This window comes from Canis lupus, chromosome 29 (assembly GCF_011100685.1).
Source record: "Canis lupus familiaris isolate Mischka breed German Shepherd chromosome 29, alternate assembly UU_Cfam_GSD_1.0, whole genome shotgun sequence".
In the NCBI taxonomy this organism is placed as follows: Eukaryota; Metazoa; Chordata; class Mammalia; order Carnivora; family Canidae; genus Canis; species Canis lupus.
Genome location: NC_049250.1, coordinates 24,543,207 through 24,615,295, shown reverse-complemented (window position 1 = coordinate 24,615,295; position 72,089 = coordinate 24,543,207). Strand labels below are relative to the sequence as shown.

The following is a 72,089-nucleotide window of genomic DNA, read 5'->3' as shown; positions in this document are numbered from 1 at the left end:
ACTTATGGATAAAATTATAGGTATCAGAAGTTTGCTTCACTATTTCACTGTTGCAGTTGTGAAGTAGGTTGAAATAATACTGACCATGAGTGGATTATTGTTGAAGTTTGGCACACAGACAGAGAGGGCTCTGAAGAATGCAGCCTTGCTTCTCTGGAACTTCAAAGGCTCCTGTCAACCCTTAAGCCTTGGCAGAGTCCAGAGTGGTCTCTGGTAGAGGTAGTGGTGGTTAGGACAGTTGTGGCACCATGAAGAGCAACATTGGATTAAAGCTAAACTTAATAGTTTTTCATGAAATGATACTCTGGTAAGGGCTTCCCCGATGAAGTTACCTCAAAAGATTTCATAGGCAACATTGACATTGGTAGAAGATCTCACCAAATGTGGCCAGAAAAGACCAGGATCAGAAAAATGATAAGACTGGGCAGACTAATGCACAAACACTTGTCACATCCCCTTAGGTAATCCTAGAGATACTGCTGAAAGTTTGAATGAGCCTAGAGGTCCCAAATATATTAGTCATTGCATTCTTTTGAATGATAGCCCCCCCCCCCCAATGTTATGTTTGTGTCCTGATGTCTAGAACTGATGCACAGTGCCTTATTTGGAGAAAAATGTCTTCATAAATGTGGTTAAGGTCTTGAGATGTGGAGATCTGGTTAACTGGGTAGGACCTAAATCCAATGGTAAGAGCCCTTATAATAAGATACAGAAGAGGAGAACACACTCAGGAGAAGAGATGACAATGTGATCACAGAGGCAGATAATGGTGATGCGGATGGACAAGGAATGCCAACAGCCACCAGAAGCTGGAAGAGACAAAGAACGGATTCTTGCCTATAGTCACCGGATGGAGTAGAGCCCTGCCAGCACCTTGATTTTTGAACCGTAAAAGAAAACATTTCTGTTGTGTTAAGCCATCAACTTTAGGCAGCCTCTAGAAACTAATACAAGCATAGAGAAAGCCAGAGAAATATGGTTTACTTATGACAAAGTTACATCTTAGGTTAGGGTTGACGCGGGGAAACACATGTTACATAATAATAGGATCAAAATTGAGCTCCCATGTTATCCTTTATTTCCCACTTCATAATCCCCCAAAGGCTCTGGACATCCTCTGCTTTTTCGCATCTCCAACCTCTTCAACTTCCTTAATCAGCCCACTGTGCCCTTGGGGATATATTGTCCATCATTAGTAAATTCACCAATAATATCCAGCTCTTTTCTGAATGCCTTGTTTCTTGCTTCCTCTGCATAAGCTCTAGATCTGATCTGAGGGTGTGGCTTCTTTGTAGCCCTCCTCTATGCTGGCATTTGTTTGTTTGTTTGTTTGTTTGTTTGTTTGTTTTTATAGCATGCAAAGCACTGGACCAGGACAGAAAATGGATATGGTCTTTGTTCCTTTCACTCTTCCTCATCTCCCAAAAGTCCCAGCTTTGAATCTCTTGAAATTGGACTAGACAGCTACAGTCTCTCCATGACCCATTTTTCTAAGAATCCCTGTTTATCTCTTTCCCATTCCTTAGGGATTTTAGCTCCCAACTCATTGTTACTTCCTTTAATGTAATTTTTTCTTTATATTTGATGTTTTTAACAGCAATGTAGATAATCCTTTTTGGATCATGTGGGATGGCGTTCCTTGAGCTTGTGGCTGCTGGAAGCAGCAGAGGATGCTCAGCTACATATTGTCTTTCCTCAAAATGTTGCAGATGAATGATATGCACTTACAACCAAGACCAGCCTCTCCAATTGTTCACTGGAATCCAGTCCCTCTCTTAGACTCAAGGACATTGCTCTGATAATTCTCTGCTCTCACTTGCATCATAAAACTTCACCTCTCTACTGAATCCCGAATCATTCCTTTCAGCATACAATTGTCCCGTTAGTTCTAATATTTGGGGGGAAAAAAACAAAAAACAAAACCTCATTTAATTCCAATTGTTCCTCCAGATCCTTTTGATTTTTTTTGTGTGTTCTTTTACAACAAAACTAAAAGAAAGTGTTTCCTATACTTGTGTCCTCAATTTCTCTCCTCTCAGTCTTCCTTCACTCCAGCCCAATCAGACTTTGCTTTCAACATGCCATTAATTTGTCAAGTATGTTAGTAACGTCCATGATGCTAAATCCAATGTCAACTCTCTGTTCTCATTTTACTTACCTACACTTTTTTCCCCACACTTTTTCTCTACTTGGCTCTCAGAAATCCGCTGCCTCCTGGTTTTCCTTCTATTCCAATGGCCCCTCTTCCTGAGTCTTTTTTTACTAGTCCTTCCTCATGTCCCAAACTTCTTAACATCAGAATACCCTAGAGGTTAGCCATTGGACTCTTTTCCTTTCTATCATACTCACCCCCTTGGTGACTTCTCTAGTTTTATGACCTTAAAGGCCAAACAAAAATGAATGACTCCCAACTGTACTTCCATCCCAATCTCTTATCATCTTCTCCAATTTTTTTTTAAAGATTTTATTTATTTATTCATAGAGACACAGCTAGAGAGAGAGAGGCAGAGACATAGGCAGAGGGAGAAGCAGGCTCCATGCAGGGAGCCCGACGTGGGACTCGATCCTGGGTCTCCAGGATCACGCCCTAGGCTGCAGGTGGCCCTAAACCACTGCGCCACCGGGGCTGCCCCATCTTCTCCAATTTTGTATATAACTTCTTACTATTCATCTGCACATGGATATTGAATAATTACTGTAACTTAACATGTCTGAAACTGAACTCCTAATTCTCAATATTGTTCCTCTTACATGTCCCCCCATCTCAGTTAATGACATCCATTCATTTTTTTCTTTAGTATTCATTATTTATTTATTCATAAGAGATGCAGAGAGAGAGGCAGAGACATAGACAAAAGGAGAAGTAGGCCCCTTGTGGGGAGACCAATGTGGGAATCCATCCCCAGACCTGGGATCACATTCTGAGCTGAAGGCAGATGCTCAACCACTGAGCCACCCAGGCATCCCAATAATATCAATTCTTAAGGTAGCTCAAGCCAAAAATATGGAATAATTCCATCAACATCTAATCCATTATGTTATTTTCTTGATATTATTGGCTCTATTTTCAAAATGTATCTAGAATCACACCACTTCTCATTTCCCCCCACCACTACCACACTCATTAAAACCAGTAACTCTCATATACATTATTGCTTCCTAACTTTCCTTTTTTGCTTCTTTCCTAGGTTTTCACTTCTCATTCTTATCTGGAATCCTGAGAGACATGAATTCTTATTTCCTACAAGTTCTCCATTTCCTTTGCACAAGATTTACAAGACATTGCAACTATTTTGATCTGTACTCTCTCTCTAGTAGAAAATTCTGACCCTGCAAGTATACTATACTATAGTATAGCCCATATTGCTATGCTATAATCCCTTCACCAATCATGTTCCTTAATTTTTGTGTGTTTTCTTATACTTTCCAATTGCTCATGTCTGTTGGTGCCAGATTGTGAAGTTATTTTCTTTTTTTTTTTTTAAGGTCTTATTTTATTTATTCATGAGAGACACAGAAAGAGAGAGACAGAGAGAGAGAGAGAGATGCAGAGACACAGGCAGAGGGAGAAACAGGCTCCATCCAGGGAACCCGATGTGGGACTTGATTCTGGGACTCCAGGATCATGCCCTGGGCCTAAGGCAGGCACCAAACCGCTGAGCCACCCAGGGATCCCCTGAAGTTATTTTCCATAGTCTTTCCCTAACTCATGTCTGTGCTTTTAAATTCTCATAGACATACAGATTATTCCCCAGATTTGCATGTATTCTTGTATCTTAGCTTCTTTTTCTAAGATTTTATTATTTATTCATGAGAAAGAGAGAGAGAGGGAGAGACATAGGCAGAAGGAGAAGCAGGCTCCTTACAGGGAGTCTGATGTGGAACTTGATCCCAGGACCCCGGGATCATACCCTGAGCCAAAGGCAGATGCCCAACCACTGAGCCACCTAGGTATCCCATATCTTATCTTCTGAGCAGAACTTAGAACCATGTTTCTCAACCTGGGGAAATGGAAAGATAGCAGAGTCATCTTATGAGCTCCTTCCAAATTTATACCTACTGATCCACCATATCATTTCTAAATTATTTTTATTATTGGTTGTGGTCTGAATAACAAATTTGCATGAATATAAATCTAGCCATTAATATTTATTCCTTTCTATCAAGCTCTGTATGTGAAGTATGCTACTTTTAAAACCCTAAACAGCAATAGAAAATGCTTTGTGTGTACTTCAGTATTATGCACATATAACCCAATGACTTCACATGAGCAGTGGCAGTAAATCTCTATCTCCTTTCTTCCAAAATTATGTGTAAAAAATGGTCCCCCAAAATGGAAACTTAATTTTGGTAAATGTGGATTTCACTGTAAGTTTTGAACATAAAGCTCTAGGTAAGAAACCTGATGTGAAGTCAGATGATCTAGAAGTGTTCTCTGCCACTAACTTAATCTGCAATCTTAACTGTGTCTTTTTTTTTAATTTATTTTTTATTGGTGTTGAATTTACCAACATACAGAATAACCCCCAGTGCCCGTCACCCATTCACTCCCACCCCCCGCCCTCCTCCCCTTCCACCACCCCTAGTTCGTTTCCCAGAGTTAGCAGTCTTTACGTTCTGTCTCCCTTTCTGATATTTCCCACACATTTCTTCTCCCTTCCCTTATATTCCCTTTCACTATTATTTATATTCCCCAAATGAATGAGAGCGTATAATGTTTGTCCTTCTCCGACTGACTTACTTCACTCAGCTTGTGTCTTAAGTCTCTTCTGTGTCTTGTTTTTTTCAAATAAAAATTAGCACATTGATTTAGCTGACTACTATTTGCCCCTTCAACTATGAAATACCAACTTTGATCTTTAAATGCTACAGGAAATATTAGTAGTTACAGAAATCATTTTTAAAAGGAAATCAATTTTTTAAAGCAAGTGATTCTACTATAATTTTACTATTTCACTTTCATACCTTATGTTCACTATAGCTAAATACATCTACCCTGTTTGAACCTTTGATTGTTAAATTGGAATTCACCTGCCAAGAGTTTCTTGGTTCTTTTGATGGAAGCAGAAGTACATCCAAATCCTCCTGATGACACTACATAAAATTTTAATATATTTCTGGAGATTTTTCTGATTTCTTATATTTGAGTTTAGAAAACACAGACCTGTATTAAAAGCAATGTTTACACATTGTTTTCTTAATATATTTTTAAATGCATACATGATCTAAGGTCCCCAAGACTACCCTCAGATTCAATAATTCACTAGGACTCACAGAACTCAGCAGAGCAACTATAATCATGGGACTGTTTATTACAGCAAACAAATACATATTAAAATTAGTAACAGGAAAAAAGGCATGTAGGACAGGAAGCAAGATAGGGCTTCCAGTTGTCCTCTAAGTTGGGAGTGATGGGAAAAGCATCACTATCAGGAATTCCACTGAGCTGGAAGAGAGAGAAAGCTGAGTTGCCAGGTATCCTAGTAGCCACTTACAGCAACAAGTCAAAAATGAAAGAGTTAAGATATAACTACAGCTGCAATGCAATCAGCAGTCTGAAACTTGAGAAAGCATTGACTCATCACGTTCTATTTTCCCCCATGGAATGGCTACTGGTTTATGGTCAGGTAGATTAGCCAGACAGGGAGCTCATCTCACTTTTGAGGGAGCTCTGCACAAAATGCTCCAGCAGTTCTGTGGATCCTGATTTTGGAGGGAGGGGAAGAGAAGGGATGGAAGTGGAAAGATACTAGGTAGTGAGTGAAGGGGTGCAGGAGTGTCTTCAAGTTGCCCTCTCCTCCCCCAGTAAGCAGTCCTCAGCAGGGGCACCTGAAAGGGACCTTGTGGGAAGGCCTCAGATGGAGACCTAGGAATGAAGGTGCCAGGGCTAAGAATGTACATATGTGAAAGAGCCTAACAGGCCAGAGAGTCCTGAATCCTTGATTGCAAATCCCTTCAGAGACTGGCATGCATTGGCTGTGCACTAAGTTTGGTGTGGGGAAGACAAGTTTGCTCCATAAAGCCTGCCAAGTAAAGCCTTTGCAATTGCCTATGGTCAGACCTGAAAAATCATACATAGGTTTTTTAATCAGGAGCCAGATTCCTCACTTACTTTTCACAGTAACAGAGGAAGTATTGCCAACCGGGGATGTTCACTGGAGCCTAAATATGTAAGCGTTTTATTGGCAATTGGTCATGTTGGCATGGCTGATCACTCACATGGATGAAGCTGCTACTGCATGATCCAAGGCCCCCAGCATAAATCACAGTATTAGCATAGACTATCAGACATGACCCAAGGTCCCCAGGTAAATAGATGCCCTTACCTAAGACATCCCAAGGGCTTTGAGTCACCTCCCAGGAGGTACAAGCAAAGACCAGAACTTTCTATTGCACAAAGTGTCCTATGAAAACTTGAGGTAAAGATACCTTTTGTAGTGAGCAAGACTCAAAAAGTATATGATTAGGGATAAAAAAATAGGAAAAAAATGAGAATGTTTAGGTATAGCCTCCTTTCTTGATTCCATCTTTTGTTAGGCTATCATATTGCTGTGTTTGTTCCTTTGAAGCTTTTCAAGTATTTCTGCTTCGTCTGGAATGTATTCATTTTTTCTATTTGTAGTGTTTTATAGTTCCATTTTAGGTAATATTTGACTTACAAAAAAAAATCTAAGAAGTCTAAAATGGTTGTAGGCCATGATTTTTAAGAAGCTGTGTTTCATAAATGATTATGAGATATCAAAGGTATTCATAAGGGAGATCTCATTTGTCCTTTGGGTTTTGAGAAAATATTGTCATATTGATATTACAAATCATTGTGATAATTTGTTTCTTTGAATGGAATGTAACCCAAAATATACTCTCCTACCATAAATTCTTAGCAGGTCTTCATAAGGACATTTATGTGTCCTAAAGTTAAAATAGTTCCTGTATTCTCTGCAACTCTAAAAGCACAACTTCAGGAAGACAGGTAGTATTCTTGTCCACCCCACCTTACAGAAAGATAGTTTCCTATTTGTCTTCAGCTCCTTGAAAAACAAAAACAAAAACAAAAACAAAAACAAAAACAGATTTAGGGAAAGAAATGTACTTCACCCAGTGGCAGATCTGGTATCCCAGTGAAGTTCTATAGCCTCTGCATTAGGAGATCTATTGGCTTATTATCATTATTATTACTATTTTTTGTTTTACTATTACTGTTCTTCTTATTATTACTTTTCCTTTTCACATATTTAATTTGAACTGGTTTCAGGTGGAAAAATATGCTGGTCTGGGCAGGTTTTGTCCTTGGATCCGCATCCCCTCAAAAATGGCTGAAACTAGGTGCTATTTCTCAAAGAGAGACCTGTGTTGTCCACCACATTAACTAATTTGAACAGGGGGTCTTAAGGAACTTCTTCTTTATATTTTATCTACCTTGCCCTCAAAAAGGAAGAGAAAGCAAAATAAAAGAAAAAGAGGCTAAAGCCTAAGGAACAGAGATTCCTGTGCAGCAGATGAGTCAATTCAATTTAAATGATGAGCATTTGAAAACAATTGGCAGATCTTGTAAAACAAATCTCTAGAACCATTTGATTTAATTGACCTTGCATACTATCTGGCACATAGTAGTCAACTAAAATATGTTTGTTGAATGTAAGTGAATCATCCAGTTAATTTAGTCAACAGGGTTAAATGAGTTTGCGTACTGAGGCGTGGGCTTAATCACTACATAAAATGGTAAATCCACAAACCTGGAAAGGCTTACTCTTGGGAAAATAACACAAACTTAAGCAGTATAGCAAAGTATCATAATCTTTTCCTAATTGGGCAAAAGTTTATTTTGAAATAATCAGAATGTTTTTACGACCCCATAACAGATCATCTCTTTTGTTTCTATGAGAAGTCAGGTTTACCATTGGAGGGAAGAAAAAACTATTTGAGTTGAGAAACCATGATAAATGTATTCTCTTCCATTTGCATTTAACATCCAACTGATTGGCATTAGCATTAGGCTAAAATATTTATTGCACTTATTCAAGATAAATTGCATCAACATAATTTATTATTTAAGAACAAATGGAAATAATCTGCACCAGTGAAGATAGCATGGTGCTTCATACTATTTTTGACAAGAGCAGATTTAAGGAAGTGTTAAACTACTTGGTTTATAATTTATAAAATACAAAAATATAACTGTAAATATTTTAACATCTTTAAGAAAGAAGAATTAAAAGGTATGACAACCACCCCAAGGGGAGGGGTGTGCATGCCCCAAAGACATTTCCACAGAAAAGTCTGCCAGTGAAGCCTTCCAGAGAGGACTGAATTAATCAGACTGTCTCCCTGTGGGTCCCTTCACAGTCGTATTGTAAATGAAGAAAGTAATTTACATCTAAACAGATTCTTCAATAAATAACTTCCACTACTGAGTAACATAGCTTAGGTTTTCCACCCTGACTTCCATGACTAAGCACGTAGTTTCTAAGAACATGAAATGAAATAATATTTAGAATCAGAATACTGAAATAGATAAGCGTCTCATTTTCCCAGTTTCACTAAATTTATTTTACCACTGGTGAAATCTGCATTAATAATAGCGCTCTATTGTACTGTCACCATGAAGGATGCTGTGGAGATTTCCACTGACATTTTTTCTGTTTCTGTGTTGACATCATCCTAGATACTGCTTTCCCATCATCTTGACATCATAGCATAGCCTCCCCAGACCTGTGGTGATATTGCTTGGCATTGTTTTAACATCACAATCTGGTCTGTGTAGATTTGTATTGACCTCATTTTGCCATCAATTTGACATTGTAATTTGGTCTCCATGGAAACATTGAAACCGTTTTGTCATTATAATTTGTCATTATAATGTGGTGTCCATGAGCTTATCAAAATTGTTTTCATATAGCAATTTGACATCACAACACAATCTCTATAGGCTCTCCCTTGGAACGTTATGACGATGGTAAATTGCATTCAAATGATTGGGAATAGAATTGTGATAAGCATGAGAAAAAATATCCTTTGTGTGTACTCAGAAGATATTTTTCAATCTTAAGTATGTGCATAATTTGTTTTTTTTCCTTTTAAAATCATGAAATACCATGAGGGTAGTAGGTGGCTTTTGTGATAAGTATCACATTTTACGCATTTAAATCTCTAAACTTTTGAAAAAAAATTCCTTCATATCCTCAGAGTAAATTTTCTTCTGGTGGCAACAATAAAAATGTGCAGCTATCTTTGTTAATTAAAATCTTTGTTCTGACATAGTAATAAATAGAACCCTGTTTAAACTAATCCCCCAATTCTCCCTTTCTTTCTTTCTACTTTTGAGATTTTTTTAAGGTTTTATTTATTTGTTCATGAGAGACTGAGAGAGAGAGAGACAGAGACATACAGGGAAAAGCAGGCTCCTCTCATGGAGCCTGATGCAGGACTCAGTCCCAGGACCCCAGGATCATGCCCTGAGCAGAAGGCAGATGCTCAACCACTGAGACACCCAGGCATCCCACTATTTTTGAGATTTTAAGCTAAATGTAGAGGCACCTGGGTGTCTCCATCAGTTAAGTGGTTGACTCTTGATTTTGGCTCTCATCATGATCTCAGGTTGTGAGATGTAGCCTCCCTTCAGGATCCTCCACGAATCTGCTTCAGATTTTCTTTCCTTCCTCCTCTGCCACTCTCCCCTCTCGAATAAATAAACTACAATTTAAGTATTCCCTAAAAATAGATTTGAGCATTACCTTTTTTTTAAGAGATTTATTTGAGAAAGTACAAGCAGAAGGGACAGAGAGAGAAGGAGAGAAAATCCCAAGCAGACTCTGCACTGAGCACAGAGCTTGATCTGGGGCTCAATCTCACAACCTGAGATCATGACCTGAACCAAAACGAGAATCAGACGCTTAACAGACTGTACTACCCAGGAGCCTCTCGGCATTAGCTTCTATGACAACTTTCTGTATCTTTTGGTAACCACTATGTATGTAAACTACTCATATTATCTTTGAAATGGGGTGTTTATTGGCACAGAGATCCAAAACACAGGAAGAAAGTGGAAATGGCTAGTACAACCAAGGAATTGAATTCTTTCTGAGGCTTTCTCTAATTCTCAGTTCATATTCTCTTTTTTCAGTCTGAGGAGATGTGCAAGGAGACAATGGAATGGCTGCTAGTGGTTTTGGACTTGAATCAAAAAAGTCCTATGAACAGAAACGAAGAAAATTTATTTTCTTCAACAATCCCCATTCAAAAAACCTTGGAGAAGGAACCTCTCATCCAGTCTTTGTTACTTGCCAGTTTCTAGAAGAATCACCGTGGTCTGGGAAACAAGATCAGACTAGCCTAATTTGGAAGACTTATCACTCTCATCCATAAGATTACAGAAGCATTCTGCAAAACATATGTATGGACTCAACAACATGAAAAAGTATATTTCAGAATAAGAAAATTGGTAGAAATAAGGACAAATGTTCATGACAGCATTATCTTCTCCTGCTTCATGTGCTGTGCTGTAATTTTTCCTAGTGTTTTCTACTCCCACCTCTAAGGCAGTCAGTTGGTTATGTTCTATGATACCATTGGTAATATACTTTAATGCATCTCATTATGATGTCATTCTATGATCCAATCTGTCGTTGACAACTTGGATCTTGTCAGATGCATTCTGAGCAACTCTTATGTCTCACATCCCAGACATATCTTCGGCTAAGATAAAAATTATATGGGGAAGAATCTGGTACTCTCTAGACCTGAAATTCTGGGGGCTGTTTTATTTTTCATTTCTCTGTGATTTATAAATTTAAAACCTATACATTATTTTTTCTGTGGAACAGTATATTGAGCCTTAAAGCTAATATTAAACTGTCTTAAAATAATTTAAAATAGTATCTTATTTAATCCCATCACATTCTTGTTGAGAACATCTTACAATATCCATTTTGTATATGAGTAAGCTAATGTCCTTAGAGATCAAGTAGTCTGTTTAAAGGCTCATGAATTTGTTAGTGTCTAAGTCTCCTGACTCTTTGTACAACATTCTTTGCATTTTGTGGCACTGCTATTATTGTTGTTATTAAAACCCATCTTTAGGCTTGCATTCATCTGCATTTCTGCACATCTTCTGAGATGCTCCATTTCAAGCCAATATTCTGTTTTTAAAAAATGATCTTAAGTACAGATTTAATCAAACATTACGTTGTTAATACACTTCAAAGTCCATTTTCTTTCCCTAACTAAAACATACCCTGAATGAGTAGATATTGGCTATGCTTCGACTTAGTCAAGGATACCAAGTGTAAAAGAGCAATAGAATTTCATGTAGCTGGCAGAGGCAATAGATTCACGACATCCTGACAGTCAAATCTAAGCTCCTAGGTCAACTCTTACAGCTTAAATGACTTCAGGGGTCAGACAAAAATATCAACAAGTGAAGTATACAAGGGTTGCTGCAAAATAGGATCTTAATAGTATTCTTTGGACAGAGACACACCTTGAATATTAGACACATAGGAATAGATGTCACGAGATGTGCTGTCACTTTATTTTCCCTTTTAGGAGGAAGAGAATAACAATCAAGCATGGTAATGGATGGTAAGTAAAACTTGGCCTTGGTGTTAGGGAGACATGAGACAATAAGAGGGACGAAGGGGAATGGATAAAATATATCTTCTCAAAAGGGCTAGAAGCTACCCAGTTCCAACTGATTTTTTCCATGTTAGAATGCCCAACCACCGTGGCTGGGTAGTCAGCTTTTTCAAGGGATACAATAAAGTCATAGATTCATACAACATCTTTACATGTTTAAATTTTGGCAGCCAATTTAAAATTATCAAAAAGTTATTGTTTGGGCCACTATGAAATCCACATGCTCTAGACTGAATTAGAAACACACAGGGGGCATTTGGGTGGCTCAGTGGTTAAGCATCTGCCTTTGGCTCAGGTCTTGCTGGGGTCCTGGGATCGAGTCCCACATAGGGCTCCCTGCAGGGAGTCTGCTTCTCCCTCTGCCTATGTCTCTGCCTCTCTCTGTGTGTCTCTCATGCATAAATAAATAAAATCTTTAAGAAAAAAAGAAACACACATAGATGAATCTGAAACCATGAAGCAACATGAAAATTCAGGAAAGCGGTATATTTTAAAGACTTCTGTGAGAACTCCTGTCATAATCAGAAGGTTCATGAGTTACAATTCAGAGTAATACTTGAACTAACCTTTTATCAATTAAGTGAAAGTGTACTTTTCCTTGTGTAGTCTGACAATTCTCTAATCTAAAAACAATAGCCAGGGAACTAATTGAAATACCCACAATCCAATTGCTAAGTAAACAGGTAGATTGTTTGCTAGGAGACTTTAGCTTTCCAAGTGAGAGATCCTGAGCAGAAAGTTAGAATCTGGGCTCAAAGAAGGAGAGACTCTGGAATCCTCCCCCCAATGGCAGCCCTTTGCCAGGTGCCCTCTGATGACTGAGATCACTGTGCCATTCAATCAGAGAAAAAGTCTACCTCAATGGTATTCTAGAAATCCAGAGTACCTCCTCTACCTTTTCTTTATCTCTTCTATCTTCTAGTACAGGAAGTTTTTAACAACATAGAAAAGAACTATTGTAAGCACTTGTAACCTAAAATAATTAAAGCTTTTTCATTGAAATGATACTCTTAGAAGTGATTGAGATTTTGAAATTCAATACTGGTTTTTGTAAGAAATATTGTTCACACACCCTGAAATGAAATCTATAGGTAATGTAATATAGCTTCAAAATAATATTTAACAATAAGCAATGTAGGGATGCCTGGGTGGCTCAGTGGTTGAGTGACTGCCTTTGACTCAGGTCATGATCCCTGGGTCCTGGGATCAACTTCTCCATCAGGCTCTCCGCAGGGAGCCTGCTTCTCCCTCTGCGTGTGTCTCTGTGTCTCTCATGAATAAATACAATCATAAATAAATAAATAAATAATAAAAATAAGCCATGTAATGCCCTAATTCAAACATAAAGAAAAAAAATAAAGGAAATAATTTATAATATAGAATAAAGTAATGTATGTTTAGATTTGTGAAACACTAATCTAAAAAGCTAAAGCAGCCTCAAATTTTTCCCAAATGCCCCATAGGTAGTCCTACATGTGATAAGAACAGCTTTCATCTATTTAAATGTCTGGTATACATGTAATTTGCCTAGATAAGTGTTTTCCACAGAATACTGGGAGTTCCTTAGGACAACTACCTAGTGAGATGCTTAGAGTAAAAGAAGGATGACATATTCTAGTCTGTTTTTGGAAATACTACCAATTCATGTGCCCATATTTGACAGTTTGTGAAGTCCTGCAGAAATGAAACTCACTTAATTCAGTTTATCCTAGCAGTCTTCAAATTTGTTTGATTATAGAAAATCTTTTTCCAAATAAACTTAATTATATTTCTCTCCTGGTTTGTTTCATAATGGGGAATATTCAGGATAACAGCTTTCCTAGGGGAAGGGACCAAGGTCTGTGTAGAATGAAAGTGGATTAGAAATAGATGCCTATTTTAGGCAGTTCCAAGGATATGGATCACCTAAAAGACTATGCTTTAAATATCTGGGTAATTTTTTTAATCCTCAAATTTTCTAGATGGCTTATATTAATCTAATTAGCAATTCATGGTATATCTAATTCCACAAGTATTATTCTGGTTATCAATTATTGTTTTTTATATACTATTTAAACACATTTAAGTAGTTCTTTACTAAGCACAGGCTTTGTTTCCAGTAGTAGTAAATAGACATGTGAGTTTGTTAAATTACTTGCCCTCAGAGAATTTATTTCTTTCAAAATATTGCAAGACCATCTTGGGTCTTCTGTAGTATTTAGCAAATGCTAGACACTTGGTAATTAGTAACCTGATTCACTGATTTTTATATTTGAAAGACTTATTTAGGAATATATAACCTAAAAAAGCATAACTGGATTTTAAACATATATGGTGCACTTGAGGAAAGGAAAATAGTCATTTTAATATCATCACATCATCATTATCTTCATCATCATCATCATCATTACCACCATCTGTTTCTCTGTAAGTGACACCATACAAAGCTTCATATAAAGATTTTAATAAACAGTCATTTCCTTAAAGAAAAACCACTGGTGAGAAATTGCTTCTCTTCACTTCTGTCTGTAGCATCATCTTCTTCATTATGAAGCAGAGAAAGGAGTCGGTACTCTGTCAGCCTGGTAGTTCTAATTTTTTATAAACATGTCTAGACAGAGAGGTATAATTATCAACATTATCTATATCATCAGTGCCTAACATTTAATGAGTATCTATTATGTTCCAAACATTCTGCTAACTTCCCTACATGAATTATGTCAAGCAACCATCAAACCATCACAGCTCTGTGCACTAGTGGTAAAGATAGAGAAACCAGGGCAGAATGATGTTAAATAATTTCATCAAGGTCATGTGTTAGGGCCAGAATTTGATCTCAGGGCTTTTGACTCCAGAGCCAAAGCTCTTAAGTTGAGAAAGAGTCAAGAAAAGAACTTGGAAAAAAAAAAAAAAAGAAAAGAAAAGAACTTGGGTTGCTCTACCTGCTTAACTTTCACACATGTACTTGTGAAGCTGTGTGAATTGTTGCTCAAGCCCTTAATTGATTGGTACAAGAAGCAATTCTCAAAGCTCAGTGACTTGACTTTGTTCTGTAGTTCGAAGACTTAGTTTTTTCGAAGATGTGCCCATATTTGCTTTTTAAAGAGAAATATTTAATTTTTTATTTATTTATGATAGTCACACAGAGAGAGAGTGAGAGAGAGAGAGAGGCAGAGACACAGGCAGACGGAGAAGCAGGCTCCATGCACCGGGAGCCCAACGTGGGATTCGATCCCGGGTCTCCAGGATCGCGCCCTGGGCCAAAGGCAGGTGCCAAACCGCTGTGCCACCCAGAGATCCCCTAAAGGAGAAATATTTAAATCAAGAGTTTTCCAGTATCTCTAGGATGGTATCTATATTTCAGCCAACTTAATTTCTTAGCTTGATTTGGAAGCAGAGTTGAAGAAAATAAACCTAAATAATCTGATCTTTTCTCATCCCATTTCCCTGTCTTCTCTGATCTTACAGTCAAATAGGCAAAGATTAATTTGAAGTATGGTTACTTTCAAACATCAAAATTATGCATTTACAAAAAATATTTAGATATACATGAAGAAAGATGGTATTTAATTGATTAATGAATTCAACATTGGAGGGGGAAATGAACAGGAGCTGTTCTTCTATGAATTTCCTTGTGAAAATTACAAGAGCATCAAAAATGTGAGACTAAGAACTTTAAGATCACACACCGCTGAATAGTTTCCTACCAAGGGATCCTTCCTACCCAGCTGTCATTGCTGTCAAAAGAGGCACCAATACTGCTAAAAGAACAAAGGCAAAGGCAATACAATTTTAAAAGATACTGGTTTTAAGTAGAAAAACAATTGGTCAGTAACTGATCTTTGGATTACTCTATTCATCACCTAATTTTGCTTATTAGTAAAATATTTTCCACATATACTCTCATTTTTCGTTTTCACTTTCTTCCCTTCTTTTACTTTCTTCACTTTTCATCTTCACTTTCTTATATGAGTCTTTACTGTCTTATAGACAAAAGCAAGGAAAACAGAAACAAATGCCCATTGTATTCATGTGTAAGTATCATGACTCTAAGTTTTTAATTCATGTTCAGGATATCTGCGCTAATAGTGGTCAGCTATACACTTACTTCTGCTTCTTAGACTCTGTATGCAAATTGCCAAAGTGTACACAATTGTACAGCATATAGCATTTTAGGAAATTACTTGGACTAAAGAAAACACCTGTATTTCTGGCTTTAAATTATATACGCAATTTCTCCCTCCACCACCACCACATGCTTGCATTTTCCCATGTGATGCTAAAATGAGACTGTACCACATTAAATTTCATCTGTAACATTCCCAGTCACGGCTATATTCTATTAAGATTTCCCTGTAGCTTTATCCCGACTCTCCTCTGTCTACTGTTTTTAAAGCAAGGTATGGTCAAGTTTACTCCAATTTCAAGGGCATTTATACAGAAGCTAAATAAGATTGGCCCTAGTATAGAACTCAGGGGAACTATACATGTTACTTTTCTTTTCTTTTTTTTTGTTACCTCTCTCTTTTTTTTTTTTTTACAGTCTTCCATTCACAATCATGGGGGGAAGTGTGTGTATGTGTGTGAGAGTGTGTTTTACTGTCCCTTTTGAACTGTATTCTCAAATACAATTTGCTCAATCTATTGATACAACACTTTCTGGACATGAGGAAAGAGCTACTGTTAAAAAAATAGCATTCTTATATTCATTCTAAAGAAAACAAAGCTATAAATTTATCTATAGTAACACATGCTTAAAATCAAATATGCAAAGAACATACTGAATATCATGAGAATAAAAACAGGTAGTAAAACTTTGACTACATGATATCTTTAATCCTGTTTTTAGTTTAAAATAGTTATCTACAATTTAGCGTCCTCTTTTCAATTTATGGGGTTTTTCCCATAGAAGTCAGCTCTGCACTTTGAAGGTTTCATATGCATATAATTTACTAAGTTTTGAACCGAATATTTTCTATATCTGTAAGGAATATTTTTAATTACATATATTGTTTTTATAACAGTAATGGTGTTATGCTTTGTAATGTCTCAGTAGATTTATTTTAAGGACTCTTAGAAATCAGCATATTTATCGTTAAAAGTATTGTGCTGTAAGAGTAATCATTTCAAATTTGTTAAATTTTAGTGATTGGATTATGAATCAGGGATGTCGATCAGTTATGTGCTTTCCTTAAAGTTAGAATACTTACTAGAAAGCATTTTTTATGTTATAAAATTATAGATTTATGTATGACTTATTTTTGAGATCTCCACCTATTGTCATAAATTATTCTGAGAATTGAGTTTTTAACACATTTTTAAAAATTTCCTGGGACATCACTATACACAAAAAAGATTTTAGAGATTTCTTTTTCCATCATGTCCGAGTATGGCATCAAATATGAAGTATCTTTCTTTAGAAATATCTGCTCACATATTTGAAACATTCACCTATTCCTACATGTGAAAGACCATGTAGAGAGGCCCTGAGATCATATTACGAAAGAAAAGGATCCAGAAAAACTCAGCCTAGAAGCTGCCTTTTCCAAGACTGACATGAGGGAAGCCATCTTGGACCTTCACTGAGTTCAGTCACCAACTAAATACTGCCAAGTGGTCCCAATTGGTGCTACATGAAACAGACTATTCTGGAAGTCTACTCCTATCCCAATCCTTTATGTACAGATTGTGAACATATTAAAATGATTGATATTGTTTACGTGACTAAAATTTTGATTGCTTTTTACACAGTAATTGATACTGGAAAACTACCTTTCAGATTATATTAGAATATTGACTTATAAAATATACTTTCCATTTCTTATAAATACTATTTATATGCCTATTGTTTATTAAATTGAAAAAAAGAGTACTTTAGCTCCTTCTTCTGTCTTATAATATTTTGTACAGTCCTCCATCATAGATTTTTTTTAGATTCTATTTCAATGGTGGGCTTATGTGTTTTGCTTCTCTCTCAGCAACCCAAAAAGAGACAATATAAAAACAATAGTTTTCAAGACACTAAACATCAGATAATGAATATCCTTGAAAGACAGGACAAAAATGAAGTATCTCCAGGATTCCTCTGGGGAGGGAATTCAGATACAGTTTGATAAGCCCCATGAGTTAAGGTATTGAGACTGAGAGGCAGAGCAAGGCATCTAGTACTTCATCTATAGAAGAAAGTACTAGAGAGGAGAGGGATGCACCAATACAGAGAATTATGTGAAATCACCGAGGGTTCCCTGGATTATTCAGCTCAGTACTGATCATATGACCTGAGACCTAGAGAAAAAAACACCTGAGAGGATTAGATACCAGGGTGTGGCACTCACATAAGGACAGGAAGACTATCTGTTTCATCAACCAGACTGGCTAGAAACCCTGGGTAGAAACCACAGAAGAGTCTTTCCTAGTAGGGAAAATAATTATCCCTAGACTGAGCATATAACTTTCTGCTTAGGGTGGGACTATGAAAATTTACCACTAACTATTGCTCATTTTTTATTGCCTAAAACTTAGTCATATGCCCACATCTACATAAAAGGGAGGCTAGGAAGTATAGTCTTTAACTGGGTGTCCAACTAATAACTGACTCTTCTTCTGGGTCCCTCTGTATCTTGTTCTACAATGTGGCTGTGGAACTATTCAGTTCAAGAACAACATGTTCATTAACCCCTTTCCCCCAGTAAGAAACAAACTAACAACAAGAAGAAAGCTGAAGAAGAAGAAAGCTAAAGAAGAAGAAGAAAGAAGAAGAAGAAGAAGAAGAAGAAGAAGAAGAAGAAGAAAGAAGAAGAAGAAAGAAAGAAAGAAAGAAAAGAAAGAAAGAAAGAAAAGAAAGAAAGAAAGAAAGAAAGAAAGAAAGAAAGAAAGAAAGAAAGAAAGAAAGAAAGTTATTTCCTCCCTTCGTCAATGATAAAAGTACTGTTTTTAAATTCTGAAATACTTAACATATGGTTCTGTTTAACTGACAGATCTGTGGCATTGTACAGAGGAGATCTAAAGAAAATCCTCCCTTTTGGAACAAGCAGAAACAGTTGGTGCCTTGGGGAAGTAAACAACCGCTATTGTCATGGCCAGTTATAAATCAGATAAATTGTTGCTTGCACCTTACTTTTTTGTTAAATAACATGAGAATGTCATTGCAGCCTAACTTCCTTTTATGACTTTGAATTTTTAAAAATTTCATTTCTAGAAGAAAGGATTTAAAACAATGGTATGATAAGAAAGGGTTTAACCAATTCATTAAATAAGGAAATAAAATCCTCAATAAAAGACAGTTTCTAAATAAATATTCTTTTTTTCTAAATAAATATTCTATTTTGAAATGGCTCTATTCTTAAGAACTATCACATGGATGATCCTTTTCCTGTTTTGAATTCAGTGTTTTACTTTTCAATAAGGAAAAATGGACAAAAGTCTGAGAATTTCTATTGTGTTTCTGACCATTTAAATACCACACACAATGTGTATAATTATCAACAAAATGAAAGGACAAAACAACTTTAAGGTGCAATTTGCATTAATTACCTTTTTTTCAAGTCAAAGAGTGATATATATTAGAAGAAAAATGATGGGAGGCAACCAAAAACAGGGCTATGAAGATAACATTGTTTTTCTCCTCAGTTTTCTTCTGTCATAACATAACTCTGAGTTTTTATCTACTCCAATACTATAGCTCATCCTTTACAACTATCTTCTTTCCTGAAAGCTATTGAGGAAAATGTTACATTGATAATCAGAGAATGGAAAATGATGAGCTAGAAGAGACATAATGTGCTCTCTCAGTGATCTATGATATCATGATGATTAAGAGGAATAATTAATAGTAGCCAAAAATCTTAATGCAGTTAAGAAGAACTTTCTTTGGAGGTTCCTTCTGTATTCTAAAAAATAAATGTAAATTTAACTATACTTCAAGAGATTTCCTCAAGTTCTCACAAATTGTTAAGGCTTCATTTTTATCATTTCAGATGATTTCTTCCTTTTGTACAAATGGGACTTTTAACTTACCTTAAAGCCTATGCCACATAAATAAAATAACTGCAATTTTGTACTTTTTTTTTAAGCTTAAAATGTATATGGAAGCAAAGTTTACCATATATAATGAGTAGATGAGGAAGAGATTTCCTCAGGGCCAACCAAACATAAAGTGTCTTTTTGTCTTAAAAAAATAATAATAATAGGGCACGGGGTGGCTCATGGTGGAGCCTTTCTCTGCCTTTGGCTCAGTCATGATCCCAGGGTCCTGGGATGGAATCCCATATCAGGCTTGCTGCAGGGAGCCTGGTTATGCCTCTGCCTATGTCTCTGCCTCTCTCTCCATGTCTCCCATGAATAAATAAAATCTTTTAAAAAAATACTATTATTTCATTTATTTTCCATTTTCATATATTTTTCCTTAAAGATAAATGGACATGATTCAAATTATAAATCAAAAGTTCTGGGTTAGACTCATGGCTTATGATAAGTTCCTTAATCTTGCTTCAAATTTCCTATTAAATCATCTACAAATTATGAAAATGTGGGGAAAAATGTCTACATTGGCAAAGTTAGTGAAGGAAAAGTATTACTCATATACCAGAAAACTGGTGGAATTTCTGCTAGGTATAATGTCAAAGGAACCATTTTGTACCAAATCGAATACAAAAAATATCAGATCAATTGACAATTTTACACAATGTTATTTCTCCACTTTCTTTGGAACACATAATATTTTTGTTAGGGATTAAAACATTGATAGAAGCCAAATGACCCCATTAATTTAAATAGTCTTTAACTGCACAATCCTCTTTAAACAATATTTGGATCCCTGTTACCTTAAGAAACAAAGAAATTAAGAAAACAGACATTACCAAAATGAATACTTTCTCATAATATTCTTCCATTGCTTAATCTTCAAATGGTGCCTACTAATATTTTTTCCTTTTATCTAAGTTCACCCAAACATGAAGATTTCTTTGTGAACATTTTGAATGGAGATACAGACCTATTATCAACAGAACCCAGCTCAGTTCTTGTTTTTATTTTTATTTTTTTTCAGTTCTTGTTTTTAATTTCAAGTCATTATTGACAAGAATATGTAATCAGTTTATTAAACTGTGTGAAGGCAATGGTGTACAGATATGAAATTTATTTATTTTAGTTCTTACACCATACCTGTTACTATTCAAAAGTCATTCCAAGAGTGAATGCAGTTGACATCCAATTGTTGAGAAAAAGGACAATCTTTCTGTTAGACATCTTTGTTTTTTATGAATTACTTATTTGAAAGCCTATTTTGGTTGGCCTGGATTATCAGAACCCCCCTCTCATCTATCTTATTCCCCTCTTACCAAAACATTGCAATTTTAACTTGCTTTCTCCTTTCCCTGGTCTTTATGCTTATAGACAAGGTCCATAGAGTGCTGTGTATGTTTGGGGGATAGCATTCCCTGTTTAACTAATTCTCAATGAGTCCTAAGAAAAATGTTTGGCTCCAGTAGTTCTTTTACCATTTTATTGTTTATGTGGACTTTTTCTTGGCTTTGGCCTCTAGCTGCCACTTCTTTTACAACAAGAAAACTTTCATTCAACATCTTTTCAGAAATGGACATGTTTGCATAATTGAAAGACACTACAATGCCATCAAAGTGTTCTCCAGTCAGAAGAGATGGAAGCAATATGCTAAAAAAGTTTTACCTAAGCCATCAAAAAGGGAATAAACCAACCCAGAGAAGAATTCTTTAGAAATGAAAAAATGTTTCTAAATTATAAACAGTGATGATAAAAAAAATAAAAAATAAACAGTGATGATGTGTCTGAATAACAGTCATACTGATGGTAGATTAAAAATACTTTGTTATTTGTCCCATTGACAAGTGAAGTTTATTTTTCTCTTTTGAATCTAGGCAGGCTCTGCACTGCCTGACCAATCTAATAAAATGGTAGTGACGCTGTGCCCATTTCTGGGTCTAGGCATTAAGAAATTGGCAATTCCCATTTCCTTACTCCTGTAACTCTCACTCCTGTGAGAGTTTTTATTGCCCTGAGGCTGCCATGTTACAGAGACCATGTGGAAAAACCACTTGGAGGAACCAAGAGATTTCACAAAGAGAAAATGTTGCTTGGCTAATCCTCCAACCATTCCAGCTCCCAGCTTTTAAAACCATTTCATAGGAAGCCAACATGGAGCAGAGATAAATTATTTCACCTGGACCTATCCAAATTGCAGATTCATGAGCATACTGATTGTTGATATTTTAAGTCATTCGGTTTGGGGATTATTTGAAAGATAGTAATACATAAATAAAACAGACATTATAGAAGATAAAGGAACATAAAAAAGACAAACTCAGTAAATTCCCTAAGAAGGTAGAGTTTTAAAAAATAATGATCTAATCATAAGAGAGAAAATTTTATCTTTGATGGACTAATACAGAAAATCTGACTTACATAGAGTGGGAATTCGGGAGAGGAAGCATAACTTGCTCTTGTTTCTACATGAATGTAGCCATGAAATGTATATTTTTCTATAATTTTCTTCATTTTATAAGTTAATATATGTTTCAGAAGAAGGTAGTACATCTACTATTGTCTATATATGAAGAAAACACAGAAACATAATGGAGAAACATTATTATATTTCTATATATCTATCACATTAAATTATAAAAGATATGGAAAATCTGAACAATAAATAAAGTTGAATGAAGTGATCTCTACCTTTAAATTTCCCATATATATGTGATGCTTTATTCTTTCTAAAAACTTTTATATTTCTTATATATAAGAAACCTCTTATGCTTGGTGAAAACCCCCTTTATCCAATACTAACACCAACCACACAACATATACATCCTCTAAAACATGCTTTCACATCTGAATATTTATTTGCTCACAAAAGAAAAATTAAAGTGATAGAATTTGGGAGAAAATGTATATCAAAATTCTGAGGAAAAATGCAAGATTGTACTCATTTATAGACAAATAACTTTAACAGCTTACTTTAAAAATAAAGCATTAGAATGTATGATAAAAATTTAAGTATTTTCATTTATATTTAAAGTCTATTCTGCATATTTTAATTTTATTTTGAAATGATTTAAGAGAAATGGCACATGAAAGTAAATGAATGAATATTCAGTTACAGAAGTTTAAAAGTGAAGAATTAAATAAGCCTGCTGAAATAGCAGAAACGAAAAATATTGAAAAATAAATCTACTAACCAAAAAAAAAAAAATAGACTTATGAATAATTTCCCAATCTGGTCTTAAAGCAATAAAGTAGTACAAGTGCAGTCAAATTATTTTGAAAATGAGAGAAAACATAAATATAAACTGGAAATAAACTTCGTATTTCAGAAATATTTGATTTAGTATTATAGGCTCCTTAACGCATGCATTTTCAGAATTCAGGATAGTTCTTAAGAACAGCAGCATGTGGGAGATTCCAAGAGTCTCTAATTCTCCGTCCCCTCCAGTCCTATATAAAAACCAAAGCCTCTTCTGGTTTCTCCTTGTTAGCAGGCCTCTATCCAGACCTAACACAAAATCTTAGTCTCTGTGCCTAAGCCTGTACCCAGAGCTGCCAAATTTCGTAGAGAGAGTTGCAGACTCTTAATTGGTTGTTGTTCTGTTTCGTTTTGTTTTGAGAGTTTCTCTATTGTCTGCTCTCTAGAAATGTATTCCTTTGGTCTTTGTGCTTCTACAGCTCTCTGAAAGCCTTCATATAAGATGGCTGTAAAATGTCATTTTTTTCTCATTTTTATTAGTGGCAGGATTGGTTTGCCATGGACTACATCATTTTGCTTGAGTGTGAAAGCTCTCTTGTTTTAGAATTAGCCAATCTTCTATTTCACTATAGCCACAGTGTTGATCTCAAAGTAACTTGATAACAGCACGAGGAAAAGAAGAAAGAGCACTCGAATTTTAAAGTGTTTTTTTTTTTTTAGCTCAATTATACAAAACAGAAAATTTCTTCCTGCCTGAAGTTATAAAGTTCTAATGCCCACTAGTTTTGGCAAAAATATTAGTTTCAAGCGGCACTGTTTCTATCCTAGTGTAAGTCCAGTTTAGATGTTAATATCATTTGTGTTTACTAACATGAGACTAAGTTCTCTTTTGGAAGAATCTTTATTCCATATAACTAATAACACTTCCATCTGGTTCACAGAATATCTTCACCATAAAACTGCTGAACTTGTAGGAGTCAAGATGAAGCACGTCTGTATGCAGCGACAGAGCCTTCAGGAATCAATCTGTGTAATTTGTTTCCTCTTCTATCACCTTTGTACACAAAGAGCAGTGTTGTGCTTACCTTTTAGTTACGTCAAAAGAAAAGAAGGACATAAAGCATAGGGTATTTCCATTCCGTGCACATAAAGGATCCTAGGCAAGTCAAGCAGTGTGTGGCATGAGCTTTGAAAAAAGCTTTACTCAAAAAGTACTTGTGGTACAACAACCTGGATAGCTGGAAGATTCAAGATCAATGCTAAGCCCAACATAAAGCCAGAGGATAATGAAAATAAACAAAGAAGAATAATGGTTTAATATTTCTTCCTCAAACAAGTGTGAAACAAAGGTGGATTGTTGCATAGCATAAGGTAGGCAGAAATGAATCATATGTTCAATTTCCCAAGAATTAGATAAAATGACATTTAAAGTATTTTAAAATGGCACATTGTGCATTGACTTTGAAGATATTATTCCAAAGTTCTAATAATAGAGCATAATCCATTTCATTTAGACTTCAGTTAAATGTGTTTTTGATGTAATAATACATTAACATAATATTCTAATATTTTAAATTATGACTTCAGGTCATGACTAATTAATCTATGGGGTTTTATTAGACTCTTTTAAACCCTAGAAATAGTTGGTAAAAAGAAAAATGACGTTTTAATGACTATTTTAAAGCAGTTTAGTCTTTAAAAAGAAATCTGGCTCTAAAAGTTCAAAATTGAAATTAAAGGGTGATTTAATGCTTAACTTCTTCATTTGTTTGGACTAAGAATTGATAGGGAAAGCTAAATAAGGAGGTGCAAAATGGCTCATTTATATGGTAACACAATTTTTATATGGATAATTTTTCTATTTTGGGAGTTATGAAAAGATGAAAGAGTTCTTTAATTTTTCTGGATCATAGAACATTGACATCTCCACCTGGAAATATTTTCCCATATTCCTCTGCCTAATGAATATTGACAATACTGAACTCTGAATCACAAACAAGAGTTATGTTTTTCTGGAATTGGTTTAGTTGATGCAAAATTTGAGTATATTTGAAGGCAAAAGATACACCCACAACTTTCCCAGATGATTTACTACAATTAGTAGACCTAGCTACAGCATATTCTCCCTTGAGAACAAAATCTTATACTACAGGCTAACAGATACCATACACCAGGATCATTTAGCTGACCCCTTACTAGAAATGAGTCAGATAAAATTGCAAAGGAGGACAACCTGTGGCTTTCCAAGGATAATGCCAAAATCTTGATGGAATTTATTCACATACTCATTCTTTCATGAATCAAGTGATAATTCATGAAGTTCTCCAGTTTATCTATGGATTGGATTTTTATACTCACTTAGTTCTTACTGATTTGTATTGAATTAAGTCAAAATAGATTTTAAATGCCATTTTGAATTATGTACCCACTAATGTGCCAGCTCAGAGTTTGATAAACTAGAGCTTGAGTGCAAAACCCAGCCTGCCATTTGCTCTTATAACACTTGTGATCTAAGACTGATGTTTTATATCTTTAAATGGTTAAAAAAAATCAAAAGAAGAATTAGATTTTGTGACACATAAAAATTAGACTAATACCGAATTTCAGAGTCCATCTCAAAAGGTTCATTGGAACACCGAATTAAAACAGAAATTGTGAAGAGCCTGAGAATTTACCTTATTTGCTGATATATTAAGATAATATGTTGGATCTATTGAGTCAAATAAAATAGATTGTGAAAATTAAATATACTTCTGTCTTTTAATAATACTATTAGAAAATTTGAAATTACATATGTATCCCACATTATATTTCTACTGGACGGGAATGCCTTGGTGATTGGTCTTACTAATGATCTTTCAGAGAAGTGTAAATAAATGCTTCATGTCTCTTTTAATAGGATTAACTGATCAATACAACAGAATAATGTTCAGATTCTACAAAAGATTGGAGTTACTTATACCAAAATAACAGAATATGACAAAATGATAAATGATGATATCAAGAATATAAGGCTTGTCCAATTCAAAGTCCCCATTACCCTGAATTCTCCAATTTCTTTGTCTTAAGAATTAACAGTATTGTAAGATTAAATGGTTTTGGAAAAGATGAATGTAAACCCTTTAGACGTTCACAACTAGTGAACCACCCAAAATACCTATTTATATTATTATTGCTTTGTAATCTGCAGAAAACTTTCTTCATGGAAAATTTATTCCAAAATTCAAATCTTTATAGAAATAGAATTACAGAGATAAAATTTAGGTTGTGTGTCCTGAATCTCTGTTCTCTCAGGTTACCCTCCTCCCTGTCCCAGACTCACCATAGCATGGGGGAATCCTGTAGCTTAGCTTGAAGATAAGAATGTGAAGATACAGTTAAGATAGAGTTTATACTCTGAAGTTTTTCATCAGTGCTTCGTTGTCATAAAATCAATGGCTATTTTTTAACTTGAAATATAAAATTCAGCAATTTTGATAATCATTTTCAAATTATATATAAATACATGAACTTGAAAATAAGCACATATGGGGGCATCTTGGATGCACAGTGGGTTAAGCATCTGACCGTTGGTTTAGGCTCAGGTCTAATCTCAGGGTCATGAGATCAAATTCTGTGCCAGCTCAGCACTCAGCACAGAGTCTACTTGAGTTTCTCTCTCTCTTTCCCTCTGCCTCTCCACCCTCACTCTCTTTCTCTTTCTAAAATCAATCAATCTTTTCAAAAAAAGAAAAATAGAAAAGAAAAGAAGCATATATAATTTATGGTTTCCCATAAATACAAATATATTTCCTAAGCCTTAAAAATCCACACATAATTTTGTATTAATTTGAACCATATGAAGTTGCCAATTATGAAAATGATAACTTCACATAGTTCAACATGATAAATTAAAAAGATATGGATAATGGGTATACTAGCTACTTCTATTGAATTTCTACAAACAGTATGACTTCCACTCTATTATCATACCCCAGGTTAAAACCAGCACCAGACAGAGGTATTTAGAAAAGAAATACTTATATAGTAGGGAAGTTGGATCTTAATCATCTGAGAAAAACCTTTCAGGTATGCACAAAAGAAGTTCAAATTGGTTTATCATTGACCTTTTGAGGAGCAGTTGCTAGATTTTGTTTAAGATTTCCTATTGTAGGGCAGCCCTTGTGGCTCAGCGGTTTAGCACCACCTTCAGCCCAGGTCCGGATCCCAGAGACCTGGGATGGAGTCCCACATCAGGCTCCCTGCATGGAGCCTGCTTCTCCCTCTGCCTGTGTCTGTGTGTCTGCCTCGCTCTCTCTCTTTGTCTCTCATGAATAAATGGGTAAAATCTTAAATTAAAAAAAAAAAAGATTTCTTATTGTAGAACAACTTCCAACAGCCAAATTACATAGCTTCAGGAATTAGCTATGGAGCCAAGGGGATTTAAAGTCAACTTCTCCACTCACGCTATGAAATCAAATCTCAGATTATCAGCTGGCCTATTGATAACCATCTTCAAAGCTGCAAATTTATAAGTCAGTGCCATTATATGACGTTCAGACTGTAGGAGAGATTTTTGTTTTAATAGATATATGTATATGTCAAACTAATCTTCCAAAAAGCAGGAGGAATTTTCTTTTGGATATTATCTGGAAGCCTGATAAATAGGCATATGTGTTTGAAAACAACCATAATTCTTACTTTGGACTATTAATTCATCCAACATCTATTGAACACTTTTAGCAATTACACTATATACTAGGAATAAAGAGATTATTTAAATCCTAGTCTATGTCCTACAGAATTCACAGTTTAGTTGTGGAGAAAAGAAGAGTATATAAGTGATAATTTAAGCCATGGATTAAATACATATTCTATTTGCCAACCAAGTTCTTTTTTAAAAATTTTGTTTGTGTTGAGAGGGAGAGAGAGAGAGAGAGAACATTAGCAGGGAAAGGGCCTAAGGGAGAGGCAGGAGTAGACTCCGTGCTATGCCAGGAGCCTAACATGGGGCTTGATCCCAGGATCCTGAAATAATGACCTGAGAAGGAAGGCAGAAGCTAAACTAACTGAGCCACCCAGGTGCCCCTGCCAACCAAGGTCTTAAGAAGTTTTTTTAAATGCACCTTTTTTATTCTACAATGGTGGTCATAAATGTTGTCTTTTCTGTCTACAAGAAGCTGGTTGCAACTAAGGATACAAGGATCTGGATCAAATTTTTGCAGTAGTAATATAGATGATGCAATATGGGTGTGTATTTTAAGAGTTTATGAGGTACTATACAACAAAATACACTAATATTTTTGAGCACATATTTTTATTTGTATGGTTATGACTGTCTTTTGTTTTCATGATCCTATAGCCAGAAGGTAAATCACACCACTTAAGAATCCAAAAAACCAGAGGTACCTCAGTGGCTTAGATGGTTAAACATCTGCCTTTGGCTCAGGTCATGATCCTAGGGTCCTGGGACTGAGGCCTACATTAGGCTCCTGGCTCAGTAGGGAGTCTGCTTCTCCCTTTGCCTCTCCTCCCTGATCATGCTCTGTCTCTCTCTGTCTCAATGAATAAATAAAATCTTAAAAAAAAAAAGAATGCAATAACCTAATACTGAGAAACAAATTAACAAATTATATATTTTCTAAGCAATGTAGAATTATCTCTTTTTTACCTATACATGGAATTGTGGTAGGAGAAGTAAAATACAAACAGCATTATGATTGGGAGAAATAAGTGAGTGAGAGCTTGTTGTTTTCTGAATTTTGGTGGGTTTTTTTTGTTTGCTTGTTTGTTTGAAGGGATTGTTTTGTTCTGGGTTTTTTTTTAATGAATTTTGCAGGTCACTGATCAAGTTTATCAATAAGGATTTTGAAAACTACTGATGGCATCAAAAATGCCATTAACACCTTGATCTGAAGACAAGTGAGCTCGCGCTTGGATAATTCCTTACCCCATGCATACTAAGACCTCTCTGGCGTGTCAGATTCTGAATGCTCACAATTTTATGACAAATTTATAGTTGTTTCTGTCCAGGTTATTTCTTAGCATCTTCATCTAGAACCACTAGATTATCTTTGTTGAAATTGAACAGTTTTATCACCCCATTCCCTTTAATACTTTTGAGCAAAAAACGAACAAAACAATTTGGGGGAAAATAACTGATCTTTTGCTATAATCATAAAAGGAACAAAACCAAACCACTTTAAGGCTGATAGTATTCAAAGTTAAGTGATGTTAGAAATACAACAAACTGACTTCTTTTTAGCTTTAGGTATCACCCTGAGGAACTGAAGCTGAGCTACTTCTAATCAGCTTTTTATCACGTTGAAATTTATGATTGTTAATATCTTCTGTATTTGAGAATTAATACAAAAAGTTTGCTATGAAAAGTCCTAGGAATATCAGACATTAAATTTGTTTTAGAGTCTTTGATCTCATAGGCAAAATGGTGTATCTCAATAAGCAGGGATTTCTTATATATATGTATAAAAGAAAGCTTGAAAATAGAAACTTTAAAAAAAAAAGATTTTACTTATTCATTCAAGAGAGAGCACAAGGAAGGGGATAGGGGAGAGGGAGATGCAGATTCCCCGCTGAGCAGGGCTCTATCCAGGACCCAGAGATCATGACCTGAGACGAAGGCAAATGCTTAACCATCTGAGCCTCCCAGATGCCCCAAAACTAGAACTTTAAAGTTGTTTCTATTTTTTTTTAAGATTTTATGTATTTATTCATGAGAGACAGAGAGAAAGAGAGAAGCAGAGACACAGGCAGAGGGAGAAGCAGGCTCCATGCAGGGAGCCCAACGTGGGACTCGATCCCCGGTCTCCAGGATCATGCACTGGGCCAAAGGCCAGCACTAAACCTCTGAGCCACTTGGGCTGCCCTCTGTTTTGACACTATATTGAGATAATATGAAAATTAGAAAATACATTGGAAAGTCTCTATGGTCATTGAATTTAACCAGAGGATTTGATGTAGTTTAAAAAGTATAAACCTTCACACCTGCCAGATAATAGACCTAAACTTCATATTATATGCGAATCAACTGTGAAAGGTTTACAGACATTTCCTTATTGCTTTCAGGACAGAACATCAGTCATGTCTTGTCTATTAGACTATGGGAAATTTAGGAATTTGAGACATTTTACTTTGAAAATTAAATTAACCAACCACCCCTGATTAGTTGACATTTAGTCTACTAGTTCTAAATATAGCTGAGACGATATTTTAATCTTTTATTTTTTAGATGTCAGTTTATATCCTACTTTTTCCTTAAGTTCTCCCCTACTTCCCTTAATCAAAAGTTCCTGCTACTTTATTTAATTCCACAAATCCTTCTTAAAATATTACCATGTGGCACTTTGCTAAGAACCAAGAATGTAAATGTGAGAAACTCAGAGTCCTCCAACCTCCCATAGGAAAGTACTTGTATTTTCTTTTGGTGTTCAAATTATTCTGTGTTTCCCATTAGTGTCTAACAAAGGGCTCTTGTTTTATTCATCCCTTTCTCCCCAGCACCCAGGTGAATGCCCAACTCATAGATATATTTGATGAATGGAATTCTTGAAGTATATCCTTTGTCATAAAAATTTAATATCTTTTGCTTATTAAAGAAGATCACTCTATTTTTCATGACTAAAATGGTTTTCTAAGATGAGAGATTCAATATAATCAGTATAAGAAAGAATGGTACAGAGAAAAATAGGAAATCTGGCCACCAACCTCTAGATCCCATTGTAATATAAACCATGGCTGTCTTTTCACCGTATATACCCACACCCTGGCCCACAAAATCTGGCTCACAGAGGATACTAACCACTATTAGCAGCTCAGTCAGCTAATTAAGAAAGTGGGGGAATTGTTGGTGGACATCACCCATTACTTGTCTGATTTGACATCTTTTGTTTCAACTTTACATCCCTATTTTTTACTGTCTGGAAAATAGATTTAATCTCAACAGCAGGTTAAGTATGAAGATAACATGGAAGAAACGTTTATAAAAATGTTTTGTAAACTGTAAGTTGCTAAATGATTATATTATTTTAATATGACCTTTGTTTTATTTTGTTTTGCATTGCTTTATACAAAGAGAGAAACCAACCAAAATAAATGCTTCTAATTTCTCTACCATATATTTTAATGATGTCATAGGATATTCAGTTTCTTCTCTGACATTTCTTCTGTAGTATTATTGGTTTTGTTGCATCTCTGCCATTCAAATTATGGTCTTGAATGCTGATAGGTTTTTAAAATAGTTCACAGGGTAAAAAAAATCCAAAAGAATTTTCAACTTTAAGTCAATGTATGAGTTGGTAAATCCAAAAGCATTTTTAGCCTATTTTTCTTAACTGGGTGAGTCTCAATAATTTTTTTTTTAATGAAAAAGTTTTAGTTTCTTTTTTTTTTAATTTTTTTTTTAATTTTTATTTATTTATGATAGTCACAGAGAGAGAGAGAGAGGCAGAGACATAGTCAGAGGGAGAAGCAGGCTCCATGCACCGGGAGCCCGATGTGGGATTCGATCCCGGATCTCCAGGATCGCGCCCTGGGCCAATGGCAGGCGCCAAACCGCTGCGCCACCCAGGGATCCCAAAAGTTTTAGTTTCATTATCATTTTTCAAGTTTTATCCATATGTTTAAATATATCACCACAAGCTATTATATGAGAAGGTAATTATCTATTCATTGATTTGTCCTTCTTTTTAATGCTACGTAAAATCTGCTCTTCATTAGGGTGGGCATGATCTAAGATTCTTATCATAATTCTTTATTGACCTTGCAAAAGATCATGTACATGCTTGTCCCAAGTCTCTCTGTTTCCATAAAGTTATAAAATACAAGTGTTCTAGTATAAGCCTGAATATCAATCCTAGACATGTTTTACATCTTTACCTTCCCTCTTTCCCAAATAGATACATGAATGTTCACAGATATAATTACAAGTTCATATCACAAAAAGTTACAATATTTAGTACTACTTATTTTTTATTATCATAAGTCTGAGGAGGCCCTCAACATTTACCAAATAAAAACTTAAATTTTATACATATCAAAAGTATCATGTATGGAGTGCCTAATAAAGTCTCATAAACTTGAATTATAGTTAGCAAATGTAAATAACAAAAGGCCTTACTTTTGTGTGCAATATCTATTTGTAGTAAAGGAGAGGCTAGTGATATGGCAGGAGTTTTTCTAATGCCCACACAGTACCTTTATATATGAAAATAACTTAAAATTTTCTGTTATCTTAAGGGAAAGGCAATTTTCTTAATGAGTATCCATGGATTACTGACAAATTAAAACAAGCTCTGTCTACTTTGTATTCTAGCAAATATGTTTTACTCTTCTAGTGTCAGATTTTATTGAAGAATATTGGGTTAGCATTCACAAACCAAAAAATTACAATGAAAATAATAAAAATTTGGCAAGGTTAATAAAGTAATTGGAAAGACCATTAGAAATCTTCCCAGGATCTTATCAAACACAAACCTTAAGACAAAACTTCCACTGTTTTAAAAACTTAAGTAATGAACAATCCTGTGGATTGAAGTCATTTGAATGCAGAGCTCTAGTATTTGGAGTTAATCTTATGTATGCTTTGAATTTTTTGAATGACATAATAGAAGTTCTTTAGCATGACAATTTCAAGGCTCCCTATTTCAGGACTAAGTCAAAATCAACTTTATTTCTTTATTGATGTATAGTCATTTCTGACTGGATCCTGGCAAATGCTCCTCATGTGGTACAATTCTAAAAGTTCAAGTTAAATAAACCATCCAATGAAGATAGTTCCCTTCAGAACAGATTAAAGTCCTCTTGAATTGGAGACTCTATCTTTGCTAAATTTACTCATCTTTCACTTAACAAATGATTGTTGACCACTATCTATGCACTAGAAAGCCAACAGTGAACAAAATAAACAAACTCTGCCCTCATGGAGTTTATATGTTAGTGCAGGACACAGATAGCAAATAAATAAGTAAGCATGTGTAGCTTCTGTTAGATAGTGATAGATGCCAAAAAGAAAAATAAAGCAGGGAAGGGGGATAAATAGTATCAGATATGTTTGTGAAACTCCAGAGTTTTTTAGGGGAAGACTCACTGAAATTTTAACATTAAAGCAAAGACCTGAAGGAAGTGAAAGAGGAAGCCATTTGAATATTTGGAGGAAGAGAAGACTGGAAAGAGAGAAGAGCAAGTGCTGAGGCCCAAAGCAGATGTGTGTCCAACAAGTAGGAACAGCAATAGGGACAATGTGACCTACATGGAAAGAATGAGAGGACAGTGGTCAGAGTTAGAGGTTGGAAAAGTAAGAAGGTGATGGAAAGGCATGTGGAAGCTTAAAGTCATTGCCAATTTTTTAAATTTTACTAGAAGATCAGTAGAAACCACTTAAGAGTCTTAAGTAAGACTGATATGATTATTAAAAAAAAAGACTGATACTATTTTTTAATATCAGTGGAATGAAAGAAAGCAAGAAAAGAAGGAATACTAGGTAGGTGGCTATGGAAATAATACATAGCAGAGAGGACAATGGCCCAGACTAGGGTGGGAGCAAAATGAAAAGGATTTGATGAGTGATTGAATGAAGAGTATAAAGGAAAAGGGAAGTGCCATGGACCTGATACAATAGAAGAATAAAAATACAAGCAAATGGATCAAACGAATGGAAAAATGTAAGTACCATTCACTGAGACAGGAAAGAATATGGATCAATCTCTAATTTCTTGACAAGCATATTTAAACTATAAGTTTCCTTTTGTTTTATTTATTTTTTAAAAAGATTTTATTTATTCATGGGAGACACTGAGAGAGAGAGAGAGAGAAACAGACAGACAGACAGACAGACAGAGACACAGGCAGAGGGAAAAGCAGTCTCCATGCTGGGAGCCCAATGTGGGACTCGATCCCAGGACTCCAGGATCACACCCTGGGCCAAAGGCAGACGCTAAGCCGCTGAGCCACCCAGGGATCCCCTAAAATTTTCCTTTTCAATACTTCTCTATTTCTCACAGTATTTAATGTATACTCTCTTTAGGATCATTCTGTTCTACGCATTTCATATTTTTTCCTGTGGCTTCCTAGATACCAAGATAGTTATTTAGTACTATGTTTTCTAATTTCTAGTGATAGGATTTTTTCAAATTCCTTTTGGTTATTCAGTTTTCAATTGTACTGAGTTTTGGTGAGGAAAAGATAATATGGTGTTGATTTTTTTAAATGTATTAAAGATTATTTTTGCACTAGCATATGATAAAATTTGTGAAAGCTTGAAAAGAGTGTGTGTTCTTGGTATTCTGGGCATAGAGTTTTAAAATCATGTTATTCAGATGCTTCTTAATTTGTACTTTGTCAGCCTTATCTATGAATTTTTAAAAGAGGGATCTTAAACTCTTTAGCTAGGACTTCTCACTTACCTATTTATCCGTTCAATTCAGTCAGTCACATTTAATATACTCAGGGGCATTAAGAGACTATTTCATTTATCTGCATTGTTCACTGTTTTGAGTCCCTTGAAAGCAGAGACCGTGTTAGTCACTGTAACATTTGAAATAAGGAATACAAGGCCTGGATATAGAAAACCCTGAACTCATCTTTGCTGAATTAATGAACAAATGCCTATTAAAGCAGAATTAATTTTAGAATATTTTCCCATGAGAGTTATATACTAGAGCTGGTACATCTGCATATTTTCCTTAGTATCTTGTAATTGTATAAAATATGATGGTGCAGGCATTGTGTGGACAGGATGGAGCTAATTAGTTTATAGGAAAATTTAATCTGTAGATATATTTTCATGATCTAAAAAACCATGTTGGATGATCTTAGATAATCATTTTCTTCATACCTGCTTAGGTTATAACTGCAGAACAAGATAAATATTTTCATAAACATTCTGGAACCTACATATTAATTTGACTATTTACTATTTGTAATCTTCTTTCAAATTAAGATTTCTAAAAATTTTGGTGTTAATTACCTTCCATTTCCATAATATTAAAAGATAAAATAAATCACATCACTTCACAGATATATTTTTTATTATTTTATTATTTTATTTTATTTTTAATTGGAGTTCAATTTGCCAACATATAGCAAAATACCCAGTGCTCATCCCATCAAGTACCCCCCTCAGTGCCTGCCACCCAGTCACCCCCAACCCCTGTCCACCTCCCTTTCCACCACCCCTTGTTTGTTTCCCAGAGTTAGGAGTCTCTCATGTTATCTCCCTCTCTGATATTTCCTACTCATTTTCTCTCCTTCCCTCTTTATTCCCCTTCACTATTTTTTATATTCCCCAAATGAATGAGACCATATACTGTTTGTCCTTCTCTGATTGACTTATTTCACTCAGCACAATACTCTCCAGTTCCATCCACGTCGAAGCAAATGGTGGGTATTTGTCGTTTCTAATGGCTGAGTAATATTCCATTCTATACATATACCACATCTTCTTTATCCATTCATCTTTCAGTGGACACTGAGGCTCCCTCCACAGTTTGGCTACTGTGGACATTGCTGCTATAAACATCGGGGTGCAGGTGTCCTGGCGTTTCACTGCAACAGATATATTTTCTTTTTGATCCAAAACAGAACATGGACATGATTCTCAATTATTATTGAGCATCTACTATGTATCTTTGTGCATCCCACAACCTACAATGAACAGAAAGAAATTATGTTAATAGATATCATACATATTTTCATCATAAATATCGACATCAATGACATATAAATATGTCACCTAAAATATCATTAAATATAAATAATATAATGGTAATTGCTATGAAGGAAGTATACTTGTGAATAATAACATAAGAGAATGATGAGGTTGTGTTTACTTTAGAGTGGCATCTATGAGAGGATAACATCTGACTTGAGATCACAATGATGGGAAATAGGAGGTCACAGAAATAGTTGGTGGATAGTCTCATAATTTCTCACTAAAACTATTAAAATCTGACCCATTTAATTGTTTCTATTTTTAAAAAATTAATATTATAAACCAATGTTATAGATTTAATACCACTGAATACATCAAGAAAGGGGGGATATTTTTAACCACAAAGGTATTAGAAATATCCAACTTGAAGAAATCATAATCCATTGTGGGAATAGGTGACCATATTGAAGAGTAAGGCAAGATTTCAAATTCATATGCTCTACTTTATGTTCATAAAGATTTAGTCATTTTATTGGCACAAATTCTTAACAATGGTCCTAATTTATCTTGAAAAAAATTGTATTAATATTTATCTGTCTTACTGTTATTTATCAAGTAACTTATTTAATCATAGATGAGGAGAAAAAGTTAACAGATTTATTTTAAAAATTTAAAAATTAAATTCTTCAAAAAATGTATCACCTTTTTTCATACAAACTTAGTATATGTCTTAATAAAAACTCATGAATATGTTATTTGGAACGGACTGGTCTTTCATCTTATTGCAATCCTCTTTTTTTCTTTAAAACCTATTCCCAATACCAAATACTAATTTAAGTATTCTATGACAATGGTCAATTATTTTTCCCTACTTACTTACGGGAAGAAAATAAACAGTCTGTGAAACTTTAAAGAGAAAAAAACTTCATAGCTACGGTCATTTAAATCTGCAACTAAACTCCTTAGAGAACTTACAATTAATTAGATTTTGCTTGTGACTCATTTTTGAGCTTCAGAAGTTTATCTAATGGGTGTTTCTCTTCAAAAATCCATTTCACTAAAACTTGTGGCTCAGCATATTTTAACCAAGCCTCTTGTCTTCATCCTTTAAGGACATGTAAAAATTATCTGATTTTTACAGATCCAGGATTGTCAGAAGCAACAATATGAAGAAAGACTCAGAGTCTCACTGAATTTTCATCTGGGGTGCAGGGGAACTGAGACTCTGCCTGTGTCTCTGCCTCTCTCTATCATGAATAAATTTAAAAAATTAAAAAAAAATCACTGTATAATTGCCCTTTTTAATAGATTCATAATATATTCATATATTATGAAGACTCTAAGAAGTTGTGCAGTCAAGAAATGTATTTTCTTTGTTTATAGGGACTTCAAAACGTATTTAAGACTAGAATATTTTTCTTTCTTTCTTTCTTTCTTTCTTTCTTTCTTTCTTTCTTTCTTTCTTTCTTCTTTCTTTCTTTCGATTTTATTTATTTATTCATGAGAGAGGCAGAGACACAGGCAGAGGGAGAAGCAGGCTCCATGAAGGGCGCCCGATGTGGGACTTGATCCTGGGACCCCAGGATCATGCCCTGGGCCAAAGGCAGGTGCTTAACTGCTGAGCCACCCAGGCGTCCCAAATATTTCTCTTTCTAACCTACCCACTCAACCATGCACTCAACAACCTGGCTCTTTAAAACATCAGACTAGAAAACTCTCTATGTTGGTTTTTCTTCTGAAGTCGGCCCTTGTCTCTCATACTTTACATTGCTGAGTACTGCACTATTGATAGTTTCTTACCCTGCCCAGGACTTGGATGCAAACTCATTAAAAGAAAAATGAGCCTTACAGTGAATCAGTCTTGAAAACATTAAAAAAAAAAAAAAAAAAAAAAAAAAGAGGTTCCGTTCAAAGCAGAAAAATTTTCAAGTTAGAAATCTTTGCAGATTGTAATATGAATTTTCACTACCATTTTCAGGACATTCTAAATGTGAAATTAGAAAAAATATGCTAAATAAAAATATATAAAAATCATAAACACATGGAAATCAGAATTTAAATAACAACTTCAAAATAAATAAATAAATAAATAAATAAATAAATAAATAACAACTTCATAAGTTTTCATTTTAATTAGTGTCCTATAATTTATTTTTATTTTTTTTTTAATTTTTATTTATTTATGATAGTCACAGAGAGAGAGAGAGAGAGAGAGAGGCAGAGACACAGGCAGAGGGAGAAGCAGGCTCCATGCACTGGGAGCCCGATGTGGGATTCGATCCCGGGTCTCCAGGATCGCGCCCTAAGCCGAAGGCAGGTGCCAAACCGCTGCACCACCTAGGGATCCCAGTGTCCTATAATTTAGATCTAATAATGGCTTTCTGCTTAAATGTTGGTATTTTATTTTATTTTATTTTTTAATTTTTTTTATTTATTATTTTTATTATTTTTTTTTATTTACAGAGAGAGAGAGAGAGGCAGAGACATAGGCAGAGGGAGAAGCAGGCTCCATGCACCAGGAGCCTGACGTGGGATTCGATCCCGGGTCTCCAGGATATTGCCCTGGGCCAAAGGCAGGCGCCAAACCGCTGCGCCACCCAGGAATCCCTATTTTATTTTATTTTTAAATATTTTCTTTATTTATTCATGAGAGACACAGGAGAAAGGCAGAGACACAGGCAGAGGGAGAAGCAGGCTCCATGCAGGAAGCCCAATGTGGGATTCAATCCCAGGACTCCAGGATCACGCCCTGGGCCAAAGACAGACACTTAATCGCTGAGCCACGCAGGTGTCCCTAAATGTTGGTATTTTAAAATCATATTTTATATTTTTAGTTGTTATTTTTGCAAATAAGACTTCTCAAAGTCTGAAGACAAAGCACCTTCAGAGAATTGACTAAATAGCCACCACTTCTTAAATGTCTGCTGCAGAAAATTAATATTGGACAGGAAGTTAGGAGCTGTTCATTCCAGTCTTGCTTGGTTATCAAATACCTAAGTGACCTAAAGCAACTCAGCCTCATTTATAAAATTAAGGGAACCAATGATCAGAGTTGTTGCTTTTATCTGTAATATCGTATGATTCCAAACATAAGAAAATAATATTCTGAAGCATATTTCTAAGTAATAAATGGAATTTCTACCAGACAAATGCAAGCTGTCAATGTGGAGGATTCCACTGTGGCTTGAGTTTGTAATAACAAAATGAGCATGTGTTAAATTTGTATTATAGCTTATAAGGAATTTTTTTCAAATATTATACTAACTCTTAGAATAGCCCTGTGTTTATGGTATCACCTCGATTTTATGTAAAAGGAAACAATAGTACAGGCAAGTTAAATTACTTGTCTATTAGTCACAGAGGGAGAAAACTCTGAGCTGAATCTCAAATTTAAGTATCTCGCTACAAAGCCACTGATTTTTCTACACTGCCAAGGATTTTTCTGCTAGTGCAAACAATTATTCAATTGTGTCAAATAACACTGCAATGATTGTTTCTTGCTTTCCCTTCTAATTATTTTTAAATGAAAGCAGTTGCATTTAGCAGGAAATGTGTTAATCTCTCTCTTTCTTTTCCAAAGAGCAAAGGGTACCTTAAAAGCATTCCTGAGGTTTCTTTCTCAAAGTGGAGGCTTTTGTTCTCCATGACTGATACAATCTTCATCTAGCAATTCCTCTGTTATAAATGTGTTAAACAGACTTTGAGCCTAGTAAAGTGTCACATTATTGTCTTTGGATTGCTGTCATTATTACTTATCTAATTAGAATAACATTACAAAACAAACCATTTTTCTTTCAGTGTGCATTTTTATATGGTAGAAAGCCCACTCAAGACTGTGTGTTGTTTGACTATATAATCCACTGAAGTCATCTACAATATGTAGTTGACACACCTCTGAATTTTACCAGCTACTAAGAGTTCAGCGGTTCACAATCAGCGCACATGTGTGCGGATGTCAACCCAGCATACTCAGTTCCTCTCTTGAGCTCTCTGTGGGTACCAAAGAGAGCTTTTAAACAGCCGCTAATGAGTACTGATGCATCCCCTGAGATTGTATTTGTGCATACATATAGGGCAAAGTAACCATTATATAAATACTTCAGTTACTGGAACCACTCCAGTATTATTTAATCCACATTTCAATACATTAATTACATGGCACCCCCATGAAGTATGCAAGTGCTTTTATTTCCATAGGCAAACCAAAGTAATTAAGTTAATTCTAAGTAAATTAAGTAAAACGAGGTTACAAGGGAAGTCAACAATACTTTCGCCAAGATTGGAATTAAGGCTTTTCGATACCCATTTTTAAACTCAAAATGTGGTTTCATAGACTGTGCAGAGCTCTAGAAGTATTATTTATTGGGGAATATGATCAGGAGGTGTAACCTGATTATAGAATCATCAACCAAATTTTTATGAAGATTATTGTTTAGCAGCGTCAACATACTGGAGGGATGAACAGTATTTTAGAAAATTTATTTTGAGATTTATTCAAACATATTTGTGTACGTGCAGGTGCAAGATTAAGTGAGAAGTAGTCTTACTTTTTTTCTTTTTAATTCATCTTAATTTGTCACAACATTTTAAAGCAGGATGTGACTTGAGCACTACATTTGCATTCACAAAACTTGCTCTGAGTTACTTATCAAACTGCTTTACAACATGCCTAAGTAGGCTTATATATTTGCTATTCTTAACAATGCCTTTCTTTTGAAACAAATCCTATAGATAGTTGCTTCCATCAAGTTGGTTCAGTTTAACATATTAATTTCTCGAAGCCTGGTATATGCAGTTCATAGCTACAAAGGATAGAAAGATTTAAAAAATAGATCCTAAGAGATGAAAGTTGTTTTAACCAATATTTTCTTTTAAACATCAAGGTATATCAAAACACTTCAGTGACAAAAGATTTGGTCTAAAGGAGCCTTACTTTTAAAGCTAACGAATTAGCTCCTATATCATTTTATTTTATTTTTTTTTTAAAGATTTATTTATTTATTTATGATAGAGAGAGAGAGAGAGAGAGAGGCAGAGACACAGGCAGAGACACAGGCAGAGGGAGAAGCAGGCTCCATGCCAGGAGCCCGACGTGGGACTCGATCCCGGGACTCCAGAATCGCACCCTGGGCCAAAGGCAGGCGCCAAACCGCTGAGCCACCCAGGGATCCCTCCTATATCATTTTAAAATAAGGGTTTTTTTGAAAAATTTTCTGAATTGTTTCCTCATGCAAAATTTTCTTATTCTATCATCATAATCTTATCAAAAGAGCAAATCTAAAAGCCACCTGGCAATTGGTGCTGTGCATCTTAGAGCATGTGTATATATTGTTTATGGTAAGTTTATGGTAAGAGAAAAGAGCTCCAACCAAACAAATGGAATGATGACAAGGAGCTGCATGTATAGACACATATATAAAACTAAGTTTAAGTAAAATGCAAACACAAAGCCATGTTTTCATTTAGTTTGGAGAAAAGAGTCCATTCCTGAGGCCATCATTCCAATTAATTTCCAATTAAGTAAATCTGAATTTGGAAACCTGCAGCAACCAAGATGATTGAATTCCAAATATGCAAGGTTGACTCTAAGCAAGACTTAGAAAAGCATATTTGGGCCTTTTCAAAATACATGTACACACAAATCTCTGAAGGGAATATATACTGCTTACAAATACACACAGGGAATAATGATTTTTAAAAGTATTATAAACCAAGAAAAAATGTCTAATATTTCTGGTTATTTTGTTCAGTTCTAAGTAATATTTCCAGTGTGCCTATTGGTACTTAAGACAGTTAAAGGTTACTGTCAAGAAATGTGAGCTCAATTTGTACCCTTAGAGACTCGTATGCTTTGTTCAAAAGAACTAGTGATTTCTGTATGGTACCAGACAACTCTGAACTGCTCTGCTAAAGATTCTGAACCCATGCTGAGAACAAATGCTGCAAATCTCAAAGTCAACACAAGTGGAAGATGCAGAAGTAGTAAAACAAACAAGCTCAATTTTTTCAAACTCTCATCCAAATAAGAGTGAGGGCAGTGACTTCTCAATCAGATAGCGGTCTTGGCACAGGAGTCATTGGTTCTTTAGACTAAGCAGAAAGAAGAAAACAGGGTAAAAAAAAAATCATACTCATTAGGCTGTCAGGATGTGTGCGGTGAAAAGATAGTTGCTTGAAAAGAAATAATAGATTGTGAAGATGAACATCTTTCTAAGCACCACTCAAATTGTCTCTGTTCATAGCACATTATTTCGCTTGTTTTAGGCCACAGGATGTACTGTAAAAGCAGACTCTATTTCTCCAAGGAATGGAATTGCTTTTTAATTATTTCTAGTTCAACAGAAGCACAAATCAAAGAAGCAATGTTTTTCATTTGATCAAATGGCTAAATAAAAGGGAGGTGGAGTGATTAAAAAATAATAGCCTCACAGAGATATAGGTAAAAAATATAAGGATATGCCAGGGTTAAAACAGTATAGATACTTTCCTTCTCTCAACTCTTTTCTTCTTTCCACCATGTATTTTACATTGGATCAAAACGGATAAAGAATAGATGATTAAAAAGGAAAAAAAAAAGACTCCCAAATACATAGATAAAAATATCAACTTATTCCAAGAATGAAATAAAAGAGAAAAATAAACTTCCTTCCCCTCCATCACACAAACTTATTTTCACAAGTGACTTACACTAATCAAAATGGCTGAAGAGCAAAGATTTTAAAATAAAAAACAAAATCAATAGTCTCTCAAACATGTAGGTAAATAATACAAAGGCATTCCAGGATCAAAATAAAAGAGACTAGATAAACCTTTCTCTCCTCCTCACCCTTCCCCCATCACACTGAATATTTTTCTCCATGTGCTTTCTGTGTTCATATCCATGACACTTTGAATTAATTTTTTCCCCTGAGGGATGGATTACCTTATCTAGTCTGGGCATTTCTGTAGTTGACAATGAACCCATGAATTAATCTGAATATAGAAACTAATTACAATAAAACCTGTTCAGTGTTCTCACTTAAAACATTTCCTTCCCTTAAATGTTAATCTTTAAAAGACCAAGACAATTGGCACAAAGGCAATGTTTCTTTCCCATTTAAGGAACTTTTTATTCTTTCAATGCTGATATGCATTATTTTCAGCAACGGAGTCAGTGAGGTAGCTTTATGCTTTAGGTTATCAGGGCACTGTTTGGGTAATTGCACCCACATCGTCTAAAAGGTCAAAATAGCTAAAAGTTTTAAGGAGAATTTAATGAAAACTGTAGAGGAAAATAATGGTTGAAATAATAGAAGCAAAAGTCATTAAATAGAATGGAGACAATTGAAGTCACTTATCCCCCTGGGTGCTTCTGCACATTTCTTTCCTCTCCCCCCTCCATAATCTGACAGATGAAGAAATAGAGAAGTGTGTATGTGATGGTTGATGATCCATTCAGGAATATCTATAAATATTTTGAGACAAATATGCATATATCTTCTTCTTAAAATATCATGAAAACATATTGAAACTTTAGAATGGCTTTAACTTCTCAAAAGATTCAAAACATTGTTACCAAACTTTTATCAACTTAGAAAAATAAATATTCCCTGTGCATATCACAGGCCCCAGATGTTTTTATATCCAAGATCCCAGGACTACATAATGAATATAGTTACATGATCAATAGTAAAAAGGTAATTTGCTATTTCTTGTAGAATCCTAGAATATAAGTTTATAGGAAATTTAGAGTAGCCTAACCCAATCCTCTCATTATGTAGATTAAAAACCATGAAAATAAAATGGATGACATTTCCTGCCCAAAGTTTCCTGGGCTAGGACCCAAATTCTTTGTTTCTAAACCCATTCCTTTCCCTACGATGCCTCAATTATCTCACACAGTCTGATGTACACACAGGCAATGCAGATAATTACATTCAGTTGGGAGTGGATTTATCTTCACTCCCATGGAAAGCTTGGTCTGAAGATGAGCTGGGATGGAGGCCCTGCTTCAACTCTAAGCCTGGCAGGGGGAAAAAATAATCAGGGGGGAAATACCTAGAGACTCACTGTGTCTTTCTTACCCTATCGATAAATTGCCCTCCTACACCTGAAGGCACAATAGAAATCACTATTTTAATTACCTTAAACAGTAGCAGTAGATTGTGTGCACTAAAGATCTGTTATATGTATTTTTGTTAATGGTAAAGAAAAATAGCTCAGAATTTTTTCAATTTACAAATACTGTCTAGAGATTTTAATAACTAAGAGGATTCTGCAAGCTGCCATCTGTTCCCACCAGTCAAGGGCAGCTCTTGTCTCAAAGTCTTCTCTTGTCTCAAAGTCTTCTCTGTTAATGACCTCTTTTAAGGTATGGAGGTATTTTGCTTCTGTATGATATATGACATTGTTAAATAATCAGAATCTTGATATTTGCTTCAACAATCCATCCTTCTGTTCATATTTTAGAAATGCCTCTAAAATGACAGATCCCCAGGATGCAACAGATAAGCCCTGTTCCTGTCTTCCAGGAGGATCCCCTTGGTGGAACACACATCCAGACTATTCTTGTTCTCATCATATTTTAGACAACTTAGGTTTCTTCACTCCCTCATTCATCTGCACCTTCCACTGGAATCAGAGTTTTGCTCTCAAAATAATTCTCTTCCCACTTCATTGATTTTTTTTCTTGGCTTTTTTTTTTTTTTTTTTTTTGGTATTTCCATAGTTTCCACAGGACCTATGTTGGTTATTTCTAAACACTCCATTACTGTTTTTGATTTTAGAGTCCTAAATCTATGGCTTTACCCCTTATCTTCTTTAGGTCTTACTTTCCAGTGTCCATTCAAGTTTTGTACATCTCTACTTTGGTAATTTCTCAATCTTTCAAATTCACATCCCTGAGACTTGCCCATCCTCCTGAATTTCTTTCCACATAAATTGCTTCATCGGCCATTGGTTATCTAAACCAGGTAATTCAGTCATTCTTGTCTATACCTCCACTCTTAGATCTTTACATACAAATGTTCCTTTAGTCCTGCAAGTGGACATATTTCTGTATTCCACCCCTACTCGCCCGCACTCACCTATCATATTCTAGTCATGGCCCTCATTCTGTTTCAAGAAAAAGCTCTAGTTAATTGCTCACAATTTTTTTAAGAATAGCAATATATATATAAGATAATCTCTAAACATGTAATTCTTAGGGGAAAATATCACAGAAAGAACACCAAAGCAGCTTCTTTGTCAGAAAAATGGTGGAAATAATCATATAAAATATATAGACTACTCTGTGACACGCACTTAAATGATTCAAGAGTCATAATTAATTTTGACAATACTAGAAACAATTTTTAACATTACTAGAAGTAGTATTCATAAGCTAAGATTGCATAATTTTGGTCTGCTCTGGTTAATGTTTTTAATTTGATGAATATGCAATTTGATTTTAATTATGAATACCACTTATGTAGTTCATGGCTTTTTGTATGGGTTGATTTTTGCTTATATTTCTAATATAATGTGTGTGTGTGTGTATATATATATATATATAGTTGATTATACTGACATAAATGTTTTTTAACTACCTGCAAAAGAATGAACTATCAAAAATTAAAGCTATATCCTTGAGTTTTGGTTTGTCTAGTCTTTGAATAGTAAATTTACCTAAAATCATTTTTATGAAAAATAACTCATTTTTTGATCCACTTTAAAAGGGCAAAGATAAACACCACAATAATATTGTAGATCATTTTTATCAGAAATCTTAGTCCTAGATATGTTTGACAAAGTTTAAAAGCTCTAATAAAGAAAGACTGACATCCAAACTTCTAAACATTTCACTAAATATCAAACCCTTAAGGTTTCTCACTCTCACCTCCTAGCTCCCCATAATGGCCCTCATCATTCATGTCAGCAGAGACTGGTTCAGAGGCTTGTCATGGCTCTTCAGTGTCATTCTTCAATTTACTCATGTGTTCATGGTGTAGTAAGGAATAAAAAGTCTTGCAGGTAAGCACATTAGGTCCAGAAAACAATATCAAGAAACAAGTTTTTAAGAGAAAGATGTTTCTGGCTGCATACTTGAAACCACAGATATACATTAAGTACAGTTATCCATTGTCAAAATTTAATTAATAGCTTTTTAAATATTTTTTAATATTTTAAAAATATTTTTTAAAATATTTTTTATGTATTTCAGATGGGGGTGGGAGGAGGAACAAGCGGGAGGGGCAGAAGGAAAGAAAACCTATGCTGAACATTCAATCCTGTGACCGTAAGATTACCACCTAAAACCAAAAGTCAGATGCTTAACGGACTGAGCCACTCAGGCACCCTTAAATAAACATGATTCTTAACCTCGTATGTGCCAGCTTGTAGTAATGCTAAACATGAAAAAATATAATTATCTTATGCATTTGAAGAGAGAGATTCATTATGTGCATTTTAGAACATATGCTTGATATTTAACCAACTTCATCAAAAGTGTCTCGAAATATTTCAGATTCCTATTTCTTCTCAAGGCTCCACATTCAATCCAGCCCCTATTTAGATAGGACAGGGTTTTAGCATCTCTTTTTACTTCAAGTAATATAGTTTTAGTTGAACACGGGCTATATTTCATTAATATACTTTACATCTAGTTTTGACCTTTCATTGTGACTTTCAGCTTAGAAAAGAACTTAAGGCAACCATAGGAGTGAGAACTTGAAGGGGATTATTTTTCAGATCTCCCTTTGCTCTTTTGGGGTCAATTAGTTGGCATCAGGAAAGACAAGGTTACTATGTCTAATCATAGTTATAGCAATGCATGCTGTTAGGGCACTGATATTAAGAAGAAATGTACAGAAACTTTTTTTTAAATGAAAGTGGAATACTGTAAAGGTTTGAAGGCTCAGTAACTGAAGCAACTACCCTCATAGACTAGGGATAGCTTAACAAGCTGACATTGACCCTAGGTGCCTGAAGTTTCGGATGCCCCAGATTGACAGTTGGCCTGGAAATGGCAACCCTGTTAACCCAAAATGATTCTGAATTTAGAAGTACACTGAAGAAGATCAGTCTTTCTCATTTCCTGTAAAGAAGTATGAAACTGGCTTTTCTGCGCTTGAACAACCTTGCCTATTAGGGAGCAGTAAATAAAATCCACATGTATGAAATGTATTCATCCAGTGTTCTGTTTAGTTTTTATGTGGATTTTTTGCAGCTATTATCACATGTAGGTCATAGGGGTACTATTTAGCACACACACAAAGAAAGATGAGTGCATCTTGCAGCGTCTATCAACCGAGCAAGACATTAGAAAGTCATGTCTTAAAAATTACAAAATAAACATGTTTCAGTTAACTTTTTTGTTATTGTTTTTTATGGTCTTCTTTTTATAAACAAAAGGGGGGAAAGAAAGCTGGTCAATCGTTTTACCTATGTAAGATGGTCAAGAAACTAAATGGGATAAACTATAGAATGAATTTGCTTCATTGAAACAACAAACAAAAATCAGAGTTGTCTGTATTGCTTTCCCTGATGATATAAGCTAAAAAGACAAATCTTTAAGAACAGTTTGCTGTTAATATAGTAGAAATGGGATTTTCAAATGTACAATTTTGGGAAAATTCCACCCAAAAAAACCTTTTTAAAAAGTTCCAAAAAAAATCAGGTTTTACTTTCATTCTTTTCTCTCCCCCATTTTGCCAAATGCAGAATCCAAAAATAAGCGCGCACGCGCGCGCACACACACACACACACACATATACATACATAGATAAAATCAGTAAGATTTAGAGATTCTGAAAACTGACAATTATTTCCTCAGGATAAAATCTAGGAAGTAGAAATTCTGAGTCAAACATAATGAAAATGTAGTCTTTTGGTATGTGTTACAAATGTTTGGAAGCTTGGATGCCAGCAGCACAAGTTTCTCTTTCATTTTTGCCTTTGAAACTGACACACTTTCTCATTTTGTTTTATTTATTTATTTTAAACAATTTCCTAGTTGAACCGCAAATGTTCAGAATTGGTGAATTCAGTTGGTGGATATTCAGTTTTCATTCAGTTGTGCTTGCAACTTTTATATGGATTTGATTTTTTCACAAAATATTGGAAAAATATAGCTGAACTAAAATTTTAATATTAAAAAAAATACAATTGAAGGAATAACTGAATGAATCAGTGCTATGGCTTATTAAAGCCCACTGCCCAAAGACTACCAGGAATACACCTGTAGTTTAAAAGGTTTAAAAGGTAATTTATTTACCTTTAGCAAGGGAGAAAGCACTCCAAAGGAAGGTGGGACATCTCAGCAAAGGGATGTGGGTGAAGCTTCGTAAAGGGTTTGGGACAGTACTGGTTGATTCTAAGGCAAATTTAAAGAAGCCAGGGCCAGTTCTGGAGTGGATACTGTCAAAAAGCAAGGACAGTTTTGGTGGGTGCTTATTTTAATTTTTATCTAGGACATGTATGGATGAAAGCAAGCTTTCATAGGTAAAGGATGAGCAATCATTCACGTTAGGTTGAAGGAGGTGTACTAAAACTGTATTTTTTGTGGTTACTGTATGATCTTTTCTCTGTTTTATTCCAAACATGAGCATAGAATGGTCTTCTGTGCTTGTTTATGTTCCACTGGCAACATGAATTTTTATATATATACACTTAGGAAAGACACTGATTTTTCTGCTTCTCTGGGAGACACAGGATCAACTAGAACCAGATCACAAGAAAATGAGCTCCTCAAGAGCTTTGGTAGATAATGCCCAACAATTTCCCAAAGTCACAGATACTTTGTCCTAAAGCAGAGTTTCCATTATTCTACATCTAGTCAACACTTAGTATTGTTGGCCTTTTAATTTTGGCTATTCTGCTAGATTTTCATTGATTTCAAAAAAATTTTTTTTCATTAATTTCTCATTATGACTTTATTTTTTAAAGATTTTATTTATTTATTTATTTATTTGAGTGAGAGAGAGAGAGAGAGCATGAGCAGGGGTAAAGGAAGAAGCAGGCTCCCTGCTGACATGGGGAGCCTGATGACATGGGGCTGGCCCAGGACCCCTGAACTAAAAGGACCCCTGGGATCATGATCCGAGCCAAAGGTAGATGCTTAACTGACTGAGCTACCCTGACACCTCCTCAATGTGATTTAAATTTGTATATTTCTTAAGTACTACTGAGGGTGAACTGTGTGCATACTGTCCATGTGGACACTCTCTTTAGCAAAATAAATCAACACTCTTGTCCAGCTTTTCCAATGAGCTCTGTCTCTTTATTATTGCCTTATCCTTCTTTATATGTTCTAGATATATAAGCTTTGGGTGTTACAGGTTTTGGGTTTTTTTTCTGTCACTGTGGAATGCCTTTTCAATTCCTAATGGTGCCTCTTGATGAAGAGAAGCTTTAATGTCTATTCAATTTAAAATCTTTTATTTTCGGATTTCATAATTTTATCCTATTTAAAAAATATAGTTTTCACCCAAAGGCTGTGAGCATAATCTTTTACATTGTCTTCTAGGAGTTTTATTGTTTTGCCTTTTACATGTAGAACTACAAACCAAGGGAAGCTGATTTTTGTATACGGTATGAGGTAAAAGCCTATTTCTAGAAGAATGGATAGTCAGTTGTCTCAGCACTGTTTATCAGAAAGTGCTTTCTTTCCTTACATCGTAGTTTCACCACTGTATTAAATAACGAGTTCACATATTTCTACCTTTGTAGAAGAAGGGAGTCTGCTTCTCCTTGCTCTGGCCCTCTTCTCATGCTCTCTCTCTCAAATAAGTAAATAAAATCTTAAAAAAAAAGAAATATGTTGTTTATTTTTCAAACTTTCAGAGATTTTATGGTTTTTTAATTGGTCAAAATGGCCTGCATTTATGATTGATGTGGCATTTTACAATTCAGAGAAATTTGTTAATCATGCTTTTAAAATTTTTCATGAATGTTATGTTTTTTAATTGTTATAATACTGATGGAGAGTATACTATGTTAATTATATTGATTTAATTTTCAAAAATAGCAACAATAGTTCTATTAAAATAAATGCTATTATTATTTACATTTTATAGATGAGGAAACTGACACCCGAGTAGGTAAAATGACTTGCCCAATATCACACTGCTAGCAAGTGATTGAATTGCCTTTAAACGGAGTCCAGAACGTGTACTTCCCACCACCATCAGACACTGATAACCTGAGTTTCTTTTATATTTTAGATAGTTTATTTTTTTATAACTCACAGTGAAATAGATTCTGTTATATGTAATTGCTTTCAGATAGCACCCCTATCTAATTATGGTATTTTGGGAAGTTTTAGTGTTCTTGATTGATATGTATTATATCAAATGTTCTTAGTAGTTTAATTTCCAGACTTAAATAAACTTTAATGTCTATAATAATTCGAATGATTTTTAAGAACAAATAATGATATTTAGAATTCTGTTTTTTAAAAATTATATGCTAATATATTCAAAAAGTACTGAAGGCAATACATAACAGCACCTTTAATCTAGGCTGGATTGACAAATAAAAGTGATACGTTGATTCTTGTGAAAAGTCCAAAAGTAATGCAAGTTTGGGATAATTTCTCTGGCATTCTCTTGCCTCTTCCTCCCCATGTCTTTTTTATCTTCGAGCTGATAACTTTCATGGCTGAAGGATGACTGCCATCAGAAAGGCTAAAAGCCTCTGTTTCTTTGGTGAAATCCACGAGGAGACAGATGATTTATTTTCTCTCAAGCACGGAGCAAAAGTACTGAGTTACACTTTGATTGGAGAGACTTAACTCGTGTGTCTACCCTTCAAAGTGATTACTTTCACTGCTTTAAGGATAAACCAATCAGGGCCTATGTCTGTAGCCAGCCTTAAAGGTGTTTCCAGACATTTACAACGGAGGTGTGGTTGGGATGCCTGTTTAGATCACCATGAAAAAAGACAGTGTTGCATAGACTAGCACAGAGAATTTAGAAGTCTAGATAATGTGGTATCTCTCTCGATTGGATGGGGGCTCCCAAATGTGGGGCTCTGATCAAGTGAATGCTGGTGGCACGGATGGTGAAAGGATTCACCCAAGGCAGAACAAAGGAGAGAGACCTTTACTAATACATGGCAAGGGAGCAAGTGGTCAGGAGGGCAGAGGAGAGGCTCTGCCAGGAGGCAGTGGGTGAGAGCTGTTTTTAAAGAGAGAAGGCGAGGAGGTATGGTGATGTATGGAACTTTCCCTTTTGTGTTACTGCTAATTTTAAGTAGCTCATTGGTTAGTTAGGGGCCTATGGATATTGTGAGGTGCATTCCCTGATAGGCCTGTGTTCACTGGGGGGTCGCTGTGGCTCTTTCTACATTCCATTGCCCCAGCCTGTTGTCTAAAAGCAGCTTCCACACAAGTGATCTCAAATGTAAAAACATATAAGATCTGGGACACCTGGGTGGCTCAGGGGTTGAGCATCTGCCTTCAGTTCGAGTCATGATCTGGGAGTCCTGGGATCGAGTGCCCTGGATTGAGTGCCCCATGGGGCTCTCTATGGGGAGCCTGCTTCTTCCTCTGCCTATATTTCTGCCTCTTTCTGTGTCTCTCAGGAATAAATAAATAAAATCTTTTATTTTTAAAGTAAGATCTTAAAATGTAAAGTAAGATGATTATAAATGTAGTTTGTCGTTTTAGTTCATCTCCTTAAATCTAAATATTTCACACAAAACAAATCCTCTTCCCTGCTTCAAAATTTCTCTAGTAGCTTAAAGTTGCTCTTTGAGGGAGCAGCACTTGGCTTAGACTTGTTCTGGATGGTCCTCAGCATGCTCTGTTCCTGTGAGATTTCCTGTTCATGTACCCAAAGAGATATTTTGCTCCATGAGAACAAAGCCTATACCTGTTAAATATGCTCCACAGCCCAGGAAAATTGGCCATGTCCTGGAAGCTAAATAAATAAACACTTGTTGTTTCAAGTTATTGCATCCAGCAAAAGGGAATTTATTGATTTACAGAATAGGAAAGAGGTAAGCATTATTTTTACACAAGTTACAGTAAAATATATAACAGTGATGTAGAAGAGTTAAGGCAGTTTCTTTAAGTTTTCTATTGCAAAACACATCCTAGAGAGCAGGGGATGAAAAACAACTTAGGAGAAATTAACTTTGTTTTCTAGGGTGTTTACTGGCTACTATAGATAAAGTATATGAAAAAGGATAATCAAATAATTCCCCAGGAGATTTCACAATATCTATTTTGCTTTTTATATATAGTGATTCAATTTTATTTTTAACAAAATTACTGAACCTGCTAGTTTACCTTTAGTGACAATGTTCTATATTTCCAAAAATTATTTCCAGAGTTCTTAAAATCAATAATTGGAATAATTGGAATAAATTGATTTCTACTTTGTGTATCTTAAATCATTTTGAAGATGAGGCAATGCTTAAATATTATGTATATATGAGTGTGTATGCGTATGTGTGTACACATATCTCTAAATGTATACACATTACTGGGTGCTAGATGTGCTCTTCTTATAGTCTTTTATTTTCATTTTTGGAAGTATAACTAAAACCATGAATCTAGTAAGTAGTAGAGTTCAAATTTAGATTCAGACTTAGTCATACTGCATGTCAATATGCATCACTTGGCTCCTTCCCCCTTGAGGATTCATGAGTGCAAATCATTTATGGGCCAGATGAGGAACCTGAGGACTGTGGGTCATGTCAGAAATAATCTTAGGTTTCTTTACACTTAACTCACATATCTTTTTAGTAATGCAAACCTATTTTGAGTTACTAAATATTTTAGGATGCCTTTAATAAAATAGTCTATGATATCATTATGATATACTAGTATAACGAATGATTAGATAAACTTTGAAGATCATTTTCCATAAAATCAAAGCCCAAATTATTATGCAAAAAGAATGCTGGGAAAAAGCCAGTTGAAACCATCAAAGATTTGGCATATTTTATTACATTCTATCATGTTGTTGTGGGACAAATGTTTACCATTTTAAGGACTATAATAAAATTCATGTGCTTTGGCTAAATATTTCATGCTATTAAATGTTGACTCCCGCATAAGCTTTTCTCCCCTGAAGAAACATCCATGCACTATGGTATTTTCAATAGAATTACTGACTATAGTTTGTTTTCACACCAAATATGTGACTCTTTTCAAGTTAATGGATAAATTTGCTCATCTCTTTCTTTATTATAAGGCAAAGATAAATAAGTCTTTTTCACTCAATCTGCTGAGATAACTTGTGCCCATGCCGAAAGGTGATCTGTTCTAATCAACTTCACGAAGTCTGATGGAATTACACTGAACATATCTCATACCTGACACAACTACAGAATGATACAGTTCAGGACAAACATTGGTGACCTGAATAATACATGACAGACAGATGACCGGGTGAGAAAAGTAATTTTTCACCTACACCATTTGAGTTTCTTTATTAAAGGCTGAGACATGTTTGATGGAAAGAAGGCTGCTTTGCCAGCTAAAAGCTGGTGTGTTTTATTAATAGCTCAGTCAGTATTCCCCTGCTGTTTTACTATTTGAAACATGTTATTTTGGCAATAAAATACAATAGACATTTACTCTGCATGAATACTCAACATTTCATAAGAATGCAAAGTTGTTGGTAATCAGATATTACTATTTAATATACTTCCATGGTCAAGGAACGTAAGCTAACTGAACAGAAATATCCAATTTTAAATTAAGAGACTGATTATTTGTGAGTTGATGATTCATTGTTGCTTATGTTTCAATTTTGCAATACAATTTATACAAAGAAAATGCATGAGTAAAAGTAAAAGTATTATCATTGATAATAGTCACATATACTTCTAATGGATTATTTCAGGCAAAAGAATTTAATTACATTAGAGAGCATTCTTTGACAAATGCTCTAGCATCATTAGTAAATTGCACAATTCGAAAGAAACATAAGATATAGGGAAATAGTGGAATCTCATTATTGTTGACTTTAAAAATTAAACAATAAAGGTTATTGCGAAGCAAATGAGTGTATTCAGGAAGAACAGAAAAATTGCAATTGTGGACAAGCAAACTATGGCAAAACAATAGGCAATTTCAGAGAACAAATCTTTTTAAAGAAGAAAAGAGGAAGTTGAGAAGAGTTGTTTTGAACAAAAGTCATTGTAGAAAAATGAATGCGAAGTAGTGGCAGCTTCTCACTGACCTTAGGCAAGGACAGCTTACTGTTGGAGGCTAAGGGGTAATCTTACTTCTTGTTGAACTTTGCAAGCTACCAATGAGTGGTAGTGCATGACAGCTCCCCACTCATGCCTTCCCAACATGGTTTGGAATGAGGTTTCTTCTAGTCATTTTCACATTACTAAAAAAATGCAGTTGTATACCTTTAAAAGTGTAAATCACACTGCTTAATTCTAAAAACTGGTCTTGATAGACATATTTTAATGAGGATTTATGTCATCTATAGTTAAAATACTTTTGTCACATGAATATATTAAATCTATTTAGTCTTTTAAAATAGTTTGTTTGCTCAAATTGACTACTGGTATTCCTCCCCAGTGATCATTAATTTATACCCAGTGTCTTTGAAATACCTATTATGTTCTAGACCTCTTTTTTAAGATCTTAGAGACAGCAGTGAATAAAGGACAAAAAATATGTTTTAATGGAGTGTACATTTTAGTGGCAAAAGACAAATAATAAGCAAACAAATTTTATAGTACACCAGTTGGAGGTAAGTAAGCATAAAGGAGGATAAACACTGAGGTTGTTACATTAGTAAATAAGGAGGTGAGGAAAGATCTCAGTGATAAGATCATATTTAAAAAGAGGGCGATTAAGTGAATTATGAATATTGTAGGAAGAACATTTTAGACATAGATAAGAGGAAGAAAATAGGCTTTGTGACATATATTTGGAATTGGGGCAAAGCTGGTAGGAAGTGAGGTCAAAGAGATTTGGGAAGTCATAGGAAGTGGGGAAGAAAACAAAAGTCTATCATAAAGACTCAGCTTGACTACGTTAAGGACTTCAGCTTTATTCAGTCTAATGTGGAAAGCCACTGGAAGATCTTGAGTAATGACAGAGACATGCTCTGACTTTGTTCTAAAACTGTCATTCAGGCTGACACATTTAGAATCCACAGCAGAGAGTGAAAGATGAGAGTAGACCGTTTAGGAAAGTGTTTCAATAATCCAGATAAGTGATGGCAGTGACTTAGAACTGAGTGAGAGGAAAAGAAGTGGTATAAAGTGGTCAGATTCTGAAAATATTGTAAAGGTTACAATATTTGTTGTTGGTTCAGATTTGGAGAATGTGAGATAGAGGAGTCAAAGATGAGTTCTAGGCTTTGGTCCCAAACACCTAGAAAGATGGAGAAAGAGTTACTAAGTTGAAGAAGATTGAGGGAGGACCAGGTTTGGGCAAGGTGGTATAATATTTATTAGTTTACCTATTGGTGAAAATCAGAAATGTGTTGTGTTGTTTTCCTAGGACTGCTGTGACAAAGTTGCACAAATTTGGTGACTTAGAACAACAGAAATAGAATCTCCCATGGCAGTGGAGGCTAGAAATCTGAAATCAATGCATCAACGGGGACACTCCAATGCTTCTATGGGATCCTTCGTTGCTTCTTCTAGTTTCTAGTTGTGGGCGTTACTTGGTTGGTGGCAATCTCTACCTCTTGGTCACACGGCAATCCCCCTGTATCTCTGTGACTTCACATGGCCATCTTCTTATGAGGAAGCCAATCAAGTTGAGTTAAAAATCCATACTACTCCAGTATAAACTCATCCTAACCTGACAAATTACATCCGCATCAATTTTATTTCCAAGTAAGGTACTATTGTGAGGCATGAGGACTTGACTATATATATATATATATATATATATATATATATATATATATATATATATAGGAGAGGGGCCAAAATTAACCTATAAGAATTGCAAATATGTGACATTTGAAAGTAAAACCTTCAGGCATAGGCATTGAATAAATAGGGGACTATACTAGTTGGAGATACCTGGGTTACAGATATAAATTTGGAAATCATCATAGTGTAAATGGTATCGAAAGCCATGAGCTGGAATAAGTCTATGCAGGGAATCCAAAGACAGAGGTCTGGAATACTTCATTATAAAATAGAGAGAGTAGGAGAAGCAAGCAGAAAAGAATCAAAAGAAAACATCAGTGGGTTTTAGAATCATCAAAAGAGAGACAACTAGACAACATATGCTGACACATGTAATAAGTAACAATTCCTCTCTGGCTGTTTCCTCTCATTGATGATCATCGTGTGAACACATTAATCCATTAGGGTTGCAAAATGGTGAATTCTAATTCTTTCACCACTTGTTATCTGGAACATATAAAAAAGTAAAACTTCCCTTTGTCACCTATTTGGTTACCCAGAGTACATAGTTCTTATAGGAATGGGAAAAATATTTTCTTTATTTCCTCTATTTATCACTTTTCAAAACAAGAGATTGGTCCTCTAACAATAGTGACCACTGATTATGCTCTTTCAAAATTTATTTTAGTATTATTGTAGACTAATATATTTAAACCTGTTTGACTTCAATCCATTACAGTTTTGTTTGTTGAAGCTCCGATTGCCCCAGCTCTGACTAGTGGGAACCTATCCTAGTTAGCTTCCGAGTTCTTTTGACATGACTCTTTCAGTCTTTGATAGTTCCTTTGATCTCAGCTTTAACATCTCATACAATCCCTGTGCCAAAGCCAGAAATCAGCCATTTCTCCAGAGACTTATTTTCCCTTAGTGGGAAATAGTAATTATTACAAAGGATAGAGTTGGGAAATATACATTTTTAAGATAAGTGCATCATAAATTCATACTATTACTACCAATTAAAATTCAAAACCCTTGGGTTCAACTTACGCACGTCAATGTTAGACTTGTACCTTTTTTCTTTCATATACAAAATATATATTCTCAATTTCAACATAATTCTTCCTTTGCAAAAATAAGAAGGAAACAAATTTAAAATAACAATATCTGTATAATATACAATATGATAATTTAAAAGGAAGGGTTAATTTTCTTATTTATTTATTCCTTTAACAAATATTTTTGTTTTAGGATATAGTTTATCCCTTAGAATATATAGTCAGATAGTTGTATCATAAAGTCATTCAAAATAGCTCTTCTCTAAGCATTTTTTCTATCAACTAAATACATAATGAATTTCACTTATTTCATTTTGCTTTTCATTTTTATAGATCTTTTTATTTTATTTGTCCTTTTTTTAAGTAAGCTCCACACTCAATGTGAGGCTTGAACTCATGACCCCGAGATCAAGAGTCACATGCTCCACCAATACACCCATCCAGGCATCTCCCTTTTTGTCTTAAGTTAATGTAAAGTATTTACAAGAGTCCAAAGTTAACTTTATGAAAATTATAGATTTAAATAAATTTATCTTTTATGTCTGTTTTCCCCATTGTATTGTCTCTCTACCCCCTTAGAAAAATCTCTATTTACTTATGTTTTATGGTTTTTCATTCCTAACTCAACCAATGTTTGAGCAAGCAAATACATATCTATAGTCATAACTCTTTTTTTGATAATGGGTTTTTAAGTATACAAATTTAACTCTACCTTGCTTCTTTTACTTATAAATATATTATGGAGCTAAAGCCATAGTTGTATATTAGAAATATTCCTCATTGCTTTTTACATATGTATACTGCCATTTGTGTATATAGCATAGTTTATCCAACCAGTGCCATAACAAACTTATTTCTTACAGGTGGAATTTGAGTTGTCTTTTGCTTTTAAAAGAATGCTATGATGAAAAAGCTTACACATACATCTTTTGTATTTTTATCACCATTAAAAAAAAATAGATTCCTAAAAGTACAATTGCTAGGGCAAATATACATGTAGTTATTGTAGATATTCCAAATTTCCATATGTATATATTTCTTCATAATATATGTCCCCAAAGCTTCACCAACAAATTACATTAAAATTCTAGATTTTTTTCAATTTAGTAAATAAGAAATGGTATCTCAGTGTCATTTTAATTTCTTTTTTTATGATATATGTGGAGTTTACCATTTTTCATGTTTAAGAACTATTCACATTTCTTTATCTGTGAATTGTCTATTTCTCTAGTTCATTTATCTGTAAGATTAACTTTTTTCTTTTCATGTTTAAAAATACTTTATGAAAAAAATAAAAATGCTTTATATCTGTATTTAAATGCAATCATACTCTCAAAATGTAAATGATTTTTTAAATAGTGTTCACTCATTGAACATTATTATTACATCTGGGGCACTTTCCATGTTATTTCATCCCAAACATATTCCACCAATACTCTCATAGTACAACATTTATGGTAAAATGGATTAAATTTCATTTTATGAGGCATTTAGAAAACTTGCTTTTCTCAAATATAAACATATATTTATACATAATGCTTTAATAAACAAATTATTTTTATGAAGTTATGGCAGGATACAGCAAAAAAAGAAAAAAAATTATGGGAAAATGTTTGAATATTTTTGTAGGTTTGAAAACAAGATATGGACTAATTCATAGAATTTCTTATAAAGGGTTTAGATTCCACTTTTATCATACTAGTGCCTGCATAAAACTTCCTGAGAGATTACAATTTAGTTAGAATAAAAATGCATTTGATATTTTAAAGTATTGGTTCAAGTAAGCATTTTTCATTTTAAAGTATTTCTTTATGATTTATCCATCCACATTCTTTAATCCTGATATGTTTATTTGTCTTAACTATATATAATTGTGGCATTATTTTCTGTGCACACATTTACTGGCTCACATTGCCAAAGAATTACATTTTCACTAATAAATTAATAATTATATACAAATTACATGTTCCTCTTGATATTTTTTCTTTTACAAAAACTTGAAATATATTTCTCCCTACCCGGATTTTAAATACTCTATTTTTATTCAAAAATTTGATCTTTTATATTGAGTTAATCAAACTGAACTTATTTAATTGTAATCGAAATTTCAATTTCCTCAAATTACTAATAGGCCACCATAATGTGTTCATTTAATAATACTCCATTTTTCATTGATTTCTGATATGATTTAAATGACATAAATCATTAAATTGGTTGTAATTTCTCAATATTTTTTTTCATATCACATTAATATTCTGATATCTATGTCTGAGTGGTCCATGAATATAATCATGAGGCACTGTCATGAATTGAACAATTTATATAATGAAAATTTAGGGCAGCTCCGGTGGCTCAGTGGTTTAGTGCCCTGCCTTTGGCCCAGGGCATGATCCTGGAGACCCAGGATCGAGTCCCACATCGGGCTCCCTGCGTGGAGCCTGCTTCTCCCTCTGCCTGTCTCTGTGCCTCTCTCTCTCTGTGTGTGTATGTCTCTCATGAATAAGTAAATTAAAAATCTTAAAAAAAAGAAGAAAATGTATATAAAGTCAATTTATAACCAACTTAGCATTAGCATCTTCCATTGAAGATGGAAGTTTTCATCTTCTATTGAAGTTTTCCTCATTGAAAAATATCTTATTATTTTTATAAGTGTTCTCTATACACTTCAGAAGACAGTCCAGTCTATAGCTTGCAAATCTAGAATTTTAATTTAATTGATCATAACCTTTATTTTTCACTTCTTTTGTAGCTAACTGTATATTCAAATGTTATAATCCATCCAGTTTCCTGTCAATTTTTCCTTGAGTTTCATGTTTAGTTTTTTTTTTAATATTTAGTTTTTATTGTTAGTTTTGACACATAAGTGTTTAGTACTTATAATAAAGAAACCTAGTACTAATACTACTAATATCAGTTTTCTCCTTTTCTTCCTATGATAGTACTTAGTATATTTCCCATTCTTTCTTCGCTTTTGGTGAGGTCATATAATAAGGCTCTGGCCAATAGGATATGTAGAGAAATGATCTCTGCCAATTTAGGATTATTCTTGTTCTCATAATTCCTTACACTTTCTCTTCATTTGTCCATTATCCATATTCTAAAATTTCAGTGGACAATGGTAAGGCTCCAGAAGATAACAGAGCAGCTAAATTGTAACAGACTATTTTCCAGAGTAAAAAACTCCCAGTTTCTGCAGTGAAGTGCCACATTAAAGAGATTTATTGTATTAAAAAACTAAAATGGTTTGTTATAACAGGTGACTTATGATGAATAATATAGAGCACTCCTTTTCTCACTATGATTGAATATTTTAGTAAGGTAAAAAGATTCTCTTTATTCTGTTTAATACCTTATACTTTAAATTCTCTATTATTTCTATATTATCTAATAATTGACTTGTTATCTAACTTATCTAATAAGTTGACTTGTTTCAACTTTTTTACAAAAAGCATGAGACAATTAATATTGCTATTTTGCCCTTTTAATGAAAATTTGACTCTTGAAATTGTTCTCATGCTTTCTTTTTTAATTTATGTCTTTGACATGTTGCCTTTAAAAGTTATTCATTTCTATGTGGATATTTATGAAAGTTATATTGTTTTCTTTATTTTTGGAATCCAAGCAATTTTTTTGAAAATATCTAAGAATGTATTCACTTTCAATAATTTTTCCTGGATCATAGCAAGCCTTTGAATAAATAGTCTCAATACTTCAAAAAACTAATACACTCTTTATTCTTTCTTTTATTGTATTTGTTCTATTTCCTTCTTTGAGAAGAATCATTACTTCTAGGTTAGGTTTCTATGATTATCCTCTGTTGATATTATTTTCTTCCCATTAATTTTCTTCTTTATAATTTTCTATGTTCTCTGAATACTTATTGTCTTTTCCCACAAATGATTAACTGTTGTATTGTTAAGGCTACTATATACTGGTTTTGTTACTTATTTTATTTAATTGTATTCTCTTTTTTTATGTTCTATTTTGTTCTTCTAAATAGTCCTCTCTTAACACATTCATTTTACTATTTGATTTGTTTAAAAATTAGAGTAGATATCTTCTTTAAAATGTTATATTTCAAGAATTAATTTGTATCAAGGGAGACTCTCCACTGAGTCCTTTTTTTTTTCTTTTCCTCCACTGAGTCATAATGATATTCTCTCCCTTTCCCTTTATCCATGCATGAAAGGAAAGCCCTAAGTCGTAGTGTTAAAGAACCTACGGGAAGCAGGGATTGATCTCAGATTGTTCACAGGTCTTTCATACTCTCTTTGCTTAAAGATGTGTCAGGATATGTCTCTGTGAAATGGAAAACCAGAGCATAGATTGAGAAATACATAGAGGAAAAGCTGACCTACACAATGCTTATAAAATTTACAAATTTACATTAGTTATTTCAGATAAGTAATTCTATTTCAATCTTCTAGGCAATTGAAAGAATATTTTGTTTTTCTAAGCTTATGGTAACCGGAGCAAGAAAAGTGATAGTGGACCCCAGATTAATTTTCACTGCCTGAAAGTTTTCCAAAACTTCTTTCTAAAAGGATAAATGGAAAGTATGTATATAGACTTCACAATTTGGTACTGAGTTAAAATCTGTCTATTCTGTAAATAAAATCACTGCCCTAGCTGGCTCAGCTCCACTGTTAGTTTTTTTGTACCTGGAAACCCATCATAGACTTAGCTGGTATTCATCCAGGTGTGTCTGGTGAACTGGTGGTGGGATTCATTTTTCAGGGATGATTAGCATGAGGAGTTTTGGATGAATGAAGGTGGAACAAGCGGGTATGGGTAACCCAAGGGAGAAAATGGCGTGTGAGATCAACCCACAATGACAATACACATTCTCTTAGTCTGTGCTGGGGAAACTAATGTCTAAGTCTTACCAAGAGAGAGACTTCAGGCAGAGGGGTGCCTGGTTGGCTCAATTGGTTAAGTGTCTGCCTTTGGTTCAGGTCATGATCTCAGAGTCCAGGGATTGAGCCCAGAGTCTGGCTACCTGGTCGGCAGAGAGTCTGCTCCTCCCTCTTCCTCTGCCCCTGCTTGTCCTCTCTCTCTCTTTCTCTTTCTCATTCTCAAATAAATAAATAAATATTTTAAAAAGAGAGACTTCAGGAAGAATTTAAAAAGGAATTTCAGGAAACTGGGAAAACAAACAGTCATGCCTATAAGCTTAAATGAAAAGTGTAACTCAGAGTAGGAAGAAGAGCCATCTCTTTGTTTCTGTGGAAAGTATATGAGAAGAGTCTTATGAGAGTGATCTTCCATTATCCTCTTCTTGGCCTTGGCACTATTGCTAACATACATTTTAATTCTCAATATGTTGAAAATCTCAAACTCCATAATTATTATTTTGGTTTAAAATGGCCAACTAACTTAGAAGAAGAATAAAAATGACAAAAAGAAGTCTACTATATTTACCATTCTAGTGCTCTTAATTCTTTTGTTTCAATCCATAGTGTATGTTTTTTGTATTGTCTGTGTCTTGAAATAGCACTCAATTTCTTCTCTACTTTCTTGAGCATATGAAACATAGTTATAATTGTTTTATCCTTTTCTACTTATTATATAATCTTTATCATTTTTCACTGTGTAGATACGGATTGAATTTTTTCTTTATTGTGGATTGTATTTCTGCGTTTCTTTACATCTTTAACAATCTCTGGTAAAATGTCAGGCATTTTTAATCTTGTATCGCTGAGTCCTGGGTATTTTTGTATTTCTATAAATATTCTTAGCATTGTATGTATTATGAGCAGTTAGATTACTCAGAAATAGCTTGATCCATTTGGGCTTTGCTTTTAAGCTTTGATATGAAGACCAGATTAGTCTTTGGTCGAAGACTAATTATGCTCCACTACTGAGGAAATATCTATTTAAGCATCCTAGCTGATGTCCCATGAATTGCAAGATTTTCCAGTCTGGTTGGTGGCAGTACAAATCCTCTGACATTTATAAATCACAGGGATTATTTTCTCTGTTGCTCTTGCTTCTTTGTTTGTTTCCCAGACTTGGATAGTTTTCTGGCATGTATGCACAAATCAGTACTCAAATGAAGACTTGACGAAGATCTCATTGCAGATCTCTGGAGTTCTTTTTCTGTGCAATTCTTTCCTTTCTGCTTATCCATGACTGTTCTGCCAGCTGTATCTCCATAACTTAAAGAGATGGTTCAATTCCATCTTGGTAGGACACAATGTTTTGGAATTCCATTCCTCTGCAGGGAGTAAACTAGGACAGTATCCTGTGTCAGTGGTCACTGTACTATGTTGTCCAGTGTTCAAGGTCTACAAAACATTGTTTTTATATATTTTATTTGTTTTTTAATTGTTTCAGGCCGGAGGGTTTTTCTGGTGCCTTTGACAGTGTGTTACTCAGAAGCAGAACTCCCTCAATACTTTTTCTTGTCAAAGAGAAAGAGAGAGCATGTGTGCATGAGTGAGGGGACGGGAGGCAGAAGGAGAGGGAGAGAGAGAATCTTAAGAAGGCTCTATACCCTGCGCAGAGCGTGATGCAGGGTTCTATCTAAGGACCCTGAGATCATGACCTGAGAGGAAATTAAGAGTCAGACACTTAACCAACTGAGCCCCAGGCAGCCTCCCTATACATTTTTAATACCGTCTTTCCTCTATCAATGTAAAATGTTGTTTGTACTATATTCCAATAATTCTAATACATACATTGTTTAGTTTCTAGACTCTCTTCTATGAACAGTGCCAATATTACATGAATTTTGTGAATAAAATTTCATGATATATATCTCTCTATTTCTTAGGCCTGGCCTTCTAGCATTTGCAATCTTGTGATTATTTTTCCCTTTTCTATAATTTTCTTATTCTTATATTATTCTTCAACATACCTTGTAACATAAAACATATAACATAAACTTCATAATCTTTGCCTGATGCCATTAGCAAAATATGTTTGTTTTTCATTTTACATTGAAGATAGATTGATTCAAGCTACATGACACCTTTATATATTTTTCTTTTTTTATGCTTTTGTATTTCTTCCAAAAGCAAGACATACCTTTTTCAAACTCCTCAATAGAAGTTGTTTGCTTCATATATTCCCTCAACATTTTAAGTTTTTAAAAAAAGTTTTTAAATTTAATTAAATTTAATCATATATATAATTTAATTATTATATGTAATTTAATTCAATTATATTTAAATAATGTTTAAATAAAATTAAGTATTTTAAATGTTAAGTATTTAAAACTAAGTAATTTTAAGTATTTTAGAACATTTATTGCTTTTTTACAATTGTCTGTTTTCTCCAATAATTTATCTTCATGAGTTAGAATTTACATATGGAAATGTTGGGGCACCTGGGTAGCTAGGTCGATTATGTGTCCAACTCTTGATCTCAGCTCAGGTCTTGATCTTAGGGTCTTAAGTTCAAGCCTCATGTTCGGTTCCATCCTGGGCAAAGGAGCATTATTTAAAAAATAATAATTTATATGTGGAAATGTTTTGCATTTGATATTTGAAATTTTAACTATGTTGTCTATTATCTAGTGATTTCTAATGTTTTTTTAGCTCATTCTCTTGGATTTATGAAATGATGCTACTTTTTCAGTTCTCCTTTGTAGCATATAAAACTTATAATTCATTCTTAGGTCCACTACATTAAGTAGTCCTCTGAAACAATATTTAAAAATATCATAGATAGTAAATTCATTTTTCTGATTTCTGATTTTCTTGGAAATTCTGCTATTTCACTATTATACATGATGCCAAATTTTGTTTTCTGATAGTTGATTATTTTCATGTTAAGAATATATCTACTCGGGCAGCCCCAGTGGCTCAGCCTTTTGGCGCTGCCTTCAGCCCAGGGTGTGATCCTGGAGACCCGGGATCAAGTCCCACATCAGGCTCCTTGCGTGGAGCCTGCTTCTCCCGCTGCCTGTGTCTCTGCCTCTCTCTCTCTCTCTCTCTCTCTCTCTCTCTCTGTCTGTCTTTCATGAATAAATAAATAAAATATTTTTAAAAAAGAATATATCCATTCATTCCTATATATTTAGGGAGAAAAGAGATCTTATTAGGGACATAAATATTTGTCAAAAGCTACAATATCAACCAAAAAAAAAAAAAAAAAGCCCCAGGTCAAGAATAAATATATTTTAAATTAGTTTTGACTATAAATCTTTGCAAAATGAAATTTGTACTGAAGCTACAACCAAAACAGGCAAAATGCATTTACTTAGAGAAAGGAAAATAAGACATGGTTGACCAACTTTTAAGCTCCCATCTCTCACCCAATTTGTGGACTCTGGGACATGTCTATACACTCCAAGTCTGCTCCATGAACACTGAAACCTGACAGTGATGACCAAACCTGACTACGCATAAGCATCGCTGGAGAACTTCTTCTTAATGTAGAGTCCAAGGCTGATCTCCTTGAGATTCTGATTCTGTAACTCTAGGGAAAAGAATGGAACTCTGTGTTTAAAATCTTCTCCAAGGAATTCTCTGATTGAGCTTGTTTTGAGTCATTGCTTTGGACCGTATGAAGTCTATACTGTATGTTCAGCTTTATAGCATTATTCTATTCTGTAAACATTTAGAATATTGCATAAATATAAGCATGTCAGCCTAAAGCACATGGTAATAAGCACATGTTTTGAATGTAAACTATGTAAGAAAAGAAATAAAATAACCTATATATAAGTGGTCTATAATGCCATTCCTTTTTCTTGGTATATCAAGGCAAAATTGGGGTATAATTTAGTCAGTGCTATTTTTGGACCAGGATCTCTGCAGAAGCTTTGGAAAATTAGTTTAAAATAATTTAGATTGTTTTGTAAATCTTGACTCGATATGTTCTAGAGAACTATGATCCATTGTGGTTGGGCACATATATCTTTTATTAAAGAGAGAACTGACAGTAATGACACTATTATTCAAATACATTGTAATGTTAAAAGTATTCATGTTGCCCAACTTTCTGCCCAGAGTGTGTATATTAATGATCAATTTATTTTGCCACAGGGAACAAAGGAACATTTTTTACTTTCCTATGGGCTATAACAGGCCCTGTAACTAAGTCGCATAAAATGTTGCTATAAACCAATATAATTAGGAGTCATCAGTGCTCTTTTTTTCTAAGTATAAGATATAAAAGAATTGAAAGGAACGTGTCTATTGAAAGTTTCATTTAAAATGATAAAAATACAGTTTAAAATACATGGAAAAAAATCAAATAGATAACCCACAGTCACTTAACAAGAAAGAGAAATCAAAACAAAATCTGGGATATTTTCAGTTTTCAGACAGCAAACCAAAGTAATAGATGTTAAAATAGCAAAGCTTTAGGGCAGCCTGGATGGCTCAGCGGTTTGGTGCCACCCTCAGCCCAGGGTGTGACCCTGGAGACCCAGGATTGAGTCCCATGTCAGGCTCCCTGCATGGAGCCTGCTTCTCCCTCTGCCTGTGTCTCTGCCTCTCTCTCTCTCTCTCTGTCTCTCATGAATAAATACATAAATTTCTTTTAAAAATAGCAAAGCTTTGATCATAAAAAAAACTCCCTGAATTTTTAGTGGTAATAATTATATACTACCTATTTAGTGATACTATTTACTAAGAGACATGAGGAAATTCAGTAAGTCTCCAAAAAGAAAGCAGTTTGGGCAATAATCCTCATAAAAATTATTGCCTTGATTCACTGATTTACAACTCAATTTTTCTATATGATACATGTTTCAAAAACTTTTAGATTTGAATTACTTACCCCATAGATCAAAAATGGATCAGGACTTGGTATTTCGATAAAGAAAGATCATATGGCATAAACCTATACTAACCGTCACTGTATTTAAAGTCTTAGGGGAAGTACTTCATGATTTCCAAATTATCACATATTGCAATATAATGTCAACTGTGATTTCAATGTGTTACTTCAAGTTTGGTGTTAAATTTCTAAAGTAAAACACCTGCAGTTGGAAGACTAAGATTCTCAGCTGGCTAAGTGACCACCTATACATATCCTGTGACAAATATATTTGAGAGGATATTTTGCCAACTATTATGGGTGGATTTTTACTCTGGCATGTTGCTGCAATCACAACCTTGCTCTCAAATTGTGTGAGTGTACACACTGAGCACACATTAGCTATTGCACAGGAAACTGATGACATAGCAGAGTCGAACCCATTAGAAAGAAAAATGTTTGCTTAAGAAAGATGCAGATTTAACTGATATTGTAAATTGTTCTTAGTAACAGCAAAGTTGTGTGTTTTTATTTTATCTGTGGCATTTAGTTTCAACCAAAATAAGGAAAAGTGATATACAAAAGTAAATAATTGATAATAACAACAACATTATCTACGAGCCTTAAAATTGTTGAAGGCAAAATAGCTCAAATGATTCCTAATGCCTTTCAGGCACATCTGAATCAAATAAGGTAATTATTCTTTAAAATGCTTACACAAAGTCTGATTTGCATGCTAGTAATTGCTATGCCTTGTGGCATCCAGCAATTGACACAGCGATGATTTTAATTATTGTAATTTCATCAGTATAAATACTTCAAAGTTATGCAAATACTATCTCATAATCCACATAGACAGCTCCGAGTATTTGATTTACTAGCCTTGTAAGTCTCTTTGTCTGTGCAGTTTACTCTCAGATGTGACTCTGCATTGCAATTGAAGCCTTTCACTCACATCAAAGCTCTAAATCATAACAAGATGAGCTAATTTTACAAAGACTGACACTTCAAACATTAAGTTGCAAATACAATTAGAAGATGAAATATAAAAAGGACTTTGCTTGGATATCATGGAGCACAGATACCTGCAGCTAATCATGTCTAATGTTTTCTTTGACATGAGAAGTAAAGATACAACTCAAACAAATGTCTTTGCACAAATAAGAACAGAAAAGATCCTCCCCATTACATGCCTAATTTAAATGCTACAATAGTAAAATCTTACTGTCATTTGATAAATCATCATCTTCAGCCAGTAGAGGGTACTGAGTTGCAAATAAGGCTTCCCTCATGAGATACAGATATGCTATTTGTAAATCTTAGACTCTTACTCTTGAGTTCTCATGGAGTGGAAACTCTTACAATGGAACACACCCACCAGTTAGGAAATTGTGTTTTTTCAGTAATATTATTGCTAGAAGTTATCCCATCATAGCCTTGAATAAAGCTAAAAATATTTTGCAAGGGGGAAAAGAAGCACATAGGTAATATTTGAGAACATTTTAAAACTCACCTGTGCTCTTATTGTATGCATACAAATTGAAAAAAATGGTAGATATATTTTAAGTTCTTTACAGTTGATGAACTTTTATTCTCCTATTGAAAAACATATATGCAACTTAATTGGCTCTGATTACTACTTTTTTCAATGTATTCACTGCATCAGAAATGTATCAGGTTGTAAGTAGAGGAGAAACAGCAAAAGACAATGGCAAGATATAATTTTCAACAGAGAATAGTGAGTGAACATGCATTACCTATTTGCCATAGATGAATGAGAAAAACCTTGATTCTTCTCAGTGCTTTTTATGAACAGGTCCCTGGTGTCAGATTCTCTGTGATCAGTGTCATTTTCCCATCAGCTTAAGTGGAAAGAGAAGGTGGGACTGGTTTGCTCCTCTTAGAAAATTCTGCTCGGTGAGTTGGTATGTTAAACCGAATTCTAAGATGACACCCTATGAGTTATGTCCTTTTATGAACCCCTCTCCTTGACTACGAGCAGAATTGTAACTTGTAACTTGCCTGTAGGTAAGAGAATATGGCAAAAATATTTGGATAGGTACTCTCTTGATTAGGTTTGGTTATATGGCAAAGGTGATGGGATAGCCACTTTGTGATTGTGCTACATTGTATACAATTCTGTCTTAGCAGACTGGAGTGAGAAATTCTCCTATGGGGCTTGAAGAAGTGAGCAGCCATGCTATGAGAAAGTCTGAGAGAGGATCACATGGCAAAGCAATGTGAGTACCCTTGAGGGACCGAGAGGGATCCTCTGCTGACAATCAGCAAGAAAAGAAAACAGAGACCCCAGTCCTGCCACTGAGAGAAACAACCACATGAGCTTATAAGAAAACCTCAAGTCCAGAAAAACAAACAAACAAACAAACAAACAAACCTGATTGATACAGATTGCTGCTGTGGAGATCCAGGGCAGAGGACCCAGATTAGTCATGTTCAGTTTCCTGATGCAAAGGAATTGTGAGTGAATGAATTCATCTTGTCTTATACTATTTTGTGGTAATTTGTTTCACAGCAATAGGAAACAAATACAGTGGATGTCATTGAAATTGGTTAGATTTTGCACTGTATACCCAACATGTGCACCCATGTGTTTGTATTACAGAGTCTGATCATTTTGTATCTCACTCTGCAGCTGGCCTCAGTGGTGACTCTGAGGCTGACTACTCTACATATATCTAAGTGATTGATAAATCAGTATTAGACAACAGGATTCACAGAGGACATTACCTCAATTCTGATACTGCTATACTACAATTCATTTTTTTTCCTTTTCTTTCCACTGGTTTTCCTTTTACCTAAATAACAGTCATAAAATATGTTTCCTAACTATAAAACAAAGTGGTACTAAAGAATTTATTTAGAAATTATATTCAGCAAAGAAACAACACATCTTCAATAATCTAAAATCCAAGACTGGTTCCTGAAATAGTAACTTTGGACATGTTGTTAAAATTCTTTGACACCATCTTTCTCATTTATAATTTAGGACTAATTAGATATGGCTCACAGTTCTGTGATAGATATGAGAAATAATAGAAGTACAGTGGCCGGCAAATCGTAGCAATTATGATAACAATGACAGAAAATATGAATGATTTTTTATTCAAAGTCACTGAGACAGATATTTTATACACATTTATATCAGTGGTTTTAAATTTTGGAAAAAAGTAATGAATTATAAATATAGTGCACCAAAGTATTCTATTCCCAATCCCTTTCTAGCCACGGGACTGTGAGATTGTCATAAAACTTCTAGAAGCCCTTATCTCACCTATAAATAAGAGTGATGATATCTACTCTACCTACTTCACAGAGTTTATGTGACTCTCAAAGATGATACATGTGAAATTTTATCACAATTTCATATAAATGCAGGACATTAGAATTATTTCAAAGAAGTATAAGTATATATATATTGAAAATGAAATAAGTATTATGTAATAATTTAGCACAAAATTTATTGAAACAGTATCTTGGTTCAGTTACCTATTTATACATTCATAAATTTTGCTTTCAAGAATATCTGAGAAAAATCCTCAAAAATTTGACACTCAACCAAGAGAGATGTCAACATCATGTGTTTGAACCTCACAAGTTGTAACTCACCTCTAGAAAAATATTACAAATTCATCTTGAACATGCAGGAAAAATAAAGACTTAAAAGGCAGCTGGAACACCAGAAAACAGACAGCAGCATGAACACCTAAATACATTCTGTGCAACTAACAATGAAACACAGAGAGATAACATCAGTAAGCCACAGTCGTCAAGTGACAGGAGTGACATAACAATGGAATCACAGGAGAGGCACCGAAAAGCACTAAAAATGCAGAATTAATTTTGCACTACCTCCTAGCAAGGTTATGATTTTGCCAAGGTCTCCTCAGACATGCTTTCATTTACTGGACACACTTCAAACTTCTACTCGTTAGCATTGGGAATGGAACGTTTCAAACACACCCGCTGCAGAAAATTCTAACTACGCACACAAATCACTGCCAAGCCTAGAATCCTTCTGCCATGTACTTTGTTAAATAAACATTTATGTTCTTTACAGATATAGTACCTATCACCTTTAATCCACCTTCTTTGTATCATGTGAAAAATAGTTATTTTTTATTTGGAAGAAGGGAGATTGGATCATAGTCAGAAAGAAATGGCAAGAAAGAAAAGAGAAAAATGGATGTCAGAGAAACTAAAGGCAGAGGACACCGGAAATAGAAAATAAGAGATACAAAGGAGAAGAGGAAATAGTCAGTGAGGAAGATAGGCCCAGTAAAGAAGAAAGATGCCTAGGGAAACATGGTCAGGCTGAATGAGTTGACAAGGAAAAAAATAATAAAGTTTTGATTTGGAGGCTACTGTGGAGTGATGGAAGGGGACTGGAATAGAGATCAGGCTAGGCAAGGAAATATTAACTTAGCTAATTTAATAAGGAGAACCAGATCTCAAGATTTCCTAGGTAAGACAAGAGAAATTAATACCAAGAGAAAGGAGCAAATGTCAATCTTAGAGGAATAAAATCTCAGCACTGGAAGAGTATTTGGAAAAGACCAGTGCTCAAATAGTATATGAGACATTGGTGTCTAATAGATACCTGCAAGGGTCAATTATGAGGGGAAGGAGAATTTTTTTTCCCTGTCCAGAAAAAAGAGATCATTTCTAAATGATCAGCAAATAACCATGGCACCACATTGGCAAACAGCACTTGAAATGTTAGAACACAAGTTAAATGCCCTTTTCCCGGTCTCTCTGGAAACCAAATTAAATGTAAATTTGATGACACCCTCTGGTTTCTAATAATATTAAAACCTGACATTTGCATAGAGCTTCATATTTTAAAAGGCAAAGGGGAAAGAAGGGAATCAATATTTATTGAGTGCCTATGGTATACTGACCACGAAGCATACTCCCCCTGGATGTCCCTTGTTTGTGATCTAAGAACACTGGTTCAGGTGGCAGAGTAATGCTACCAACATCATATTGTTTGTAACAAAATAGAGCCAAACATTGAACTTGAACAGTTATTTTATTCCTACATTCCAGAGAAGGAAGATGATAGGAGAGGAAAAAGTAGAAATGAGGGAAGGAGAAAAGGGGGGAAAGTGGTAATAAAGAAAATTGCATCTAGTAGTGTTAACTGCTGGACAGCAGCTATATATATATCACTTCTGAGGATTAGGCCAGGATTGTTATATTTAGACAGATCAGAAAGTTCAGATTCAGAAAAGTTAAGCAACTTGTCCAAGTTTGCGCATTTAGTAAGGAAGCTACATCCACTTTGATTCTACAAACAGGACTCAATTTTCATAAATGCTGTGTCACATAGTTGAAGGAGAAAACAGAGTTCATATTGTGGATCCATTACATCTTAATTGGGGGACCATAGGCATGTCACCTTTCTTCTCCAAATCTCAGCTGCTCTCTTGTCAATGTTGTATAACAAATGCCTCACTTACAAGGTGTTGCAAGGGTTACAGGTACTATTAAGTATCTGAACACAGATATTCACAATGAGGAGTTGCTATACTTAGGTAGATGTTAACCAGACAGGATGATGCTCAATTGGAAATCAGGAGGGTGTGAGATCGGCTATGTATGATAACACTTACTTTGACTTGTCTGGTATCACTAATCAATAGAAAGAAAAATAAGAGTCAAGTGCTCTAACTAAAAGAGAAACTTTTAAAATGTCATCATCGTCATCATCATCATGATTAACTTAAAATATTTTATTAACTCTACATTAGGTTGTAAATTTTAGTTGATATTATCACGGACAAGGAATTCCCACTTGCATTTGTTAATAACGAGGGAGAAATTGTATTCAATAAAAACAATAAACATCAATACTTCATAAATATTATGACCATGTATAGATAAAGTAAAAGGTGAAAAGAGTACAGAAAAAAACTAAAAGACTAATGGAGAGAAAATATATAACGATGTCGATCAATGTAAAGCAAACATAATCATACAACTTTTATACTAATGCTACTTTGGGGAGATGGGACCTTCAGGCATTTTAGTA

At 34.6% G+C, this 72,089-nt stretch overlaps 1 long non-coding RNA gene across 2 annotated transcripts; it reads right to left on the bottom strand.

The window, feature by feature from the left end:
* Positions 1-35,276: 35,276 nt before the first annotated feature.
* Positions 35,277-69,778, bottom strand: LOC119866678. 2 transcript variants are annotated; one of them, XR_005380879.1, is made up of 4 exons: positions 69,665-69,778; positions 68,433-68,499; positions 64,587-64,750; positions 35,277-35,464 (listed from the first exon to the last, which is right to left on the bottom strand). It is a non-coding gene; the product is annotated as an uncharacterized LOC119866678 (long non-coding RNA). The 2 variants fall into 2 exon arrangements; XR_005380880.1 differs by lacking the exon at positions 68,433-68,499 and having other exon boundaries at positions 69,665-69,773.
* Between the last annotated feature and the right edge of the window lie 2,311 nt (positions 69,779-72,089).